Source organism: Triturus cristatus, chromosome 3_2 (genome assembly GCF_964204655.1).
Source record: "Triturus cristatus chromosome 3_2, aTriCri1.1, whole genome shotgun sequence".
In the NCBI taxonomy this organism is placed as follows: Eukaryota; Metazoa; Chordata; class Amphibia; order Caudata; family Salamandridae; genus Triturus; species Triturus cristatus.
This window is the reverse complement of record NC_140584.1, coordinates 1,217,172,630-1,217,244,718: the sequence shown is the minus strand read 5'-3', so window position 1 is coordinate 1,217,244,718 and position 72,089 is coordinate 1,217,172,630. Positions and strand designations below refer to the sequence as shown.

The following is a 72,089-nucleotide window of genomic DNA, read 5'->3' as shown; positions in this document are numbered from 1 at the left end:
GCACTCTTCTGCTCTCTCTCTTTCAGGCAGTGCAGCGCAGCACAGCGCAGCACAGCGCAGCATAGGGAGACAGCAGAAATGTGCCTCATCTTTGTAAATATGGCACTCTTCTGCTCTCTCTCTCTTTCAGGCAGTGCAGCACAGCGCAGCACAGGGAGACAGCAGAAATGTGCCTCATCTTTGTATATATGGCACTCTTCTGCTCTCTCTCTTTCAGGCAGCGCAGCACAGCGCAGCGCAGCACAGGGAAACAGCAGAAATGTGCCTCATCTTTGTAAATATGGCACTCTTCTGCTCTCTCTCTTTCACGCAGTGCAGCACAGCGCAGCACAGGGAGACAGCAGAAATGTGCCTCATCTTTGTATATATGGCACTCTTCTGCTCTCTCTCTTTCAGGCAGTGCAGCACAGCGCAGCACAGGGAGACAGCAGAAATGTGCCTCATCTTTGTAAATATGGCACTCTTCTGCTCTCTCTCTTTCAGGCAGTGCAGCGCAGCACAGCGCAGCACAGGGAGACAGCAGAAATGTGCCTCATCTTTGTAAATATGGCACTCTTCTGCTCTCTCTCTTTCAGGCAGTGCAGCGCAGCACAGCGCAGCACAGGGAGACAGCCGAAATGTGCCTCATCTTTGTATATATGGCACTCTTCTGCTCTCTCTCTTTCAGGCAGTGCAGCACACAAGTTTCCTTACTGTGCTGTGCTGCGTTGCCTCAAATGTTAGTGAATCTGCCCCACAGTCTGTGCCACAGTTCAAGGCTGCATGGGAACTTTAAGGAAGAGTTGCTTTTGACTAGATATGTAACATTGTTTGCTGACATATCTAAACAGCAGAATGTAACACAATAACATACACAAACCATCATTGCAACACAAGTAAAACATAGGAGGGCACAACACAACAAACCACTCAGTCAAAAGAGAAACAGAACAAAACAAAAGAAAATGGCATTGCAATATTGCGGTACTAAAACACAGTAAAACAAAAATACCAACAGCCAGCACAACAAAATGTCACACAAGCAACAATGCACAAATATTCTTGTGTTACTTTACCACCTCCAGTGACCTGCTTTCATCGCAATTGATGTACGGCAGTGTACACCAGGCATGAGCAGCAAAAACCAGCATTAGTGACACGCGCCAGGGTCCTTAATGGTAACTGGGAGAATAAACTTAAATATTGTAATAACACCTGATCAAACTCTAAGGCGGAGGCGGAGGAGCATTTGTGCAGCACCGTGTGAGCACCAGCAGCAGTGTGCAGATGGCAGACATTGCACAGCCATGGGTTCAGCAGTCGACCTCTGGTGATGATATAATCAGCCTTGTTCACACTTATGTGTCATTCAGTGCAACACTGAGCATCGCAGTGCAACACTGAGCATCACCAGTGCAACACTGAGCATCGCCAGTGCAACACTGAGCATCACCAGTGCAACACTGAGCATCACCAGTGCAACACTGAGCATCACCAGTGCAACACTGTGCATCACCAGTGCAACACTGAGCATCACCAGTGCAACACTGAGCATCACCAGTGCAACCCTAAGCATCACCAGTGCAACACTGAGCATCACCAGAGCAACACTGAGCATCACCAGTGCAACACTAAGCATCACCAGTGCAACACTGAGCATCACCAGTGCAACACTGAGCATCACCAGTGCAACACTGAGCATCACCAGTGCAACGCTGTGCATCACCAGTGCAACACTGAGCATCACCAGTGCAACACTGAGCATCACCAGTGCAACACTAAGCATCACCAGTGCAACACTGTGCATCACCAGTGCAACACTGAGCATCACCAGAGCAACACTGAGCATCGCCAGTGCAACACTGAGCATCACCAGTGCAACACTAAGCATCACCAGTGCAACACTGTGCATCACCAGTGCAACACTGAGCATCACCAGTGCAACACTGAGCATCACCAGTGCAACACTAAGCATCACCAGTGCAACACTGTGCATCACCAGTGCAACACTGAGCATCACCAGTGCAACACTGAGCATCATCAGTGCAACACTGAGCATCACCAGTGCAACACTGAGCATCATCAGTGCAACACTGAGCATCACCAGTGCAACGCTGTGCATCACCAGTGCAACACTGAGCATCACCAGTGCAACACTGAGCATCACCAGTGCAACACTGAACATCACCAGTGCAACACTGAGCATCACCAGTGCAACACTGAGCATCACCAGAGCAACACTGAGCATCACCAATGCAACACTGAACATTGCCAGTGCAACACTGAGCATCGCCAGTGGAACACTGAGCATCGCCAGTGCAACACTGAGCATCACCAGTGCAACACTGAGCATCACCAGTGCAACACTGAGCATCACCAGAGCAACACTGAGCATCGCCAGTGCAACACTGAGCATCGCCAGTACAACACTGAGCATTGCCAGTGGAACACTGAGCATCGCCAGTGCAACACTGAGCACCACCAGTGCAACACTGAGCACCACCAGTGCAACACTGAGCATCACCAGTACAACACTGAGCATCGCCAGTACAACACTGAGCATCGCCAGTGGAACACTGAGCATCGCCAGTGGAACACTGAGCATCCCCACTACAACACTGAGCATCACCAGTGCAACACTGAGCATTGCCCGTTCAACACTGAGCATCACCAGTGCAACACTGAGCATCGCCATTGCAACACTGAGCATCGCCAGTGGAACACTGATCATCACCAGTGCAACACTGAGCATCAACAGTGTAACACTGAGCATAACCAGTGCAATACTGAGCATCACCAGTGCAACACTGAGCATCACCAGAGCAACACTGAGCATCACCAGAGCAACACTGAGCATCGCCAGTGCAACACTGAGCATCGCCAGCACAACACTGAGCATTGCCAGTGCAACACTGAACATCACCAGTGCAACACTGAGCACCACCAGTGCAACACTGAGCACCACCAGTGCAACACTGAGCATCACCAGTACAACACTGAGCATCGCCAGTACAACACTGAGCATCGCCAGTGGAACACTGAGCATCCCCACTACAACACTGAGCATCACCAGTGCAACACTGAGCATTGCCCGTTCAACACTGAGCATCACCAGTGCAACACTGAGCATCGCCATTGCAACACTGAGCATCGCCAGTGGAACACTGATCATCACCAGTGCAACACTGAGCATCAACAGTGCAACACTGAGCATAACCAGTGCAATACTGAGCATCACCAGTGCAACACTGAGCATTACTAGTGCAACACTGAGCATCGCCAGTGGAACACTGAGCATTGCCAGTGCAACACTGAGCATCGCCAGTGCAGCACTGAGCATCACCAGTGCAACACTGAGCATCACCAGTGCAACGCTGAGCATCACCAGTGCAACGCTGAGCATCACCAGTGCAACACTGAGCATCACCAGTGCAACACTGTGCATCATCAGAGCAACACTGAGCATCACCAGTGCAACGCTGTGCATCACCAGTGCAACACTGAGCATCACCAGTGCAACACTGAGCATCACCAGTGGAACGCTGAGCATCACCAGTGCAACACTGAGCATCACCAGTGCAACACTGTGCATCATCAGAGCAACACTGAGCATCACCAGTGCAACGCTGTGCATCACCAGTGCAACACTGAGCATCACCAGTGGAACACTGAGCATCACCAGTGCAACACTGAGCATCGCCATTGCAACACTGAGCATCGCCAGTGGAACACTGATCATCACCAGTGCAACACTGAGCATCAACAGTGCAACACTGAGCATAACCAGTGCAATACTGAGCATCACCAGTGCAACACTGAGCATTACTAGTGCAACACTGAGCATCGCCAGTGGAACACTGAGCATTGCCAGTGCAACACTGAGCATCGCCAGTGCAGCACTGAGCATCACCAGTGCAACACTGAGCATCACCAGTGCAACGCTGAGCATCACCAGTGCAACGCTGAGCATCACCAGTGCAACACTGAGCATCACCAGTGCAACACTGTGCATCATCAGAGCAACACTGAGCATCACCAGTGCAACGCTGTGCATCACCAGTGCAACACTGAGCATCACCAGTGCAACACTGAGCATCACCAGTGCAACACTGAGCATCGCCAGAGCAACACTGTGCATCATCAGTGCAACACTGAGCATCACCAGTGCAACACTGAGCATCGCCAGTGCAAGCTTCGAAGCAGGAGCACCTGTGTTAGGGAAGCATCGTGATAGGAGTCGCTTCTCAGTAATTCTCAGTAATTGCGCATCTTACGGGTAGGATTAGCACACAATATTGTGTTTGTCTCTTCTTTGCTCCTGGTCTCATGCAGCTTTAGGGTTTCACATAAGCAGGGTCTCGCTCTTTCAGTAGATCTGGCTGTGAGTGAAACCCTGTGAGTGTTTGCTCTGTTCTCAGCACCGGGGAAAACAAAGAGAATATACTGTGAAGCCATAAGGAGCACACACATGGATTATAAATGTTTTTAAATCAGGATTATACATTTTAATACAATATATATTTTATTTATGAATTGTGTTTTTACGAAAAATAGAACAAGCTGATTTTGAATCATTTTAGTTAGTTGTGTAATACAAAAATGGAAGAAAAACGTTGCATGAAACATACTCGCATATTTCACATTTAAAACTGTGGTATGAAATCAGCATAGTATGAACTCAGTTGCCACCAATGGTTTTCTTGTCTCAAATAACATTTGTTCCTCCCTGTGGTACAGATGGTGTGTGTGTGCTGCTCTGTTTCTTGCATCAGTGACAAGAAAACTTTTACCCGGATGTGAAGATGCACTTCTACTTTCAAGGATGTGTCGCCCTCATGTGGAAGTCTCAGATAATTGCATATCAAAGTGCTGTGAACATATTACAATTCTGAGATATGTTTTTCACTAGCACATCCTCTGAGCCCCTGAACATCGGGCTCCTGATGTGACGTCATCAGTGAGGGACAGTGGAAAGGGCGGGTATAACTGGGGTTTTAGTTACAGTCAGAGCTAAAGGTCTCTATAATGAACTGAGGCACCCATTGTAGAAATGTTTGTAGAGTCTAAACTGACAAGATCAAAGGCCAGGGGTTCATTCAGACATTCATCCTTCCCAGGTCTATAAAAGAGCCCATTGAGCTGGGTAATTGTCAGCGCCTAGAGACCTGACAAGTGGTACATTGTGCGATATAAATGTAATAATAAGTATTTATTGACCTCTCTTACTTGAGGGTGAAGAGGCAGAACTTACCACCCACAACTTCATCTCTTAAGACACTCACTCTGTGACTGAGGACTCAGAGGAGGGAGTTCCTCTCTGCCTGGGAGAGGACAGGCAGTGCTCATGTCACCCTTCATACTCCTGCTCGCTGTCACTCATGTTCCTCCAAATTTGGCATTTTCAGAGTTTATTCAGTCTTACTCTTTATATATAATTATGGAAATGACACGTATATGTTTGTGAAATTAAAGGCTAGAGATACAGGTGGCACCAAAAACAATGTCTCTCAGGTATCAAGGCTGGATAGTGCCTCGAGTCTCCTGGGACAGGAAGTGAGCTATCTGGATATGAGATAGAATATATATAGATAAATGAGATTCTAGTCAACACCAGAGCACTGGCCACTATTACAGTAGCTGACAGTAGGCAGTAGGCTTTAAGGCGATACCACAAGGGGCCACCAGGTTACAACAAAAGGACTCCAATATGGCTTGATCATTAGACAAGAGGCAGTGCACATAATCCTTCCTCAGGAGCTAACAGAGCAACATACGTCACTGTAGCATCTGCCCACACTGCATGGACCCTGCATGGACTCTGAATGGACCCTGCATGGACCCTGCATAGACCCTGCACAGGCCCTGCCTCCTTTATAGAAAGGTAGGAATCAGGGCCCTGCCTGCACCCTGCATGGACCCTGCCTCCTTTATAGGAAGGTAGAAATGAGGGCCCTGCCTGCACCCTGCATGGATACTGCCTCCTTCATAGAAAGGAATAAATGAGGGCCCTGCATTGACGTTGAATGGACCCTGCATGAGCACTGCATGGACCCTACATTGACCCTGCATGGACCCTGCCTCCTTCATAGGAAGGTAAAAATGAGGGCCTTAAATGAACCCTGTATGGACACTGCCTCCTTCAAAGAAAGATATAAATGAAGGCCCTGCATTGACTTTGAATGGACCCTGCTTGGCCACTGCATGGACCCTGCATTGACCCTGCATGGACACTGCCTCCTTCATATAAAAGGTATAAATGAGGGCCCTGCATGGACACTGCATGCATGCACACTGCCTCCTTCATAGAAAGGCATAAATGAGGGCCCTGCATGGACCCTTATTGAGTCTGAATGGACCCTGCATGAACCCTGCCTCCTTCATAGAAAGGTAGGAATGAGGGCCATGCCTGCACCCTGCATAGACCCTGCATGGACACTGCCTCCTTCATAAGAAGGTAGAAATGAGGGCCCTGCATGGACCCTGCATGCACACTGCCTCCCTGATAGAAAGGTAAAAATGAGGGCCCTGCATGGACTCTGAATGGACCCTGCATAGACCGTGCACGGCCCCTGCATGGATCGTGCATGGGACCTGCAGGGACCCTGCATGGACCCTGGTTCCTCCATAGAAAGGTAGAAATGTGGGCCCTGCATGGACCCTGCCTCTCTCATGGAAAGGTAGGAATGAGGGCGTGCATTGACCCAGCATGGACCCTACCTCCTTCATAGAAAGGTGAGAATGAGGGCCCTGCATCGACCCTGCATGGATACTACATGGACCTTGCATGGATCCTGCATGGACCCTGCATGGACACTGCAGGGGCCCTGCCTCCTTCATAGAGAGGTGGAAATGAGGGCCTGGATTGACCCTGCATGGACCCTGCTTCCTCCATAGAAATGTAGAAATAATGGCCCTGCATGGACCCTGCATGGACCCTGCATGGACACTGCATGGACCTTGCATGGATCCTGCATGGACCCTGCATGGACACTGCATGGGCCCTGCCTCCTTCATAGAAAGGTAGAAATGAGGGCCCTGCATGGACCCTGCATGGACAGTGCATGGACCTTGCATGGATCCTGCATAGACCCTGCATGGACCCTGCCTCCTTCATAGAGAGGTAGAAATGAGGGCCATGTATGGAACCTGCATGGACCCTGCCTCCTCCATAGAATGGTAGAAATGAGGGATCTGAATGGACCCAGCATGGACAGTGCTTGGATCCTGCATAGACCCTGCATTTACCCTGCCTCCTTTATGGAAAGGTGGGAATGAGGGCCCTGCAAAGACCCTGCATGGCCTCTACATGGACCCTGCATGGACCCTGCATGGACAGTGCTTGGATCCTGCATAGACCCTGCATTTACCCTGCCTCCTTTATGGAAAGGTAGGAATGAGGGCCCTGCATGGACCCTATATAGACCAAGCATGGACCCTGCATGGACCCTATATGGACCAAGCATGGACCCTGCATGGATCATGCCTCCTCAATAGAAAGGTGGGAATGAGGGCCCTGCATGGACTGTGAAGACATGGAGATGTTCCTGTGTCTTCCACATGTGTTTGCATCTGGTTCTTAACCTCTTACAGCCGGGGACCATTCCTGGTGGTGAGATTGTCCCTACTGGGCTCTGTGGCTTTGCAGTCTGTCGTTTTTAGGTCCAGGGACCATCCGGTCTGCCGAAGGCAGAACCGGAAGTCCGGAGATCTTATGTTTCTTAGAGTGGCTATTTAGCCCGCCTCTCTTTTTGGCTCTCCTCCATTGGCTGGCTTCCTAAACGGAGGCCAACCATTGGAGGAGAGAGCCGTCCCTCCAAATAGGCTCCGTCTTTTTCAGATTCGGGGGCATGTTCCGTGCTGTTCTTTCCACTTTTTAGCCATGCCCTTTTTAGAACAGCAGGAACACGCCCTCGAATACGAAAAAGTTTGGAAGCTCCCATCCGCCATTTTTTATCTATCGTCTGGCCGTGAGGATCTTCTTGCTGTTGCTCTCGCGCGCTGCCCGCCTAGTTAGGCCCTGTATCTTAATCAGTAACCACGGCCGGGACCCGCCATGACTGGGTAACACATGCAGAGGCTCCGAGGCTGAGGCCCCGCACCAGGTGGAAGCGGAGCGCGGTTTTCTTGTTTCACATTTCCATCTACTACTCATGTGTCGCCCCAGCGCTGGGTCCTCCTCGCTGCCCTGCACACCGGGTTTTCCCGCCGTGCCTTTTGTTTGCGGTGAGTGTAGTTTCTTTGGGCAGCAGAGTTTATTGAGTCGGTCAGTATTGTGGGCAGCGGCGAGAGCCGTTTTCTCGGGCTGTGCTGGGCGGAGGGCGAGAAAGGCGGACCGTGTAGCAGGAGAGCCTGGTTCGAGTCCAGTCACTAGGAGTGGCGGCTCGGTGTCCGATCTTGGCTAATTTTAAGGACGCGCTAAGATCGGAGGCACTGTGGCATAATGGTTAAGGTCTGAGGCTCTTACTCTCAAGTTTACAGGTTTCAAATCCCATTGGTCGTTGCAGGTAGATCTCTGTGAATAGCCGTTTATTAGCCGAGCGCGTTAATGTATTATGCCAATGCCGTAGCCACTGTAAATACGGAGCGAAGTAAGGTGCCCCATTATCGTCGGGTCGAGTACGCGCTATATAAATATAAAAAGGTTAACCACTGTAACTGTTAGCCAATGTCTCCGGTTTCAAATACGTAGCCCTCCGATTTCATTGACGATACCCACGCAGCGATGGGTGGCTGTGGGGTGGTTGGATGAAGAGGGGTGCGAGCGGCGCTGGTTGTTTTACGGTGCTCCGGTGCCCCCGGTTTCGCGACCGCTCGTCGAGCTTTGGTGGTGCAGTTGTGGGGCATAGAGGCGCTGTGGCGACGTCATCCACCTTGGGCCTCCCCGTGCCTGGGTTTGTGACATAGATGGTGGTGAGTGCTTACAGCGCTCCGAGAGCACGTGCGTGCAGCATGTCAATTACCGCACCGTGCCTAGATGACCAGCGCTACTAAGGTGCGTGCGCTGTATGTCCAGGTTGCAATAAGATTTGCTGGCGGTTTCATCTGTGACGTTGGGGGGGCATGTTGTATGCTCATTCTAATATCCAGGGCTCCTGCGTAGCCTCGAGAAATGGACGTTCAGCTTCGGCGCATGGCAAGCAGTGTTCGGTTCCCAACGCTGCATGTTTTAAAGTGATTAATGCCTCCGTGTAATTATTTCAGGGCCTCGGAGCAAAGGAGCATTTTATCTATCGTACCGCAGAATTTCTCTCGTACGTCGTGTGTTGGGCGAAAATGCAACATGGCGTGCGTCGGCCACTTGCAAGTGCCCCAGCATGGGGGGCGGCAGGGTGGTGAGCACGAGGGGGCCAGCTGTTTTTAACTGACAGTAAGAAGCCTTTGGCCTTGTAAAGGGGCCTAAAAGTCTACAAACAGTAAAAATGTACCCACCGTGACAGAAGTAGAAAAACTCTCTCTCTAACTCACTACATCACTCACTCTCTATCTCTCTACCTCACTCTTTCTATCTCACTAACTCACTTTCACTGTCTCTTTCACTACCTCTCTCTATCTCACTACATCACAACACCACTCTGCTTACATCTCACTACCTCACAACATCCCTCTCCCTCACTACATCACTGTTTCACTACCTCACTCTCTCTCACTACCTCACTCTCTCTCACTACATAACTCTCTCTACCTCACTACTCCACTCTATCTCACTATCTCACAACTTCTCTCTCTCTCACTCACTACCTCAATCACTCTCTATCTCCCTACCTCACTCTTTCTATCTCACTAACTCACTTTCACTCTCTCTTTCACTACCTCTCTCTCTATCTCACTACATCACAACATCACTCTATGCTTATATATCACTACCTCACAACATCCCTCTCCCTCACTACCTCACTCTTTCACTACCTCACTCTCTCTATCTCACTACCTCACTCTCTATCTACCTCACTCTCTATCTCACTACCTCACTCTCTATCTGCCTCACTCTCTCTCACTACCTCACTCTCTATTTCAATAACTCACTCTCTCTCTCTCTATCTCACTACCTCACTCTCTCTCTGCTAATGCAATAGGTATCACATATGCAAAAAAAAGCTAATGCCAATAGAAATGACAATGCCATTTATTTAGGGATACAAAAATAATAAAAAAAATAATGAGCAATACCAATAGCTCTACCTATAATATTGCCGAGACCATTGCATTGTAATTGCTTGTTTATTTTTTTATTGATTTGCACAGCACACTCTACAGAATTATAGGCCCCTCACTGCGTTTGAATACAACTCCATCAACACGTTATAGTGACTAAAAGGCAAGGAGATAAAAGGAAGAAATAGATAAAATCTGGAAACACCAGGAAGCAAAGCTCAACATTAAACCAGGAAGCTTCACTGTTTTGATGAAACTCAGTCACGTGGTCTTGGTTTTCCATCCTCAGCGAGAGGTCCATATTTGTGGTCCTAACACCCCCAAAAGCCGCAGTGAGAGGGACAAGGCAGCCCTGAAGCTACTGATCTTGTCGCGTCTTAAAACTAGAAAACTGTGATTTGCAGACAGCCTCCTCCCTACAGCAGAGGCAGGATTACCGCATAGCTCTGAGTCTGCGGTGAGGTACACATGCGGTAAAATGATTACCACATATTTCAGCCATTTAATCCCTCCTTTGAATTGGGGTGTCTGGTGCACAAGCCCCTCTGGATACAGAGTTCTTCCCATCTCAGCTCCCCTCCCAGCCCCACACTCCAGGCAGAAGTGCGCCCTCAGACCCGGCTAGCGGCTCCTTCAAGCTGCGGGGCTGGGGTGGGGTCAGATGTGTCACTGCTCAAGGCTCTGAACCTTGGGGCAGCCTCTGCCCAGCTGTGCCTAGAGGCAGGCCTGCTCTGCATCATAGCACTGTCCAAGACCTGCTGTGCATTGAAAGAAGTCCCCAGCATCAGTGTGTTCACCGATCCACAGCGCCAAGATGCCTTCCCAGGGGGAGTGTGGGCGCTCTATCAAGAGAATGCGGTAAAAATACTAAATACACAAGTCGTTCTGGGTGTTCATGTTAAATTACTTCACCAATATTACTAAAAGAGAGCGGGGAACTGAAAACGTTAAATTTAAGAGCAATTAAGAGCTTTTTAAACCTCCAATGTCTGCACAAATCATATGTTTGCCTCTTAAGAAGCCCTCTCAGCTGCGAGCACTGGTGTCTCTTGATCAGAATATACTATCAAGATCCTCAATGGCTTGATTTCCTTGTTCAATCATTAGTGACATCTCTAACGCTAGAGCGCGCCGTGTGATTACGCAATGCGTACGCCACGAACGCGGCGTACGCCTGTCTATAAATAATAAAGGGGCGCGGCCTGAGAGTCAGTCAGGCGCCGACACTAGAACCGAGTGTTGCGTCCATTATTGCAGCGGCGGCGCGACCACCAGGGGGCCCACACCAGCGCAGGCGGCCCCCGTAACACTGGCGACGAGGGTGGGATGATACACCACGTGTGCCCCAGCTGAGCGACGCGCTCCGCGGCAGTCCCGCGCGCGTGCACGTGCTCCTGAAAGGCCGACCAGACGGATCAAGCTCGATCTCATGCAGGCAGAGTGCAGCTGAGCCTACTTAATCACTGGTGAGTGCACGTATGCACCAAACACAGCCCATCCTGGCAGACGAACATCCCTGCCATTGAACTGTAGCCCTCTGTGTCCCTGCTGCGTCCTGGCTGGGCCTTGAAGCCCTCTGCCCCAGCTGCCTGCTGCACCAGGGCTAAACCCTGCCGCCCTCCATCACCACCAAGAGTGGGCATCTCCTGCCACTGCAGACTCCTCTGCCTGCTGCCGTCCCGCCTGCTGTGCTGTGCCCCAGAGAGCCATGGGGGATGATGAGCGCCCCGCCCAGGCAGTGCCACTGCACCCCGCGTCCGGCGTTCTGCCGCCGTTTAGTGAAGCTGCTGACCCTGCCACAGCCGCCCCACGCTGGCAAACGTGGATTGGCCGGCTCGACAACTACTTTGCGGGCACCAGAGAAACGGATGGCACCGTGAAAAGATCCCTACTACTTCACTACGCAGGCGAAGAAGTCTATCTCCTTTTCAAGCACCTCCCCAACACAGGGAACGCGGACGACTATGATGCGGCAGTGAGAGCCCTCAATGCGCATTTCGACCCCCAGCTGAACCCAGACTTTGAACATTTCAAATTGCGCCAAGCGAGACAAAAGGAAGGGGAGTCGGTGGACGCATTCCACGCTCGACTGAGGGTGCTGGCAGACACACACCTCGTGGGCGATAGAGCCAAGGAGGAGATCAGGGCCCAGATAATATGCGGAATACGCAGCAAAAAGCTGCGGACACTCATCCTCCGCCAACCGAACATCCCGATGGCCGACATTCTGGTGCTGGCACGGTCCCATGACCTATCCGACGCCCGCGCGGAGGAGATGGAGATGGCGCTCACAAGAAGCGCCGGATCAGGAGTGACAGTCAAGACAGAGCGGGCCGACGCAATACAGTCGCGTGGAGCTTCCCGCCGGCCGGCGGCAAAGAATCCGGCAGCCCCGTGCGGGTACTGCGGGTATGAGGAGCACGGAGGCAGACCGTGCCCCGCGAAAGGAAAGGTGTGTGACAACTGCGGCGTGATGAACCACTTTGCGTCTGTTTGTCGCAAACGCGCCACGCAACCGGAGAGGAAGGAGGCCGGAGAAGGCCATGGTGAGACAACTATCCCAGCTGTCGCTGTCCTCTCCCACCAACCCAAGGGGCAAGCAAGCACAGGCCCTGCAGGAGAACGCAACGGAGTCCGATGATGACGAAGGGGAGACGTACCTGATCTCATTCACCAGGGCCCTCAAGAGTTCCAGGAGGCCCCAACCGAGGTGCGACATCCTAGTCGCCGGGTACCGGATAAACGCAGTAATCGACACAGGGGCGTCAGTCACCGTAATGGGAGTGCAACAATACAATCGCCTCCGACCCAAGCCGGAACTCCGACGCTCAAAAGCTCAAATTTATGCCTACGGGAGCGACACACCCCTGCCGTTGGCAGGAAAGATGACGGTGCCGGTGAAGTCAGATGACGCAGAGATAACGATTGACATACATGTAATCAACCAAGAGGCCGACACCCTCCTCAGCGGGCACGCAGCAGAAGACCTGGGGCTGATCGCATTCCTCCGGAAGGTACAAGAATCCCAAACAACTACCCTGCTAGACCAGTTTCCAGAGCTGTTCACTGGGCTGGGGAACATCCGACGACCACCAGTCAAGCTCCACATTGACCGGTCGGTCACCCCCACAGCGCTGAAGCACAGGAGGATTCCCTTCCACCTACGCCCGTTGGTAGAGGAAGAGCTGAAGAGGCTGGAAGAGCAAGGGGTCATAGAGACAGTAACCGGACCCACCCCCTGGGTATCACCCATGGTGATAGCGGAAAAACCCCGGCAACCAGGCAAGATTCGAGTGTGCATCGACATGAGGCTGCCCAACAAGGCCATCAAAAGGGAGAGGCACATCACACCCACGATGGATGACATAATCGCAGACCTTAACGGAGCACGGTGGTTCTCCAAACTAGACCTCAACGCGGGGTACCACCAACTAACGCTGGACGAAGAGAGCAGGTATATTACCACATTCAGCACGCACCTGGGGCTACGCAGATACCGACGCCTCAACTTTGGCATCTCTTCAGCAGTCGAAATATTTCAGAACACCATTAGAGACATCTTGCAGGGGCTACCGGGAGTGCTAAACGTCAGTGATGACATACTAATACACGCCACAACCGTGGATGAACACTACCGACGAGTCCGGTCCACTTTGAAGAGGCTGAGGGAGTTTGGAGTCACGTTGCACAAGGAGAAGTGCCAGTTCTTCCAACAAAGCATTGAGTTCTTCGGATACACGTTTACCAACCATGGCATTCAAGTAGATCCAAGAAAATCCCAGGCCATCAAGAATGCCCCACCACCAACTTCAGCGTCGGAAGTCCGCAGTTTTCTCGGGATGGCCACATACTGTGGGCGGTTCATCCCAAACCTGGCCACCACGGCGGAACCTCTCCGACGCCTCACGAAAGCAGAGGCCCTATGGCGCTGGGGGCAAGAGGAAGAAGACGCCTTCAATGCGATCAAGACCACGCTCCTGGACCAGGCCACCCTGGTATACTTTGATCCGACCAGGAAAACAGAACTGCTTGTCGACGCCAGCCCGGTGGGACTGGGCGCGGTCCTTACGCAAGAGCAAGAGCCAGGAACGTGGGCCACCCTGGCATACGCCAGCAAGGCGCTCACCCCGACTGAACAGCGGTATTCTCAGATTGAACGCGAGGCACTAGCCATCCGATGGGGTTGCCGCCATTTCCACCTATATGTCTGCGGACACCCATTTACTGTGGTGACAGACCACCAGCCGTTGGTGCCCCTATTCAAAGGGACAGCACCACACCCCCCCCGAGGATCGAGAGGTGGGCCATTGGCCTACAGCAATACCAGATGGAGGTGACATACCGGCCAGGTGCGAAGAACCCGGCAGACTTTCTGTCACGACACCCGGAGAAGGAGGTGACATCTTCGGGCGGGAAGGATGAAGAAGAAGAGACCGAGGCACACATCGACCTCCTAGCTGCTCTAACGTGCCCGCGGATCCTGACAATCCAAGAAATCATACGTGCTGGGGAGCACGACGCCGTGCTGGCAAGGACACGGGGAGCTCTTCAAAAAGGGTCCTGGGTTGATTTCCTGCACACCGCCAACTCGTGGGCAGAGGAGGACAAGAAGGACCTGCAGCAGATGTGGCGAGTGCGGAATGAACTAAGCATGACCCGTGATGGTGTCGTCCTGCGAGGGTCTAGGATCGTCATGCCCGCTGCACTACGCCGTCAGGCCACGGCAATTGCTCACGAAGGCCACCAAGGGACGGAGAAGATGAAGACGCGGAAGTGGTAAGAAACTGTGCCGCGTGTCAGGTGACGAGCGGCCCGGAACCTCCGGCCCCCATCGTGACAGAGGAACCAGGAAAGTACCCGTGGGACAAGATCAGTATAGACTTCGGGAGCCTCCCAAACGGGAAAGTGTCGCTAGTGGTCATGGACAACTTCTCGAAGTATCCCCTGGTGGAGGTTCTGCCGTCTACAGCTTTCATGTTCGTGGGACCAGCACTGGAGAAAATGTTTGCCATGTTCGGGCGGCCCTCGGAGGTGAAGAGTGACAATGGGCCACCCTTCCAGGGTCATGAGTTCCGGGAGTTCCTTCAGAGTCAAGGAGTACAACATTGGCGAATAACTCCCCAGTGGCCACAGGCCAACGGAGAAGTAGAGCGTTTCATGAGGACCCTGAATAAAGTCATCCGAATAGCCGGAGTAGAGCAACTAGACCCCGAGAGGGAAATCCAGTGATTCCTGGGAGAGTATCGGAGCACGCCCCACTGCTCCACCAAACAAGCCCCGTGGTCTCTTATGCTCAATGGGCCCCGCCGCGATGGGCTACCCACAGCCCCAGGGTGGGCGCCCCCACCGTTCGAAACGGAGGAAGTCTTCCAAAGACGAGCACACCGCAACCGACAAGTAAGCCGAGCCAGAGGCAGTCAAGACCGCGACATCAGACCAGGGGACAATGTCCTCGTGAGGGACAGAAGGCCAGGAGGAAAATTCAGACCCCGGTATGAACCAGGCAGCTGGACTGTGGCACAGAGGCAGGGTACAATGGTCACAGCCGAAAGAGGGGCGGAGTCGACCACAAGGAACATCTCGTGGTTCAAACGCATTCCGGAGGCCACCGACCGCGACCCGAGGGGACTGGACGGAGCGGAGGAAGAGATCTCAACCCCAGAGTTGGGACCGGGACTGACGTCCAGTGGGGCCTGCAGCGCCCCAGAGCAGAACCATCATACCCTCACGGAAGGTGAGGCCCCGAGCAACCACCCACCCTGTTCCAGCACTCGTGCCACTGCCAGGTATGGTCTGAGAGCGAACCCTACACCCAGCAGCCGCCTTAAAGACTTTGCCTGCCACGCAAGTGAGTGACTATTATGGACTTTAGTTTATTTTGTTGTCAAAGTTGGGGAGGGATGTTACAATTAGCGCTCTAGCGTTTAACGCTAGAGCGCGCCGTGTGATTACGCAATGCGTACGCCACGAACGTGGCATATGCCTGTCTATAAATAATAAAGGGGCGCGGCCTGAGAGTCAGTCAGGCGCCGACACTAGAACCGAGTGTTGCGTCCATTATTGCAGCGGCGGCGCGACCACCAGGGGGCCCACACCAGCGCAGGCGGCCCCCGTAACATTACCTGTATTAAGAGAACGGTCTAGCGGCTCAAATACAAATAGTTACTAAAGTTGAATTATGTCATAGCCAGCATCCAAGGTGAGGTAGGACGGGGACAACAATTACAGTCAAACAGCAATAAATAGAACTGGATTTTCTTTTTTCTGATCTGGTTTTTTCTAAACTGAACAGTGATCAGCTGGAAGGAGATGTATGGCATATTGAATGTATCTGCATATTTCTACACATTCTGAGCCAGCATTTATTACTCTGGTTTATGTTAAACCAATGCTGATATCTTTTTTGCGAACAGAATTTCCCAAGTGCTTCTTTCAGTGTGTTTAGTTTTGTTCAGCAGATGGTGCTTTTATTCCTCCTGTTTGCAGAAATACTATATTGTTCACATGAGAGAGCAAGGCAGCAAGGATTTAACCATGTTTTGGGAAGGGTGATGGTGTTACCATGTATTATTTAGAATAAAACACCCTCTGCACAGTAAAAGGCTATTCCAAGTCTCTTCTGAGTCCCACCACCTTATGTATCCTTTTCCCTCATTCCTTGATGTGGTGACAGAACTCGCAGTGACGTCACTGTTCTTGTGGTGTGTCCTAGGGGTCACTTTATGTGTCAGCATGTTGTTTCTGTGACCCTGGAGGGAAGGCTGGTGTCACAGGGGCTCACAGTGAAGGGCGGTGCGTTTCCTGGTTTCTGTGCAGCTCCCAGCGCCTCATCACACACTGTGTCCCTCAAGGCGCACAGGTACAGCCCTGAATCCCCCACTTCACTGCTCTCCTTCCGAAGGTGAAAGGACTTCATCGTCTTATTGTGGGGGGCACTGAAGCCCCTCTGCTCCTTCTCCCCGAGGTCCCACAGCAGGAGTCGAGGGGCTTCACCCGGGGGCTGGAAGTACCAGAAGAGATTGGGGTACCCTGCATCCTTATAGGTGCAGTTCATGAACAGGGGGCTCCCCTCCGACACCGACAGCTTCTTCGGGGACTGAGACACCGACTGCGCCCCACTTTTACCTGAAATAAAGAGTTGAGCGTGTAAAAATGGAGCAGGACATATTTATGCATTAATGCCCGGGGTGTTATCGGGGAGACAGACACAGAAAGAACAAAACAAAGATAAAACCTTTTAACACATTGTTCATTTAGAGACTCGAAGGACCCTTGAATGGTTGTCAATATTCATGGTTTTTAATTGTCATCTGAGGTCCAAAGAAATACTTATTTGCATCTCCATTTGTATATTTAAATTGGTAATAATTTTGTAAAACAACAAACATCACAAGGTGTCTGAAGATTACAAATTAAATGTAATTTACCACCATAAATCCGTTCATTTAAACCACCTGAGACTTTTTAAAATATTACTTTATGGCAGACAGATCATCCCACTAAAGTATTCATAATAATGCGCGGGCTCCTGCTCTCTGCACAGATGAGCACACAGGGGCCTGCCAGGGCATCCCTGCAGCAGGTGCATTACCCCACCAGACTATGTAGAGACATCCGAGAACTCTTATTTTCAGCTGCAGATGGACTCACAGCAGGGGTGCAGGATATGAGGTAAAATATACACAAAAGAACCTGTTACACACAATAGAACATGATACACACAATAGAACACATTACACACACTAGAACATGTTACATACAATAGAACATGCTTTACACAATAGAACATGTCAGACGCCTGACATCCCAGGTAAAACAACACAAGAGAACATGTTACACAGAATAGAACATGTTCAACACATTATGTCCCATTTATAATAAACAAAATTGAACATGTTACACGCAATCAAACATGTTACATACAATAGAACATGATACTCACTTGACTTTCCATGTAAAATAAATGCAACAGAACATGTTACACACAATAGAACATGTTACACACAATAGAACATGTTACACACCTGTCACCAGGAGCAGGAGGGCCATGTACTGCAGAGAAGACATCTCTACAGGGCGGAGCTGAGATCACAACTGGTGCATCCGCTGCCTGCTCTGAGTCTGAGTGAGCTCAGCCCCTCCCTGGCATCATGCCCAGGGGTGCCAGCTGCTGACTTCCTGCTGACATCACAACCCGCCCACTCAGCCACCAGGAGGAGGAGGTGTAATGCACCCTTCATCATCCACAGGCTGATAAAAATACAACAATCATGAGCATGTTTTCGGGTCCTTGTCCTCTGCTCTTAGCGGATGAACCTGCTCTAAGCCTCAGCACAAGCGCCAAGAAGCTGCTGCAGTGATATCTGCGCCACTAACAAAGGAAGAAATGTAGAAGTGACAGTGTGAGGGGACACCGCTCTGGGCATCTATAGGTTTTCCGGTGTTTCTGAACCCTTAATCCTCAGGTCCTCAGACTCCGTGCACTGCTCTATCCTGGTTTAGTCTCCATCGCTGACATACTTAAGTTCCACCTGACTCTAAATGATGCAGCGAGAGGGTCAGTTTTTGTCACTGTGACCAAGTACCAGGGCCGGACTGGGAACCCCAAACAGCTCTGGCACATTTAGTCAGACCAGGCCCCGCACAGTGCCTGGTGAGTGCAGCGAGGGAGCCTGACCACGACAGGGATGTTTTTGAGGTGTTCTCCGCCCAAGAACATTTTTTTTTTTAAAAGTGCATTCTACAATACATTTTTTATTTAATATTTAATTGTAATATCTTTCAAAGCACAGTACAACACTTCAATGATTCCCTCACTTTCACCCTCCAACAGTGCTCCTCACCTCTCCACAGCCCCTCTCTCACATGTATTTCATTTGAAAATAACATGGAACATGTCCGAGGACATCTAAACAGAATGTATATCTCAGCATCTCTAGGCAGTGGCTGCTCGTCTGGATAGAGGGTCCCAAGCTAGCCGTATAGTCTCTGTGATGTAAGAAACCACATTCTTCATTGTGAACAGAACATTCCACCTTACCTCAATGCACATTAATTATGTCAATCAATCAATGAATAAAGCAGTGGATTTGTAGAGCCCTTCTTGCCACTTGTGAGTGTTTCCAGGTGCTGGTAGAGTCCAGTTGATTAATAGCCAGGTCTTCAGGGACTTTGGAACATTGGAGGATGTAAGGAGGTCTGTAGATGAGATGAAAGGGTTACTCGTTCATTGTCTTAGCTGCTAGGTAGGAGAAGTAGCAACCTCTGCATCTGCTAGGTTGAATGCAGGTGGTAAGGGTTAGAGAAAGGGATGAGGAGTGGAGGGGTCCAGCGGCCTGATGGTTGTTCAGGCGGTGACTCAAGTTGGTGGGTCTGCACTTGTGTAGGGCCTTGTATGCATTGGTCAGTATCTTGAACTGACTTCTTTTCTGTACGGGGAGCCAGTGGAGTACCCTGAGGCAGGGAGTGAAGTGGGTTCATCTAGGGGGATACAGGATGAGTTTTGCTGCGGTGTTCTTTGTGGTCTGTAGATGTCAGAGAAGGTGGGCTGTGATGCCTGTGCAGAGAGCATAGCCATAGTCCAGTCTGGAGATGAGAGCCTGGGTGATGGTGCATCTTGAACTTTGGGTTAGCCATTTGAATATCCTATAAAGCAGGTGGAAGATGAAGAATAAGGAGGAGGAGACGGAGTTGGCCTGAGTTGCCCTGGCTAGCTTGTTGTCCAGAATGATGCCTAGGTGCCTGGCATAGTCAGTGGGGGTAGGAGTACATCCGAGTTCTGAGGACCACCAGTGTACATCACATGGGTAGCTTAGCTTTCTGAAAATCAGTGCCTCTGCCTTGCCCGTGTTGAGCTTCAGGCAGTTGTTCTTCATCCAGTTGGCGACGGCTGTCATGCAGATGAGGAAGTTGGTGTTGGTGGTATCTTCAGATGAGTTGTGTGTTGTCGGCATAGGATATGTTGTTGAGTCTGTGGGTTTTGGCGATGCTAGCCAGAGGTGTCATATAACTGTTGAGAAGGGTGGGGCTGAGCAAGGATACTTGGAGTACTCCACAGATGATGTACTTGGTTTCAGACGTGAAGGGAGAGAGGTGTTCTTTTTGTGTTCTTCTGGTGAGGAAAGAAGCGATCCATCTGAGAGCAGCTCCTTGTATGCCTCTGTTGTGCAGCCTTGTGATGAGCGTGTCATGGACGACTGTATTGAAGACTTCCTAGAGGTCTAGAAGGATCAGGTCTAGGAGTCTCTCCTCAGTCACGTGGGGCTTGGATGTCGTTGGTAGCTGCAATGAGGGCTCTCTCGGTGCTGTGGTTGGATCCAGATTGGGAGGAGTCGAGTAGGAGGTTCTGTTCCAGATGTGAAGAGAGTTGTTGGTTGATGGAATTATTGAATACTTTGGTTGGGAGCAGGGAGATCATTCAGTAGTTGTTGAGTTTGCTGGGGTCTGCTGATATTTTTTTAGTATGGCATTTACTTCTCCGTGATTCCAATTCTCAGGTAAGGTGGCCATGGCAATGCAGGTGTTGAACAAGGTGGTGAGTACGTGTCTAATTCTCGCTTCACATAGGTGGAAGACGTAATGAGGGTATGGGCCACTTGGGGTCCCTTAGTAGACGAATTTCATGATGGATGCGGTGTCCTGTGGAGGAAACTGGCTCCCATCCCATTGGTTGTTTGGATGTCTGTGATTCTTGAAGAAGTCAGTGGCCTTCGGTTGCTGTTTACTTCAGTTTGGGGGTAATGATTTTTGTTGCAGATGAGGGGTTGCAGAATTCTTTGATGATGTTGAAGAGTTTTTTGCTGTGTTTGGAACTTGATTCGAGGCATGAGGCTAACACATTTTATTTCGATTTTCTAAAATGTCTGTGGCAGTGGTTGAGGACTGTCTTGAAGGCAGTTTTGTGGGTCGTGTATTTGCTGATGTGTCATGTCCTTTCTACTTGTTTACAGTTTCATTTAGCTGTTCTGAGGTCTTCACTGTACCAGCTAGCCCGCTTGTTGGACGTCTGTGGGTGGTGTTTCCTATGGTGATGGGAGCAAAACTGCTGGTGCACTTGGTGATCCAATTGAATTTTCTGGTCTAGGGTGTTGGAGGAGAAGGGATGGGTAGTGTTGAGGGCATTGATCCATGTGTCTATTGAGATATTGCTTTAGCTGTGTTGGGGGGCATTGGGCAGACTGTGAGCGGAATTATGTGAGGTGGCTGTACCTTTTGTTGAACTGTGGGCCATTGTCAGACTTTAGAGTGGTAGAAACACCCCATGTTGCAAAAATGGCATTTAATGTCCCCATGACTCTGTCATATATGGTTGACGACAGCTCCTCCATGAGGGGACATGATGAGTACTCATCCACAATTACCATTAGGTGATGTCCATTGTTAAGGGGTCCAAAGAAATCAATGTCAATCTTCTCCCGCACCTGGAAAGGGAGGTCAGACATAACTTTGATTCTGTGTCCTTTTGGGAGACAAAGAACTGTACAAATGATAAGCCATTCATTCTCTTACAATTCAGTCATCAAGGTGAGAAAATCACACTCTGTCTCAAAGAGCCCTTATGGTGGCAACAATGTCACGATGACCCTCATGGGGTATTTTAAGGAATTGTTGTCACAGACTCTCTGGAATGACACTTTGAGACACTATTACCCAATGCCCTCTTGAGGGATAGAGAGTTCCTCGCTCACATGTTTGTATTTTTGGTATTCAAAGTTGTCTGTAATAGGTCGAGTGTGTTTCTTCCACGATTGCTAGGCAAAGTCTCAGAGAACATGCAGATCTCAATCTGTATTGGAAGCAGTAAAAATTTGTTCCACTGAGAGACCTGTTGACATACTTGATTTGACTATAAAGTTCACATTGCCTCTCAGCCACTTTAGATGTCGTACTGTGTGGAGACTGGCACTCAGGAGAAGTAGACAATGGGATTGTGATCATTAACTGGTATATGCAAAATAGTGTAATCTGATTCATCGGCATATACATGAATAGGTTTATCAGGATGAGGGTGTAACAAAATTGGAGATGTAGCGAAAGCTCCCATCACAGAATTAAAGACCTTTTCCGCTTCAGAGGCCCATGAAAAATATATCCCTTTTTTCAATATATGTGATAAGAAACAACCTTTTAGGACAAACCTTTGGTGAAGCGTCAATAAAAAATTGGTGAAACCAATAAAGTTCTGTACCTTTTTCACTGAATTTGGTGATGGCCAATCACGAATGAACTGAATCTTGTATGGATACATGGAAACTCCTCTAGGTGGGAGGATAAATCCTAGGAATTCTACTTCGTCCACATGTTAGGGACATTTTTCTAATTTTACATGCAATTGATGTTCTTTTAGTCTCTGAAGAATGGCCTTTACGGGTTGTACTTTTTCTTGTTTGTTCTGCAAAAAAATCAAAATGTCATCAATGTAAACCACTGCCATCCTATACAAAAATTCTCTCAGTGCATCGCTGACAAAATGCTGAAAGGCCGCACAAAACATAGGGCATCACTTGTTCTTGTAGAGTCCAAAGTGAGTATGGAAAGTGGCCTTCCATTCATTAGGGGTGAACGGAGTAGTCTGCTCTGTCAACCGGCAACAGAGTTGTTTCTTCCCTCTAATGAGTCACTTAGCTGATCCTCCCTGGCAGAAAGGGAGGCAGTATAAGTGAGCTTACCTCTCCGTCATCCATGTGTGTGTGTGAAAGCAGGAAGACTCATTTACAGGGAATCCACTCCCAAGGGGTGCTGCATACTCAGTGCTGTTTGTATCAGCAGCACTCCAACCCATCCAATTGCATCTCCCAGGAGCCCCAGTTGCTCCCACTTACATCCAGCTGAGGCAGAGGCCTTACCGGAAGATGTAAGTATATACTGGTGACCCGGAAACCATAGAGGGCATACAGCCCCACCCCAGGCTGCTGAAGAGGCACCACATCTAAGACAGCACCAAATGTGGACTGCAAGGCACGCACTGGCATTCAGTTAGGTAGCTTCTTGGTGTGTTAAAGGGCCTGATGAAGAAATCACTGTGTCTGCACTCCCATAGCATCTGAATTGATGATCACAAGTTTAAAGCACAGCAAAACAGACCAGTGTGTTAACAGACCCACACGGAGGAATCTGTGCAATTTGCATGTACCTGTCTCTAACCTCCTTATAACTGATCAAAGGGTAGATGTACCTGCTGCAGAGATCTGTATGTATGCAGGGTGTGCCAGGTTCATGCTCACAGGGCTTGTTGGTCTACTAATAAGATGTGGGTATCACCTGAAGGGCATGGCCTTCAATTGCACATCTTTAAATGGCCAATGATGATTCCAGGGCTACCAACCTGAACGGAGTGGGAACAATAATGCTATATATGGCTCTGTATGACAAGGGGTATCAGGAGCCGCAGTTGAGCAAACATGAGGTGGTCAGGTGGTCCCAAGGGAGGAGAATCGTCATGGTAGAGAGGAATACCAGTGTAGAAATTCACACACATGCACACACTCATGTAAACATGCACACCTGTAGACACATGCACTGACGGACACACACTCTACACCAAAGCATCTTCAGACACACAGTCTACACCCAAGCCATCTTTAGCTGTCACCCTGACAATCTTGCATTTTCTGACTTGGGACATTTATTACATAGTGTATTTAGCACATGTGTGAGGTAATGAAAAGCAATACCTCTGTTTGAATGTCAACACTTTTGGCTGGATACATGTCACTAATCTAAAGACAGGCAAGTCACATAGTCTGGGTCTGACATTTGAGGTGTGGGCTCAGCCTGTGCAGTCGCTCTCTGTCATTGGTGGGTCATCTTTTCCAGGTCATGTTCCTCTCTTCTAACCAAACGCAGACTTTCAAATTCTGAGCCAATACAGCCCTCTTTACCTGCTCTTTTTGAAGGCTTGAGGAGTCGAAACTCAAAACTAAGTCTGAGGCAATCAAATCGATGTTTAAGACCCTTTGCTGGGAGGTAAGTCTCAATGGGGATTATATGGGATTTCCATGCCACTCTTTGCTGCGCTGATACTTGGAGTGTTGGTCCTTTGCTTGAAGCCTTGGAAAGCAGCCAAGATTAGGCTGGGTAAAATGCTGTATGCTGCAGATTGACAAGGTGTCAGGCTTCTATCCCTGCCCTTCCTCCTAGGGAATATTTTTTGCTGATATATTTTTTGTTTGCCAATGCTATTTCCCAGCGCATCGCTATATCTGTCATCAGTGCTGCGAAAAACACATTTTAATAAGATTAATATCATGACCCTAACCCTTGGAACTCTCCTCAGTCTCCGTGGATGTGTCCGCAGAATCAAAAAGAGATTTTATCTCGGTCAGTAGAGTTTTTGTGGAGTTAAACTCTGCAAACACCGCCCAACCATACCATTCATCTCCTTTTGCGACTCAGCCAGACTCATCCTCAGTATCCCCCAACACAAACAAATCACCCCACACATGCAAGACCTCCACTGTCTATCTGTCAAGAAAAGAGTAACTTTCAAGATACTCACCCACATTTACAAATGCCAATACAACATTGGACCCCAATATCTCAATGAAAGAATTGCTTTCCAAGTACCCAAGAGAAACCTCGGATCTGCCAACCTCTCCCTTGTCGAAACCCAGCGCATCTGCACAACCAGAACAGGTGGAAGAGCCTTCTCCTACGTCGCAGCAAAGACCTGGAACGAGTTCCTGATCAACATCAGACGGGCATCCACTCTGCACATTTTCAGGAAGACTCTCAAGACATGACTCTTCGACTGACCGGAGCTGCTCCCCTCCCACAGCACCTTGAGACCATCACAGGTGAGTAGCAAGCTTCACAATTCCCTTATTGATTGATTGATCAACTCTAATTAAGTGATAGGCTCCATGAAGGTCTAGTTTGGTATGTATTTTGGAACGTTTTACCTAATCCAGCAGTATGAGATATTGGCTCTTGATGGTGACTTGGTTTATTGCTCTAAAATCAATGCAAGCTGTAAGCTCTCCATTCTTCTTTGGAACAAAAAACAAAGGGGATGAAACAGGTGATTCAGAGATTTGAGTGAACCCATATGCAAGATATTGGTCTAAATATTGTTTTAGATACTAATTTTCTGCTTCAGCTAGGGCATAAAGTCAACTGCATGGTAAGGCTGCTCCTGGCTCCGTAACAATCTTACAGTCATATGGCTTATGTAGCAGGAGTTTGTCTGCTGCTGTTTCATTGAACACTGCTTCAAAATCTTTATATTCCCTCAGAATATCAGTAGTAACTACAGTATTTATTATTTGAGAAAGCTTGGCCAAAGGTTAGCTTGTGTTTCTCGTTGCCACTTTGGAGTTTTCTGGAAACAATTTTCATGGCAATAATTCAAAGTTCATTTCAACTGTTCTCTTTTCCCAATCAATGGTTGGGTTATGTCCCATGAGGCAAGGTAACCCTAAAATCAGCTGGAACTATGGAGCATCAATTAAATTGAATCTGATTTCCATATGGTGACCATTAAATCCTTTGAGCTCTATTGATTCTGTCCCTTCAGTGAGGAGACCAGAGGACAGATTCATTCCATCAACAGCCCATACGATTTCAAATATTTTCTTCTTGATCGAATGAATGGCTATCTTTTTAGCATACTTGATGTTGCAGAAATTTTCAGTTGTCCAGAGTCAATAACTAAAACCTATAGATCTTGTCTTCATTGAATTTTATTGCAAAAAAACAGTGAGATGAGGCGCTGCAGTTTGTAGTGTGTTTGAGACTTGTTGAGAATCACGAGTTGCCTTTTGTACTTTTAAACCCATCAGAGTAACTACTTTTACTGATGGGATTTCTATTTTATTGGCTGGTTCAAACTTCATTTCTTTGGACACTCTTTTGCAGTGTCCCACTTTTCCACAGCGCATATGATGCAGCGCGGAATCCAAAATCCTCCCTTTATCACAGACCAATTATCTCACTCATACATCCGTTCAATACTTTCACTGGTGGGGCCCATAACACCAACATTCACTCATCATTGGTCTGTCTTTCCCGGGAGATGATTGTTCCAAACGCTGACATGAAAGGAATACCTTATAATCTAGGAAACAATATTTTTACATAACTATACTTTAATACGTCCTATACTAAATCTTCTAATATCCCTTCCATGTGACTCGATGGATCTGTGCTAGTTGCGCGTTTAGGTGAACTTCTAATTACCTCTCTTACCTTCTGATTCGAACATTTCTCATGAATAAACAACACAACACATTTAAATGATCAATAATTAAACTTTATCTAAATCAATGCAAATCTGGAAAGAAATGTTAATCAAAACCGCAATTCACCATATTTACCTATTCTGGCTAAATGTCGTCCTCTAAGTCAATCAGGTTGTCCTGCAGCACGCTACAGTCCCACAGATTGGGTTGAGACCATAGGAGCGTACCCGTCAATCTATGCCCATATAATTGGTTCAGTTCATCAGGAATTTGGTTCGCAATTCTGTCCGTCAAAGATTCAGGGAAACAGCTGTCCTGCAGTGTCACCGTCCTCTCCGTCAGCATAACGTCAGGAAACCAAAGAATCTTGCGATGCGCAATCAACCTCACTATTCTACCATAATTTATAGTGATTTCAATGTCAAAATGTAACAAGAATGAGTTTTAGACTGTCCTGATTGGCTAGTCAGGGGTGGTCCTACAAAGTTCTCATAAAGTTTAGTCCATGGTGTCATCACACTTGCTGGTTCCGGTTTTAAAGACTGTCTTTTGTTCCCAGGATTCTGGCAGGCTTCCCAGGATGACCTTGATTGGTACAGTCTGGCTAGGGTCAAGATGAGGTCCCTATTGCTGGCGTTGGCACAGGCGCACTTCACCCAGAACCTCGTGGAGTGGTTTAGGTCAGGAGGCGGCTATGTTGTGACAGGCCCAAATGGTCAATTTAAGCAAAACAAACACAAAACATAATTAATACATAGAAATGGCTATTAAAAATTTTTTATTCTCTCGCTAAGACCCATATGTGTGTGTATTTATCTAGCGAAAGCAACATTCAAAGCGATTTATACTTACTTAATAAAGCGCAAATCACAAATACATCACCAAAGCAACATATATCATGCAATATTCTAATTTCTCTAATATTAATATGCGTACATATTTTAGTTTACATATTAATTAAGCCATGCAAATGCAAATCCCACGTGTAATTCATATAATATTAATGTTGATGTAGAAAAATCACTTCAAGCAATTAATACAATTATAATTAATTGATTATTCTAATTAGTACGAACATGCAAATAGGGAGGGTATACAAAATTCTGCATTACCCGCTCCAGCAATCCCCCCTTTGGTGATTTTATCACCACACCAACAAAAAATGTTGTGTTTTCCTTTACGGAAATTTCTGAAATGTGTTCTTGCTCTTATTCATAATTCAGTTTCCCCTAATTCTTCTCTTTTTGCTGTTTTATACATACTCTCCTTCCACTCTTCCAATTCTATCTCTTCAAATTCTCTTTCCTGTTCCTTGTCTTTTCTCCTCAATTTTCTCTTTTTACTCTTTTCTTAGTTTTCTTATTTTTACAACAAATACAACCTAATCTTATCACTAATATTATGAGGATCACACATGTTAGTGGAAACAATATTTTAAGGTACTACCTAACTTAACTAAGACATTCTTAATAGCTGATATCTTCTTTCCAATGTTTTCCCAAACACCTTCAACCTCCAGTGGTGCAATTTCATCATGCAATTCTGTAATGTTTCTAATGTAAATTTTCAGATCTTTACTGTCATCAGGAATGTAAGTACAACAATGTTGAACTTTTAGCATTCCACAGACTCCACCCTCTTTTGCCAATAGTATATCAAGGGCAAGTCAATTTTGCATCACCATAGCATGCATGGCAACCATTTCAGTGTTTACCAATAAGAATCCTCCAGCGGTGCTTGTTGACAAGCGATCCACTACTGTTGATAATTTTCTAATTTTGTTTGCATTCAGAGATATTCCCACTGCTGGTATCAATGCTCCAAAAATGTCACCCACAATTTCTGTCCAAGATTCTCTCTTGCTACGTACTAAATTATAAAATATAATCCAGGGAAAACTGGATCTCTTCCACCTTTAAATCCCCATCCACCCATGTTTCGGTATGTATCATGGCACTCACCGTTACCTAAAAAGTAATTATCATATACAGTTTGATTCCTTCTTATACAAAATTTTCCTTTCTGAGGCCAGTCTAGAGCCTTAGTTGGACTAGATTCACCCTTCAAGTGTTTTTCCATTTCTACATCCCACACTGTCTTTTCCACCTTTCCTTCAGATGCCTTTCTTTGCATTTTCAGTCTCCTTTCTTCAACCATGTCTAAAAATGTCTTTTCCTCTTTCTTCAAACTGCAAGTCAAATTGTTTTTAAATATGGATTCTAATGTTAATTATTTAGTTTCTAAGAAAAATTCACCTAATACTTTAGCAGGTTTCACCTTATTTAGTTTATTAATTGCAGGTACTTGTGCGAAAATATTATCTACATCTGAAAAATAATATTCTAACTTTCCTGTTTGATAAAACAAACTAGCTATTACACTACATGTTATTCCATATGTTACTGGAAGGTGATGATAAGTCACTCCTTCTGAAACAGATGCTGGTAACTGCATGCAAACATAGCAATCCCTTACATCCATTGTCTTTACATATTCATACAACAATTTTGAAAACATATTGTTAGAAAAATCTGTTATAGACCTATCTTTATGTAAATAATTTTTATCTATTACAGTTAGTACTACTTTTGGAATTTTCCCTACATTAGTTTTATTCTCACCATGTCCTTCTAATGTATCTATAGTAACCTTAAAAGAAATCAGAAGCGCAAGTATGCTGCATAGAAGCATCAATAATCCTGTACAACAACAACACATTTTACACCATCTTCTCATGAAGGTACATCTACCTTTGCTACTATCTATGTTAGTCATCTTTGCTAAAATGGACCGTGTCTTTTGACTTAGCCTCTTCTACTTCACAACTAGTTTTTCTAACCCAAGGCTCTAAGCACCTACTTGGTTCTACCATTTTCTATCTTTTTACTTATTTTATTTCTTCTTCGGTGACTTCTAGATCTTATTCAATTTGGCATCTCATCAACTTTTGCCTTCTTCTCATAATCTGGATACAGAATTTCCTGAACTTCCGCTTCCTCTTCTCCAATGTCGGACAAGAGAACTCTCAGGATTTCTGATTCTTCCTCTTCTTCAACCACTTTCAGTACAGTCTCCTCTGGATTTCCTTGACTATCTGCCTCTTGTTTTCTTTCAGGCAGAGCCACGTACGTCCATTCCGGTGACTTACCAATCAATCAATCACAGCATTTGTATAGCGCGCTACTCACCCGGAAGGGTCTCAAGGTGCTGGGGGAGAGGGGTCCGTTACTGCTCGAAGAGCCAGGTCTTGAGTTGCTTCCTGAAGGAGAGATGGCCCTGGGTCAGCCGAAGGTGGATGGGGTGGGAGTTCCAAGTCTTGGCTGCCAGGTAGGAGAAGGATCTTCCTCCGGCGGTGGCTCTGCGGATGCGTGGTACGGCGGCGAGGGCGAGGCTGGACGATCGTAGCTGGCGGGTGGGCGTGTAGAAGGTCAGGCGGTTGTTGAGGTACTTGGGGCCCAGGTCGTGAAGAGCCTTGTGTGCATGGGTGAGGAGCCTGAACGTGATCCTCTTGCTGACGGGGAGCCAGTGCAGGTCTCTCAGGTGGCCGGAGATGTGGCTGTGTCGGGGGAGGTCCAGGACGAGTCGTGCAGAGGCGTTCTGGATGCGTTGGAGTCTTTTCTGAAGTTTGGCTGTGGTTCCGGCATAGAGGGTGTTCCCGTAGTCCAGTCGGCTGGTGACGAGGGCCTGCGTGACCGTCTTCCTGGTTTCGGTGGGGATCCATCTGAAGATCTTACGGAGCATGCGCAGGGTGTTGAAGCATGATGATGAGACAGCGTTGACTTGTCTGGTCATCGAGAGGGAGGAGTCCAGGATGAAGCCCAGGTTGCGTGCGTGGTCCGTTGGCTTGGGAGTGGCGCCCAGGGCAGGGGGCCACCAGGAGTCGTCCCAGGCGGAGGGCGATGATCCCAGGATGAGGACTTCCGTCTAGTCTGAGTTCAGTTTCAGGCGGCTGTTCTTCATCCATTCATCCATTCACTTATACTTCTGGTTAGGTTTCCTTGTTCTTCTGCTTTCTTTAGTCACACTTATCTCTTCTTCCTTTGATTTCTCCTGACTTGTCACTTCATTCACCTGTTCAGTCCTTGGTGAATTTACTCGTGTTAGCCGATATCTCAATTTCTTTATTTTATTTGCCCAAATTTCGTCTATTGCAATTCTTTTCAACTTATTTCCTTTGTCATTCTTTTCATTTCTCCAAGCTCTTTTTCTTAGAACTCGACCTTCAGGTATTTCATTTTCGCTTTCTTCAGACTCTGTCTCAACTTTCTTTTTCTTTTCGACAATCTCCATTTCCACCACTTGTTTTGATTTCCCTACTTCTGTCCCTCCTCGGGTCTCCGACATGCAATCTTCCTGCTGACTACTTGTCCCTTCACCTAACTGGATGTTGCAGTTCCCTACACCTCCTTGGGGGTCTTCCGCAGATATCTGTCCCTCTCTCTGTACCTGTCCCTTGTTCACTTAAACTTGTTACTTCAGGTGGAATTTCTCTCAGTCTTTCATCTGGCACTTCCTTTTCACTGATTCCTTTTATTGTCTCTCCATTGTCCTCTTCTCTGATCTTTCTATGTTCTCTCCTGGAATCTTGCCTTCCTTTTTCGTTTTCGGAGTCTGAACTGGTATCAGAAATCTGCAGTCTCCTTCTCAGAGAGTTACTTCTGGGGACTAGTGTTAGACTTGGTTCTGTTTCCCCCCTTTCGGAGTTTTCTCCTGTTTTTGACTCTCCTTCATCTGACTCAGTACTTGATTCTGATTCATCAAAATATTCTTTTTTTTTTGTGCTGTCCACTGCATTTGGAATTCTCAAGGTATGACTTGCATGGATCCAATTTTTCAGTCCAGAACACTTTAAAGCTGTGGTCGTGGTCAGTATGACTTGCCTTGGTTTTCCCCACCTGGGAACCAAACAATTTCTTCTTCTGTGGACCTTTATCCTTACCCAGTCCCCTGGGCTTAGATCATGTGCTGGCTTCTTTTCAAGGGTGATGGCATCCGCTCCAACCTGATGAAACACAGAATGTACTGCGTCAGCCAGGCTTTAAAAGTATTCCAACACCATGTCATCAGTTATAGTCATCAGCTTGTTGACTGGTATAAACACGTGTCTCATGGCGCGTCCCATGATGATTTCATGGGGCTTAACCCTGTAGTTCTGTCTGGAATTGATCTAATAGTCATGAGTTCCAGAGGCAAGACATCAGGCCATTTCATACCTGTGGCCAAACACATTTTCCCTATTCTATTTTTGATGGTACCATTCATTTGTTCAACCACACCAGAAACCTCTGGTCGGTAGGCACAATGTAGTTTCTGTTGTACATTCAATGCTTCACAAATCAATTTTATGATCTCATTATGAAAATGTCCTCCTCGTCTGATTCAATTGTCACTGGGAACCCAAACCAAGGGATGAATTCTCTCAAAAGTAGCGTTGCCACTGTCATCGCATCATTTCTTCTTGTTGGAAATGCTTCCACCCACCTGGAGAATAGACAGACCATCACCAAAACATACCTTAATCTGTTACAGGGAGGCATCTCAATGAAATCTACTTGTATTCTGGTAAAAGGCTCTCCTTCTCGGCCTATTGTCCCTAGACTCACTACTGTCTTTCTCCCAGGATTGCTTTGCTGACATATTAGGCATCATTGACACAAACGTTCTACCACAAGTCTGAACTTTGCATTGTACCAGGTCTGCTTAAATGACCTGATCATAGCGTCTCTCCCTATGTGCCCTTGGCCATGATACATCTGTGCCATGGTAGACATCATGCTATCAGGCATAACTGGTCTTCCATCTCGATAAACCCACACCTGATCTTTCTCCCGTGGTGCACATCCTGCTTTTATCCACTGTTTCATTTCCTCATCACCTGCTTCTTCCTGCAATTGTCTCCCTTCTTCCCATGTGCCCACAATGTTAGTAAACATCAAAGAGCAAGAAAACGTTTCCCTTTCCTTAGCCCGATTGATAGAATTCTGATTTTGTGTGCAATATTGTGCCATGTCATTAGCATATCTTTCCCCTGTGGAGATATAGTCACTACTATGACTATGAGCAGCACATTTCACAACAGCCAATTGCCTAGGCAGCTGTATCGCCTCAAGCAACTTTCCAACCACTTCAGCATTCTTAATTGGGGTTCCACTCAAGGTTAGGAAACCTCTCTGTAGCCATAGTTGGCCAAAGTCGTGGACGATTCCAAAGCCATACTGGCTGTCAGTTATCACAGTCACTCTCACACTTTTCCCAATCTTACGTGCTCTAGTTAGGGCCACTAGTTCTGCTACTTGGGCTGATTTTACTCCTTTAAGATAGGATGCTTCCAAAACTGCTGCGACTATGCATACTGCATATGCTGCACTCAGCACTCTTTCATCTGTTCTCAAACAAGACTCATCAACGAACATCACAAAATCACTTTCTGGCAAATGTACATCTTTTATAACTGGTCGTGGTTTTGTGAAAAAAATCAAGTACATCCAAACAGTCATGATCTGCTTCATCTCTTACTTCCACATTCTCAGCATCAGGCAACAATGTTGCAGGATTCACATTCAGACATCTCACAAGGCTTACATTTGTTGCACCTAATATGACCTTTTCATACTTAGTCAGCCGACTATGTGTCATATACTGAGTACGACTCCTTGTTAAAAGGATTGCCACATCATGAGGTGCAAACACTTTCAATGGATATCCCATCACAATTCCTTCACTCTGCTCCAAACTTCGACATGTAGCAGCTACTGCTTTCAAACACCCAGGTAAAGCTACAGCTACTGGGTCAAGCATTGATGAAAAATATGCAATTGGTCTCCTCATTTTTCCATGCTTCTGTATCAACACAGAAAGTGCACATCCATTCCTCTCACTGCAATACAACTCGAACTCTTTCTCATAATCAGGCATGCCTAAGGCAGGTGCTTCACACAATCCATCTCTCAATCGTTTAAATGCTGCCAATTCTTCCTTATTCAAATCGATGGGATCCTTCACATCACTCCTCGTCAATCGTACCAAAGGTTTTGCAATCAAAGAGAAGTTGCTGATCCACTGACGACAATATCCAACCATTCCCAGAAAAATTCTCACCTCTCTTTGGGTCATAGGAGCTTTCATTCCTTTTATGATTCTGATTCTGTCTATCGTTATTTTCCTCAGTCCTTTCTCAATGTTATGCCCTAGATACTGTACTTCCTTTTTGCAAAACTGTAATTTTGATGGTGACACCTTCAGTCCTCCATCTGCCAAATGATTCAACAATGCTATAGTGTCTACCTAACAGGCTTCACGTGTTTTTGACGCCACTAGAAGGTCGTCAATGTATTGAACTAGCACTGAATTTTTGGGCATTTCTAGACTTTCCAAAGACTTCCTCAATAACTGATTAAATATTGAGGGGCTTTCTGCATACCCCTGTGGGATTCGGCACCAAGCCAAAATACGCTTGCCGAAAGGAAATGCAAACACTTGCTGACTGTCATGGTGCAATGGGATAGAAAAGAAAGCGTGACACAAATCAATCACTGTATACCATTCTGCATCATGGGGAATCTGATACAAAATCACTGATCGATTTGGTACAATGGGACAACATGACACAACGATTTTGTTTACTTTTCTCAAATCCTGTACTATCCTGAATTTTCCATTAGGCTTTTTCAGTCCCATTATGGGTGGATTACATGGACTATTCATTATTTCTCTCAAAATTCCTTGTCTGATCATTTTCTCTATCACAGAAGTTACTCCTTCAACTGTATGTTGTGTCAATTTATATTGAGGGTCATTTGGATAGCTTATTACTTATTTTACTGTTATTTTTATTGGATCTACATTTCTCATTAGCCCTACATCTTCTCCAGTGAAATCCCATACTTCTGCTTTTACAGATTGTTTCAGTTCTTTGGGCAACTCATCAGGGTTGAATACAGCATAGGTTTCAATAGCTTCATTTTCTCTATTGGCTATTGTCATTTTATACAATACATCATCATTCGGTGTTTCAAATGCTATTCCATCCGGAGTACAAAATATAGTGCAATTCATTTTGCACAGCAGGTCCCTGCCTAATAAATTCACAGGACTAGTGTCGCACATAACAAAGCGGTGCATTTCTGAAAATTTCCCTATACTAACTTTCACTGGTTCTGTAAGGTACGTTTTAATCTGTCTGTTGGATACACCAACTACTTGGATCGTTTCATCCGTGAGAGGAAGATTCTTAACATCAGCTGATCTAACAGTTGATCGAGTAGCACCAGTGTCCACTAGGAAAGTAATATTTTAATCATTAACCTTCCCATCCACAAATGGTCCTGTCTGGTCTACTTCTAGAGTTGTGCCAAGTACGCACTCTTCTTCCTCCCTTCGGCACCGTCAATAGCTTTCTTCTGAGTCACTTTCATCGCGCTGCAGCCAATACTGCGAGACAGCGCTAGCGCGTGGCAGCTTATTTACCTGTTCTTCATTGTAGAATCCCGATTCACTACTATACTTCTGAGAGTTTCTGCTCTGTGGCACCTGATTCTGTGAGGTAACAACCTGCTGCTGTTGCTGCAGTTTACCACTCACCTCATTCTGCACCTGTGGATTCAATGATGGATTTTCATTGTTAGTACTCGGGGGAAATTTACACTCGGATTTCCAATGCCCTATCCTACCGCAATTATGGCATGGGAACTTCTTTTTAGCTTCTTCTATACTGCCTTTCCCTTTCCCAGGACCAAATCTCTGTCTCGTTCCTGTGTTATTTGCTTGTTCCACTAATTGAGCTTCCTCTCTTTCCGCTACTTTTACCTGTGCCCACATAGCCTTTTCTTTCAATTTTCGCTGTTTTGCCTCAATCTCATCACTGAAATATTTAGCATGTCTCAATATTTCATCTATTTTCTTATTTTGCCAATCAACAGTATGTTGTTTTATTATTTCACTAATTTATGGACATAAACCATATACAAATCTGTATACGAAATGACTCAAATCCTTTTCACTCAGATTCTCGTCTCCGCTAAACTGTTTAAAAGCTAATATCAGCCTTTCATAGTATGCATATACTGACTCTTTACTTTCTTGATGTGTTCGGTCCATTTTTGCCGAGTCTGTCTCTTTAGGAGGTACCTTGTTTTTCAAAAATGCCATCACCTGTTCATATTTCTTCATTACCTCAGGGTTTGGAGCCCCTGTTTTTGGATCCCTAGGGTATTATTGTGGAGAAGTGTGGCTCAATGGTTAGAGAGGCAGATGTTGATGCAGAGCTCGGGTCCGGGACCAGGGTTTGATTCCCGCCTCGGCGTGGTCTCGGGCTAATTAATTCCTCGGACTTGATATGTATATAAGTACAAAGACATTGACATTTCTTGCGTTGGCCAATTTATCATCAGCTTGCACTCGGTCTATAAATCTGTTGGTACTACTATGTCAAATAAACTATTCAAATCAATCCATAGTACTTTAGACAATTTTACAAATCTGTCTACTTGCCTGTACCAGTCCGAGGGAAATCATTTGTAAAAGACAAAATGTCCTGTCTTGTCCATGGGACATGTGCGTATCCTCCTCCTGGAATCTCTCTCATAGGACATTCTGTTACTACCTTTTCATTTTCTCTTACAGGAAATGCTGCGAATGTCTTATCTGAGGCATCATCACGTTTCCTATACCACCTACTTTTCAATTTTTCCACATCTCCCCATTTTCTCAACAAGACAATTATATCCTTAATCTGACTTATCCGTCCTGTGGTGTTCAAATTTTCAATATCTCTCTCAGTAAAATCGATTCAATATGGTTTTTGCAAAGCTTTTACCATTTCAATGTCTATTCCCATTTCATTTGCTACTTCTTCTAGTCGCTCATGTAGATTTTTTGCTCTCCATGTCACACTTTTGCACAAAAATAGCAATTCCTCATCTTGGTAAGTTTTTAATTTTTCTGTAGAGATAGTTCCTACTATTAATTCTTCCAATACCATCCGTAATTTAGCCACATCTATTGATTCGATTCTTTATCTTTTCTTTATAGGCTTCTTAACCATTCACTTAGTTCTCCTGTAGATGGACCTACAGGTTTTTCTATGCTATCTTGTTCCAAATTCTTTTGTGGTTCTAAGAAGGACTCTACTGTTGTTCTACTCCTCTCAGGAAAATTCGGACTTATGAATGGATTGTTTGAAACATTTGGTTCGATCATACTTATTGTCTGTCTCCATGGATTCTCATTCTGGCTCGGTTTTAGCTGTTCAACCTGTTTAGGGCTCTTATGAGGATCTGTCAAACAGTGTTCTCTATCTTTTTGTTTATTAAATATGGGCATTACTGGACCTATCGTTACTGGGACAGTTACGGCTTCCAAATTTTTAGTCAATTTTCTGTTAATTCTAAAGTGGTTTTTGCCAATTCTGCTGAATTTTTACCATTTATTCTATTTTCTGACTTCTTTTCTACCTCTCTAACGGAGTTACTCTTCTTTAAATCTGGTGACATTGGTTCTGTCTTAATAATTCGTAACGTTTCTCTCATTGTGGCACTTGGTGTTAACATTTCTGGTTCTGGTCGATACGGGGGTGGATTTTTATAGAACATGTCATCAAGAACATCATCCTCTGATTCATTCACTCCATACCCTCTCGATTCCACATTATGCCTCTTTTCTACACACTTTCTTCCTTCATTTTCTCCTGCAGTTCTTACGGGAAACAAATCTACAGTCATACTAGCATTCCGCCACTTTCTCATCCGATCGTCATGACTTTCATGTCCATACTGTCTACCAAACATGTACCTATATCTTCCGCCACTTCTCTGTCTCTCTCGATCATGCATCTCATCTTCCCACTCTGTCAATGCCTCAAATTGTGTCGGTCTAGGTCCTGCTTCTAAATTCATCATTTTCTCTCTCAAGTTTCTCAAAACTGCCAAATTAAATATACCATGTTCTGGAAATGCCAAAACTCCGTCCTTTTCTGTGTATTTTACCCAATTGTCTAACCACATACAAGAATGATATCCATATTTCGCAACCATAAAGGATGCAGGTGTTTTTGGTGGAGGAAGTAACTGTCCTTCCCTTGTCACAATCGGTTTGTCCTTTTTAAACCACCTTTTAATTTTACCAAACCAGGACTTTTTCTCCCTTTCTGGTGGATCGTAATACATTTTCCTGTCTAACCTGTATTGCTAGTCTCTTCCTTACAACTGTACTGTTATTCTATCCAATCCTAGCGCGACTCATACTAACGCACCAATCCGGAGCGTCTACGTCACTTTTACAATTCTCAAATCCCAGCGCGACTCACACTAACGCACCAATAGGGAGCGTCTAGGTCACCCTGTATTTCTCCATTCCTAGCGCGGCGCACACTAACACACAAATCCGGAGCGTTTTACGTTTCTGACCCACTGTCCAATCCCAGCGCGGTCTTTCTGACATCAACAGCCGCTGCTCCTGCTCCTGCTTCTACTGACCCCTCCTTTACAAAATTTCTCGGTAAGTTTTTCAAACTTTTCAAGTTTACAATTCTGTTAGTAACTACATAAAAACACCACCATTGTACGCTTCGCTAACCATAGAAATAGAAGAAGACCTTTTTCACAAGAATTCCATCTTTCCCAAGAGCAGCGCTTACCTCTGCCCCACTACGGAATCGTTACTTCCGTTGATAAAGTAGCACATCCCTCTACCTTACCCTTCTAGCAAGCATTAGCTAACCGCTTCGCTAGAATTAAGACACTTAGTTAGAGACCCAATGCTCCTGAGAAATAAAACTAGAGTTTCACAATTAACCAGAATGCCTTTTCATCCACGCACTTCCACACAGGAAAAAGGTAGTACAATTACACAGAATTCTGTCTTTCCCGAGAACTGCGAACAGTCTGTCCTGCTACAGAATTATAACACTCGTTAACAAAGCAGCGCTTCCCTCTACTTTGTCTTTCTAGCAAGCTCAGAGAATACCTACTACCTTTCCAGTGAAAAGCGTTATTGGAATGCCATTTGGACTCCTGGTACCTAAGACCAAACTTTCACAGGTAAACTTTGCTACCATACACACTTCTCTCATACGGAAAATACCTCTAATGGCAACATACGACGATGCTACCGAATCGAACCCAGACAATGCGTCGTGCAACTTCAATCGTTACACGTTTTCCCCTGTGTACCTACAGGGCAACAACAACAATTCTGTCTTTCCCGAGAGCAGCGCTTACCTCCGCTCTACTACGGAATCGTTACAAACTTCCGACTTCCTACATCCCAGAAGCCGTGCGAACAACGTAAAACTCGCCGCAACTCAACATAGAGTGTTAGTACATAAACCAATCAATAATCATAAATCAATAAGCAATGTACAAGCAATATTCACCAAACTCAAACAATAACAAACCATAACTCTGCTACCAGAAAAACTGATGCAGCGCGGAATCCAAAATCCTCCCTTTATCACAGACCAATTATCTCATTCATACATCCATTCAATACTTTCACTGGTGGGGCCCATAACACCAACATTCACTCATCATTGGTCTGTCTTTCCCGGGAGATGATTGTTCCAAACGCTGACATGAAAGGAATACCTTATAACCTAGGAAACAATATTTTTACATAACTATACTTTAATACGTCCTATACTAAATCTTCTAATATCCCTTCCATGTGACTCGATGGATCTGTGCTAGTTGCGCGTTTAGGTGAACTTCTAATTCTCTCTCTTACCTTCTGATTCGAACATTTCTCATGAATAAACAACACAACACATTTAAATGATCAATAATTAAACTTTATCTAAATCAATGCAAATCTGGAAAGAAATGTAAATCAAAACCGCAATTCACCATATTTACCTATTCTGGCTAAATGTCGTCCTCTAAGTCAATCAGGTTGTCCTGCAGCACGCTACAGTCCCACAGATTGGGTTGAGACCATAGGAGCGTACCCGTCAATCTATGCCCATATAACTGGTTCAGTTCATCAGGAATTTGGGCCTCAATTCAGTCCGTCAAAGATTCAGGGAAACAGCTGTCCTGCAGTGTCACCGTCCTCTCCGTCAGCATAACGTCAGGAAACCAAAGAATCTTGTGATGCGCAATAAACCTCACTATTCTACCATAATTTATAGTGATTTCAATGTCAAAATGTAACAAGAATGAGTTTTAGACTGTCCTGATTGGCTAGTCAGGGGTCGTCCTACAAAGTTCTCATAAAGTTTAGTCCATGGTGTCATCACACTTGCTGGTTCCGGTTTTAAAGACAGTCTTTTGTTCCCAGGATTCTGGCAGGCTTCCCAGGATGACCTTGATTGGTACAGTCTGGCTAGGGTCAAGACGAGGCCACTTTTGCTGGCGTTGGTGCAGGCGCACTTCACCCAGAATCTCGTGGAGTGGTTTAGGTCACGTCGTGTACAGAAGGCGGCCATTTTGTGACAGACCCAAATGGTGAACTTAAGCAAAACAAACACAAAACATAATTAATACATAGAAATGGCTATTAAAATGTTTTTATTCTCTCACTAATACCCATATGTGTGTGTATTTATCTAGCGAAAGCAACATTCAAAGCGATTTATACTTACTTAATAAAGCACAAATCACAAATACATCACCAAAGCAACATATATCATGCAATATTCTAATTTCTCTAATATTAATATGCGTACATATTTTAGTTTACATATTAATTAAGCCATGCAAATGCAAATCCCACGTGTAATTCATATATTAATAAGGTTGATTTAGAAAAATCACTTCAAACAATTAATACGATTATAATTAATTGATTATTCTAATTAGTTCGAACATGCAAATAGGGAGGGTATACAAAATTTAGCATTACCCGCTCCAGCACATAGAGAGACTTCCTAATCTTTGTTTTTTCCTTCTCTTCCTTAGTTAATGGACCTCGAATACTTTCAATCTAAACATGGAGGAATGTGGCAGAACCCCTCGCTTCTCAGTCTTACGCTCATTTAATCTCTGATCCATCTGTAAACCAGATCTATGATCCCTGAAATTTCAGTGGGTCGATTGGGTAACTGCGCCAATGAGTCTTTCAGTTCATCTTTTAAACCTCTAGAACATATGGCAGCTCTTTTTGATTTTTGTCAGTTGGTTTCTACCACCTGCTTGTTGAATTGTCCCCTGTAAGCGATAGAATCTCTATTCCCTCGTCGTAGATGTAGCAAATCATTTTCTGAGGCTGTGGTGACTGCTCTTCTGCCAATGATTCGAAGGCATTGACCAGGCAGCAGCATCTTCACTCATATAAGACAGTATGAATGCCACCTTAAAGTGACATTAAAAAATGTAATGAGAATTGGGTTACGAAAATGTGGACCTCTGTAAACTCCTACGGAGAGCACTTTTGTTGCTTTGTGTTACGGATCCCCTAACTCGTCACCAGTTGTAGCGTCGTCCCCAGCCCGGCAGCATGCAAATGACCACGCCACACATGGAGATCTATACTTCACTTGTTTATTCTTCAGAATGCAACTGTTAACTGCACGCACTGTGACATAAACTTTATTAACCGCACCCAGACACACCACACTCAAAAGATTACGTCATTCTCATACAGAGTCCATCAGGGGGCAGAAGGGACCCGCTATTCATATCTACAAGAGACAACAGTTTGCTCCTGGTTTCATGCAGCTTTAGGGTTTCACTCAAGCAGGATCTCGCTCTTTTAGTAGATCTGGCTGTGAGTGAAAACCTGAGTGTGTTTGCACTCTTCTCAGTAGCAGAGAAAATGAAGAGGATGGACTGTGAAGCCTTAAGGAGCACACAAATTATTTATAGATGATTTTAAATCAGTACTATACATTTTAACATAATATATGTTCAACTTATGAATTGTTTTTTATGAAAAATAGATCAAAATATTTTTGAACCATTTTAGTTACTTTTGTAATAGAAATAAGAATTTGCATCAAACATACTCCCATATTTCACATATAAAACGTGTAGAATATTTTCCAGCGAAACAATAAACAGTACAATGGCATGAAGTTAGTGCAGTACAAGATCAGTTAGCAAAACTGTTTACCTTGTCTCAAATAATATTTGTTCCACCCTGTATTACAGATGGTGTGTGTGGGGCCCTGTTTCCTGCATCAGTGACAAGAAGAGTTTTACCCGGATGTGAACAGGCTCTTCTACTTTCAGGGATGTGTCGCCCTCATATGAAAGTCTCAGATCATTGCATTTCAAAGTGCTGTGAACATGTTAAGTTTTTGAGACGTGTTCTTCACGAACCCCGCCCTCTGAGTCCCACTACATTTGGCTCCTGCAGTGTGACCACATCAGTGAGGGACAGTAGGAAGGGCGGGTACAATTGGGTTTTTTGTTTCAGATGGTAAGAGCTAAAGGTCTCTCCAATGAACTGAGGCATCTGTTGTAGAGGTCTATGTGGAGTCTGAACTGACAGGATCAAATCCCAGGGGTTTATTCAGACATTCATCCTTCCTAGGTCTATTAAAAGAGCCCCTTGAGCTGGGCAATTGTCATCCCCTAGAGACCTGACAAGTGATACTGTGTGCATAATAAATGTAATGAATAGTATTGCTAATTAGGGGGGATGCCCTGAAAGTGGTCCCAGGATATTTGTTTCCAGTCCAAGAAGGACCTGGCTGAGCAGTTAGGGCTGAGCTCTCTCTAGGAGAAGGAGGGTCAAGACTGATTTGCATATAGCTTGGTCTAAACTGAGTTGGCATGGTGAGCAAAAGAGCAATGGATTTAACCCAGATATCTTGACTGGGGGTGAATTTTTAATTTGTTCTGCATTCCATCCATCATTTGTGTGTCTCTTGCTTTCTCGCTCTATGTGCGCCAGGTATGCCCAGACCCAGGTCACGGGCTCACTGTGCCACTGGATTCAAGATAGTCTGCCTAATGAGGGAGGATACTTCAAAACCGGTGCCAGGATGCCTGTTCCTGGCTCAAGGGGGAGCTGGCTTGGCAGTTCGGGCTGGACTCTACACATGAGGAGCAGGGTCAAGACTGATTTGCATCTGACTGGGTCTAAACTGGGTTGGCATGGTGAGCAAAAAAAACATGGGCCTCATTTATGAGGCCTGTTGCGCCATCGGAACGTCACTTTTTGTGACGTTCCGTGGCGCAGAAGCCTGCGTGATATTTATCAGGCAGCACTGAGACACTTTTTTTGTCTTAATGCTGCCTCATAAATATCAGTCCCTTTAACGCAGTGTTCTGCGTTAAAGGGGCGTGCAATGGGTGTTGCTGGGGGCGTTCCCAGCAACATCCATGGCCTTTTGACACTGCCCCAGATTTACGAGAAATCGTAAATCTGAGGCAGCGCCAAAAGCTTACGCCTCCCCAGGGGAGGCGTAAGGGAGGGACAACGAGGAGAAATATCTTTATTTCTCCTTGTTTTTCCTTTTTCTATGTGTGCTGCATTCTGCAGCACCCATACAAAGAGGAAAAACCTCTAGTGATTATTTTTGTACAGAAAGGTTTCCCTTCCTGTACAAAAATATTCATCCCCGCAACGCAGGCACCCTTGCACCATGGTGCAGAGGGGCCTGCGTTGGTGCAGGCAGCCCATTGTGCGCCGGCGCAGGGGAAAAGGACAGGAATGCGCCGCATTTTATAGATACGGCGCATCCCTGCCCTTTTCTTTTGCCGTAGGGAAGCGCAGCAGGAAGGCCTGCTGTGCTTCCCTACGGCAAAACCTCATAAATGAGGCCCCATGGATTTAACCCAGATCTCTTAACTGGGGGGGTGAATGTTCATTGCGCCAATCATTCCTGTGTGTTTTGCTGTCATTTTAAATGCAGAACAGACTTTCAGGCTTCCTTTATCTTAAATGTATATGCAATTTCAACTTTAGATTTAAAGGTACGTCCAGAGTCACAACCTCCCTTACTTTTACATATCAATCACCCCTGAGGTCTCCCCTAGGTGCCCCAGGGGTAGGGTGCCTTTTAACTATAAGCAGGGGCATTGTAAAATGTGTTTATAAGGCTTGGTGAGGAAAAACAACTGCCAATTCAATGTTCACCATTGTAGTGTATGGCTCAGGGGGGGGGGGATGAGTAACATTGGCACTAGTATGAAGTACTTGCTGAATTGCCATGAGGAACCGTAAATGGCTGCACAGATAACAATATGTAATACTGTGTTTGGAAAAGATAATAACTCTGAACTTAGTGGGCAGCGGGCAGTTAGTAACTATGTGATGTATGTTCCAATATGAAGATGTTATGATGCAGATGAATGCAAATAAAGACAAAATGTTTAAACAAAAAAAAAAAAATTGTAGTGTATGGCTCATAGGCTAATATTGAGATATTTTATCTAAGTATAAATATTGACAGGAGCCACCTAAAATATTTTTCACGGTATCTGATTAATATTTAAGATAAATCCAACAACTTGTCATTGTTATTAAACTTTTTTTTGTTGTGAGCCTAAATCCAGCTTTCCAGTACCTTCTCCTAATTGACCGTCACTCATGCCCTGGTCACCAGCAGAATCGACTACGGCAAAGCACTCTGTGCCAGAATAAACAAAAATCTCACCTGTAAGCTACAGAACATCCAGAATGCCGCTGCAAAACTGGTCCTCGACCTGCCAAGACACTACCACATCTCCCAGCACCTGCGCACACTCTACTGGCTCCCCATCGAAGCTAGAGTCCCTTTCAAGATGGTCACCCACGCCCACAAGGCCCGCCACGACACAGGAACAGCATACCTGCAGAGCTGACTCAAATTCCACGCACCCCAGAGGAACCTACGATCAGCCCAGCTCTCCTAAGCCATGGTTCCCAGCACCAGAAAGACCAGATTGGGAGGCTGCTCCTTCTCCTTCCTAACGGTCCTAGCCTGGAACGCCCTTCCGCTCCACCTCAGACAGACAACATCGCTCCCCATCTTCGCAAGAAACCTCAAAACATGGCTCTTTGACAGAAGACCCCCCCCTTGATGGACTGGAACCTGCTACCCCCTCGGTGCCTTGAGACCCTTACGGGTAAGTAGTCGCACTTAACAAATGACTGATTGATTGATTGATTGATTGATTGATTGATTGATTGATTGATTGATTGATTGATTGATTGATTGATTGATTGGTCAGCCTTTCCCAGGCTGAGCCAGAGCTGCTTAATGAGGTGTGAAATGTCCTGTCAGAGTAGACAATGGAATTCCTGTGGGTGGATACCTTTGGCTGCAGAATCTAAAAGGCAGGAAGGGGGTGAGGGAGCCAAACTGGTCTTCAATGGAGAATGACAGTTTGGGACCTGCCCAGGCTGACCCCCACTTCCAACACCCCCAGCTACACTGGAGCCTGAGAAATTAGATTAGTCAGGTGGATGGAAGGGTTGTGTTAGTGAAACTTAGCCACACCAGTGGGTTGTATTAGCTAGATCTAATCCCAAGAAAGACACTTTTGCCATGTTGGATTTTGAGAAAATAGTGCTTTCTGGGACAAGAATATGGCGCACTTTGGAAGAAGTTGTCATACATCTGGGTGGTACCCTGCATCCCATTGGTCAGGGGTTCCCCCCTGCTGGATGCCCAGAAACTGTGAATAAATATGGGAGAGCTGCACAGATCCACATATCTGCTGCCTGAAACAACAAGGAGAAAAAGGACTGCCTTGATGGAACCCTGGACTGCACAACAAAGGACTGCACTCTGAAGAACTACACCTGCTGACACTTGGACCTGCAACTTTAATGACTTTGCCTTGCTTCAAGAAGGATTAAGGGGTGGATTCCCTGCAAGCTGCAGGTTAACTGAGCTCACCTGCATCATCTCCTACAAGAATTCTCCAGCCTGGAGTGTGTCAAGTAGACGTTTAAGGAGTTGGCCAAGTGCACTACGGGAAATGTTGTCCCAACATTCCAAGGACCATCTCAGAGATTCTAGACCCCTGTATTGCTGTTGTGGATACTTTGAAGCCTCAAGGAGGAACTTCAGGAAGAAGTCCCTGGGCTTCCATCCATCTCTATTGCGTCCTCGCCAGGAATGCGCATGCGCGGGCTCCCACACATGCGCAGTTCCCAGAAGACGCGATGGAGACGGATGGAAGCCCGGGGACGCTGCCGATAAGGTAAGGTTATTTGAAATGTGCTTTTTAAAGTTAGTTAATACGGCGGGAGGGAGGCGGGCGGTGCGTAATGGAACTATGTGGAGAGTGCGGAGATTGGTTCCATCTCCGTGCCTCTCTGCTTAGGTCCCTTACGCAAATTACGCCCACCCTTGCCCAGAACCCAAGAGGCAAACCAGAGCATCTGAACCCTTGTCTGGTGCTGTGAACCACTATCATGCATCAACAAACCCTTCTGGAAGTAGGTGTAAAGAACACTTGTCTTTGTCCCGGTCCAGCATGACCTGTTTTATCCTTTTGAGCACTATTTGCTTCTAAGTGCTAATTTTACTATTAATCTTTAAAAATTCAGATCTCTAGTTCTCTACATTCGATGTTTGGTATTTTGTTGTCTATTTGTTCATAAAAATATAACCTATTTTATTAATTGGGGTGGAATTTTATTGTGTTTTGTGTCTTACTTATTTATGGTATTGGTGTTTTTAAATGCTTTACATACCTGTCTCCTAAGTTAAGCCTGCCTACTCGTTGCCAGCTACCAAAGGGTTAAGCAAGGGAATAATTTATTTAGACCCTACCTGACACTTTTGTTGTGTTTGTGGCCATATTAATAGTGGTAAGTCCTACTTATCACTACTAAAAATTAACTTTCCAACATTTGGTATGTTGAACAATTTCAAGCATAAGATTGTCATAAATACAAGTGACAAGCCAGTTGTGCATCGGGCCAGGAAGGTGCCCCACCTCATGCCTCAACCCCTGCAGGAAGAACTGGATAAGCTGCTGCAAATAAGTGTGATAAAGAACATTGAAGCATGTGAATGGCTGGTGCCCAATCTTCTAGCTCCAAAGGATAATGGACTTCAGATGGCTAAACCAGTGTATAAGGGTGGACCGTCATCCTTTGCCGAATATCAATGAGGCTTTGACCATACTAGCAGGAGCAAAAGTTTTTAGTGTCATTGATCGTTCAGCAGCTTACCACCAGGTGTTGCTTCATGAAGGTTCCAGATCTCTTACCTCTTTGTCGCAACTTTTGGAGCTTTCAGGTTAGTCAGAATGCCCTTTGGATTGGCTGCAGTCACTGCTTGTTTCCAAAGGTTGAACAAAGGGGTATTGAAGGGTATCAAATCTGTGATGTTTTCTCAGGATGTTATCCTGGTGTTTGGAGAAGACAAACTGTAGCATGATGCCAAGCTGAAGTGCATTGGCCTCACTTTGAAAAGAAAAAAATGTAAGTCCATGGTGGGCACTGTTTCTTACTTGCGGTGCACAATCTCTAGAGATGGAATCAGGCCAAAATTGGAGTTGGCCAAGTCTATCACAGCTGTGCTTACGCCATGTGAAACAGACCAAGTGAGATCGTATGGGAAATTTTAACCAATTTTGTGAGTGTGGTGCAACCCCTGAAATTGCCCTTGAAGAAAGGAGTGATCTTTAAATTGTCTCCAGAGTGCTTTTGTGGAAGTCAGGTGTAAGATTGTGGAGATGCCTTCATTGGGGCATTTTGGTGTGAGAAGAAAGACCTTTCTCATTATCGATGCCTGTATGAATGGGCTTGGTGCTGTCCTGTCTCTAGTAGTTGAAGGTGAGGAGAGGGTTGTGGCGTTCACCTCGCATTCACTTACAGGAGCTGAGAACTGCAATTCTGTTATGTAACGGAAGTGAAACCTTGACCTCTGGTCTAGGCTAGCTCTCTCCCCGACAGCTCCGCATCTCTGATCACCACACCCCCTACACAGCCCCCACCTCCCTACTCCTCTTCCTGCCCCATCTCCAACTTAATGTCAGCTGCTGCGGGGGAGCACGAGTGAAATCTTGACCTCCGGTCTAGGTTGGCTCTCTCTCCAGCAGCTCCCAATCTCTAATCACCACGCTGCTGAGCTGAATCCCCCTCCTGTTGAGGGTTTGAGCCGGCTGTCTGCACTTGACTCCTGACTCTCGCACGCATTATTCCCTGATTCATTCTTTCGCCCTCTTCATTATTTTCTCCCTCTAATTCATTTATTTTTTTCTTTCCTCTCCTCTGCCCCTCTAGGTGCCTTTCCTTGCCAGCCCCCTCGCTTGGCCATTTTCCTTCCGCTGCTGCCCCTTTGGCCCCGGCCCCTACACAGCCAGCCCCGTCTGCGCCCATCCGTGACTTGACCGTGGCCAGCACCAGGGACCCTGGATCTAGGCCCCCCTCCGCTACACCGTCCTCCTCATGTTGCAGATCGGCGCATATAAATTCTCCCTGCTTCCACGGACAGAGTAAATCTACAGTCACACACGCAGTCACACATCATACGCTAGGGCCCATATCACTAAATTCACGCTATTACTCTATCCACACTGAAGATAGGTGAGAATACTTAGACCAATCTGCATCTACAATGAGGTCAATGCGACCTTAATGACATTGCCTTGAGTCATGATTTTGAACATAGGAAATACATTTGAAACTCAATAAATGACAAAGAATAAACACCCGACACTGTAATTCAAACAAAAGCTTGTTTATCTAAAATTAATTCAAAAGTAAAGTCAATCATTAGCAAAATCGTTATTCTCATAGTTACCTATTCTAACTAAAGGAGACAGGACAGGTCTCTCGGTAAAGTCTCTCGAGCCGCCGTCCTCAGCATAGGAAACGTCCAAACGCGATGAAAGAATGAACCAGCGAACGAACATGGACCCTCTCTAGTCTAACATACTTATAGTATATGTTGCGAACAAAAGTAACAAACAAATGTTAGATATCCGTTGAGCCACTGAGCAGAGCGAGCAGGAAAGGAAGTCTTTAGATACATTTAGAAAATCTCTGCTCAGGAAAAATCACAAAAATAAAAAGACAGAAGAAGGAAACTCGAGTTTGCAAATGTTTCTTTCAAAGACGCTCTTCCTTGATATCTTAGCAGAGCCACCGCAGCATTGTCATTGTTCATTGTGACTTTATCCTCGTCCAAGGTCAATTGGACCCGTTCCCGGAGCTGCTGTCCTCACGGAAAACTTCTAAACCAGGCAAAAGCTGTGGTCAGGTGACTCTCGACCATGTTCAGCAAGGCCTCTCATCAAAATTCGATCACTCGAGCGCAGGCTGTAAAAGGCAGCCATCTTTATCTAGGCCAAAACAGACCATCTTAATTAAAAGAGACAAAAACAACGTTACCACATCATAATGATTGTACAGTGTTAAACCCCTCTAATACCCTTATGTGTATGTACTTATCTAGCCTTCTGCAACACAATAAAGCATTAGTACACGTTATTTTAAACGCACAAAACACAAAACAAATAGCATTTGTGAATAAACCACACACTATTATTAAGCAACATTTATGCATCCCACGTGTATTTTCTCTCATTAGTGATATTGATTAGTCCAGACAAAACAAACTATTAATTAATTATTACTAATTAGTGTTTTAAAATCTTAACATATAGACAAAACTGGAGCTTAAAACTAGATACATTTTCAACAGAAAACTCTGCTCCAGCAATCCCCCCTTTGGTGATATCTTATCACCACAAAAACCACCCAAAAAAGAAAAATGTAGTCCCAAATTTAGGAGAACTTGGAAATGTCTTTATGACACAACATTAAACACCAGATTCTCTCACATCATCCCTCCTTGACTCCAAGTACACACTCTCCCTCAACTCTTCTAATTCTACTTCTTGTGGGTCTCTCCTTGACCTCTTTTGTTTCTTTTCAGCATTGCTTCTAATTATTCTCTTTTTCCCTCCCCTGTTTTTACAACACAAACACCCCAATCTTAATATCAATAAAGCAACAATTATACATGTCAAAGGAAACAATATTTTACCAATAATGGTACTACCTATTTTAGCAATAAAACTCTTAACAGCGACTATCTTATTAGCTATTTTAGTCCAAACACTTTCAGCTTCAAGTGGTACTAATTCTTCATGTAAATCAGTAATATTTTTAATATAGACCTTTAGGTCTCTGCTTTCGTCAGGAATGTAAGTGCAACAATGTTGAACTTTCAGCATTCCACAAACTCCACCCTCTTTAGCCAAAAGAATATCAAGGGCAAGTCGATTTTGCATAGACATGGCTCGTACGGCAATCATTTCCGTATTCACCAAGAGAAACCCTCCAGCGGTACTTGTCGATAAACGATCCACCACTGTCGACAGTTTTCGAATCCCATAAGCATTCAAAGAAATCCCCACTGCTGGAATTAAAGCACCAAAAATGTCACCCACTATCTCTGACCAAGTTTCTCTCTTAAAACGTGTTAGTATGTTAATGTGTTCTACATCTTCTATTCTATCTATATGAAAAATCTTTGGAAAGACCAGGCCCACATAACATGTGCCATACCAATGGTCAGGCAACTTGTAATAAGCCTTGTTCCCACAAACATAATACACTCCTGGGAAAACTGGATCTTCACCACCTTTAAAACCCCATCCTATTGCAATAAAATATGTATCATGACACTCACTAGTCCCAACAAAATATGTATCATATTGGGATTTCTTCCTGGTAATGCATAGCTTACCCTTCTGTGGTGCATCTAAAGCCAAAGTCGGACTAGCTCCATTTCTCAACTCCTTTCCCATCTCAATGTCCCAAATTGTCTCACTCATTTTATATTTCCCTGCCTTCTCATGCATGCTCCTTCTTCTTTCCTCTACCATGTTTAGGAAAGCTTTCTCCTCTTCTTTTAGACTGCAAGTTAAATTGTTTCTAAAAATGTAATCTAAGGTTAATTCTTCTTTCTCAATAAAAATCTCACCAAAAATGTTAGCTTCTTTAGCCGGATTCAACTTTTTATCCATAGGCAATTGCCCAAAAATGTTATCTTTGTTAGACATCTCATAATCTATTTTCCCTAACAAATAGAAAACACTACTTAGCACACTACAAGAAATCCCATACGTAGCTGGTAAATGGTGATAAGTAACACCCTCTGAAACGGATGCAAGCAATTGCATACATACGTAGCAATCCCTAACTTCCATTGTATTTACGTATTCATACAATTACTTTGAAAAAACATTACTAGAAAAATCATTAATTGACCTATCTTTATGCACATAAGTGTTACTAATTCTAGTTGGAACTACTTTTTGTGAACCCTTCTCTACACCAGTCACATTTTCAGTATGTATTCCTAAAGCGTCTATTGTAACTCTAAAAGTAACTAGTAAAGCTAAAACACCCCATAATAGCATTAATAATCCAGTACAGCAGCAGCACATTTTACACCATCTTTTCAAAAAGGCACATCTACTTTGATTATTCTCTGTGTTAGCCATTTCACTACTTTGGCAGTGTCTTTTGACTTAGCCTCTTCTACTCCACTACTGAGTTTTAGAATTATTTCACACAGCTAATTTCGGATTTTCTCTTTTCACTCTTCTCCAAGTGACTCCTTTAGTTCACTCAATTTGGATTTTCATCACTTTTCACTTCTTCTTCAGCAACATCAAATTGTATTAGATCATCAACAACATCCTGTGCATCCGACTCTTCTCCAATGTCAGTCAGGATAACTTTTAGAATTCCAACAGTTTTCTCCTCAACCACTTCTCGTACGGTCCCCTCTGGATTTCCTTGACTCTCTGCCTCTTTACCTTCAGACAGTGCCACATACGTCCATTCCGGTGACCTATACTTCTGGTTAGGTTTTATGATTCTCTTGATCTCCTCTGGTTCCTTTGAAACCTTTTGTTTTTCACCTTTTGCTTGATTCTGACTAGACACCTCGTTCACTTGTTCAGCTTTCGATGAATTTGCTCGTGTCAGTCTGTACCTCAGTCTCTTTATTCTGTTGGGCCAAAGATCTCCTCTTACAACCCTTTTTGGTCTCACCTCCTTGTTATTTCTTTCTCCGATCCAAGTTCTCTTTCTCAGAACTCGACCCTCTGATTTTTCATTGTCACTCTCATCTGATTCTGACTCATTTGCCTCTTGTTCTTCAACAATTTTCTTTTACTCCACAGTCTTTTCCACCACCGATTGAGACTTCCCTAATTCTGTCCCTCCTCGGGTCTCCGACACGCAATCTTCTTGCTGTCTACTTGTCCCTTCACCTAGCTTATCAGGAATGTTCCATGCACCTCCTCGGGGGTCTTCCGCTATCTGTCCCTCTCTAACTTCTACTGACCCTGCTTCTTCAGGTGTAATCTCAAGTGGATTTTCAACCTCTTCATCTGATTCAGGTGTAATCTCTGTGGAATTGCTCCTTTCTCTTCTACTGCTTGTTGGAACTTCAGGCACTCTTACAGAATCCGATCTCTCCTCTGAGACTCTCAATGTTTCTCTTGAAGCCTCTCTTGGAAAGGGGAAAGAATCACTCAACTCTCTTTCATCTTCACCCCTTTCAGGATTTCTCCCCCTTCTCACTGGTTCAGTTTCTGCATCATCACTGGAATCTGACTCTTCAAAATACTCCTTACCAGTCCCATCCTTTGGATTTGGAACTCTCAGAGTATAACTCGCATGCACCCAGTTTTTCACACCGGCACACTTCACTGCAGTTGTCGTAGTCAGAATTACTTGTCTCGGCCTTCCCCACTTTGGAACCAAGCAATTTCTTCTCCTGTGCACCTTAATCCTCACCCAGTCCCCTGGACTCAGATCATGGGCTTGCTTCTTCTCAAGTGTGGTAGCGTCTTCTCCAACCTGGTGAAACACAGAATGAACTGCGTCAGCCAGGCCTTTACAGTAATCCAAAATCATGTCATCAGTTATTGTCATCAACTTGTTGACAGGCACAAATGCATGTCTCATCGCACGTCCCATTAAGATTTCGTGCGGACTCCAACCTGTGGTTCTATCTGGAGTAGACCTAATAGTCATCAGCACTAGAGGCAAGACATCAGGCCATTTCATTCCAGTGGCTAAACACATCTTACCAATTCGGTTTTTTATTGTGCCATTCATCTGCTCCACGACTCCAGAAGCCTCTGGTCTGTATGCACAATGTAGCTTCTGCTGTATGCTCAATGCTTCACAAATTAAACCCATGAGCTCATTATAGAAGTGTCCACCTCTATCAGACTCAATGGTCACTGGGAACCCGTACCTAGGAATCAACTCCCTTAACAGTAACTTTGCAACTGTTATTCCATCATTTCTCCTAGTCGGATAGGCCTCCACCCATCTTGAGAACAAACAGACTACCACTAGAACATACCTCAATTTGTTCACTTGGGGCATTTCAATGAAATCTATTTGAATTCTTGTGAAAGGACCTCCTTCTCTGCCTATTGTTCCTAGATTCACCACTGTCTTTTTCCCAGTATTGAACTGCTGACAAATCAAACATCTCTGACAGTTGCTCTCTGCAATCAACCTGAACTTTGCATTGTACCAGGTTTGCTTAAAAGACCTGATCATTGCATCCCTTCCCAAATGTCCCTGACCATGATACATTCTCGCCATTGTCGACAACATTGAGTTAGGCATGACTGGTCTACCATCTCTGTAGATCCAAACATGATCTGTTTCCCTTGGGGCACAACCTGCCTTGATCCAATCTCTCATTTCCTCATCTCCTGCCTCATCCTGCAACTGTTTCACTTCATCCCATGTTTCTAGGACATTAGTAAACATCACAGAACAAAAAGACATTTCCCTCTCTCGTGCCCTATTAATCGAATGATTGTTTTTGGCACAATATTGTGCTATGTCATTGGCAAATCTATTACCAAGAGTAACAAAATCATCTCCTTGTCCATGAGCAGCACATTTCACAACTGCTAACTCTTTAGGCAGCTGTATCGCCTCAAGCAATTTCCCAATCACTTCAGCATTCTTTATTGGAGCCCCACTCGATGTCAAGAAACCTCTCTGTAGCCAAAGCTGGCCAAAGTCATGAACGACTCCAAATCCATACTGACTATCAGTCATCACAGTCACTCTCAGATTTTTCCCAATTTTGCAAGCTTTTGTCAATGCCACCAATTCAGCCACTTGAGCAGATCTCACTCCTTTCAAAGGCGAAGCTTCCATAACTTCTGAAACCTTGCACACTGCATATGCTGCACTCAGCACACCATCATCAGTTCTCAGACACGATCCATCCACAAACAGCACATGATCACTCTCAGGCAACGGTAAATCTCTTATGTCTGGTCTTGGTTTCGTGCAATAGTCAAGCACATCCAAACAATCATGATCAACATCATCTCCAACATTCACATTGTCAGCATCTGGTAACAACGTTGCTGGATTCACATTCACACATCTCTCAAGAGTCACATTTGATGCTCCCAGAATGATTTTCTCATATTTAGTCAACCGACTATGTGACATGTACTGAGTCCTGCTTCTTGTAAAAAGAATTGCCACATCATGAGGTACGAACACCCTTACAGGATATCCCATTATTATACCCTCACTCTGTTCCAAGCTTCTGCATGTAGCAGCTACTGCTTTCAGGCAACCTGGCAAACCCACAGCTACGGGGTCAAGTGTCGATGAGAAGTACGCAATCGGCCTTCTCAGTTGTCCATGCTTCTGAATTAACACTGAAAGTGCACATCCATTTCTCTCACTGCAGTACAACTCAAACTCTTTCTCATAGTCTGGCATTCCCAAAGCAGGGGCTTCACACATTCGGCTCTTTAACTCTTCAAATGCTGCCATTTGTTCCCCATCCAGTTCCAATGGGTCTCTCACCTCACTTTTGGTCAACTTAATCAGTGGCTTTGCTATCAGAGAGAAATTACTTATCCACTGACGACAATAACCCACCATCCCCAGAAACATCCTCACTTCTCTCTGGGTCATTGGGGCTCTCATTCCTCTGATAATTTTGATCCTGTCATCGGTCACCTTTCTCAGACCCTTTTCAATATTGTGTCCAAGATAATGCACCTCTTTCTTGCAAAATTGCAATTTGGCCGGAGATACCTTTAACCCTCCATCTGCCAGATGATTCAGTAAAGCTATGGTATCTACTTCACAAGCTTCACGTGTCTTTGATGCCACAAGTAGGTCATCAATATATTGTACTAGTACTGAGTTTTCAGGCATAGTCAGACTCTCCAAAGATTTCTTCAGCAACTGATTGAATATCGAAGGACTCTCTGTATACCCCTGTGGGATACGACACCATGCTAAAATACGCTGGCCAAACCGAAATGCAAAAATCGGCTGGCTGTCATGATGCAATGGAATTGAAAAGAAAGCATGACACAAATCAATCACCGTGTACCACTCAGCATCATGAGGAATCTGATACAAAATCACTGAAGGATTTGGCACAATGGGACAACATGCCACCACAATTTTGTTAACTTTTCTCAAATCCTGTACAATCCTGAACTTTCCATTAGGTTTCTTCAACCCCATTATCGGTGAATTACACGGGCTACTCAGTAACTCTCTCAAAACACCCTGTTGAATCATCTTGTCAATTATAGGGGTTATTCCCTCAATTATCTCTGGTGTCAGTCTGTACTGTGGGATATTAGGGTAATTGATTCCCTCTTTCACTGAAATTTTCACCGGATCTACATTATTCATCAATCCCACATCTTCTCCAGTAAAATCCCAAACCGCTGTTTTCACTGTGTGTCTCAACTCCTGAGGCAAATCATCTGGATTAAACACAGCATATGTACCAACAATCTCACTCTCTCTATTATCTAGAGTCATCCGGTACAAAACATCCTCATCTGGTGTCTCAAAAGCTATTCCATCAGGAGTACAAAAAATTGTACAATTCATCTTGCACAATAGGTCCCTACCTAACAAGTTCACTGGACTGGTGTCACAGACTACAAATCTGTGCATGTCTGAAAATGTCCCTATTCTTACCCTTACTGGTTCGGTAAGACGAGTCTTAATCTGTGTATTAGCTACACCAACTACTTGGATTGCTTCGTCCAAGAGAGGAAGATTTCTAATATCTGCTGACCTGACAGTTGATCTCGTCGCTCCTGTGTCTACCAAAAAAGTAACACTTTCCCCATTTATTTTCCCATCTACAAATGGTCCTGCCTGGTCTATTTCTAGAGTTGCACCAAGTATGCACTCTTCCTCCTCTCTTCGGCACCGTCAATAGTCCCCTTCAGACTCACTCCCCTCATTCTTTAACCAGTACTGCTGTACCAGGTTAGAACGTCTCGGTTTGTTTACCTGCTCATCATTGTAGAATCCTGAGTCCTGGTTATACTTTTGGGACCCTCTATTCTGCGGCAAGGGCGGTTTTGGCTCTTGACTCTGCTGTCTGACAACCTTCTGCTGTTGCTGCTGTTGATTACACCCCTCGTTCTGCACCTGTTGATTTAAGGGTTTACTTTCATTACTCACTAATGGTGGATTGGTACACTCAGATCTCCAATGCCCCAATTGTCCACAGTTGTGACAAGGGAATTTCTTTTTAGCCTCCTCTAAATTCCCCTTTCTTTTTCCTGCATATCTGGGTCTAATTCCTGGATTACTTGCCTGTTCCATCAACTGTGCTTCTTGTCTTTCAGCAACTTTCACCTGAGCCCACATTGCTTTCTCTTTCAGCTTTCTCTGTTTTGCCTCGATCTCATCACTGAAGTACTTTGCATGTCTCAAGATTTCATCAATCTTTTTACTCTGCCAGTCAACCGTATGCTCACGTATTCTTTCACTTATTTCAGGTCTCAGGCCATATACAAACCTGTAAACAAAATGACTCAAGTCCTTATCACCCAGGTGTTCATCTCCACTGAACTGTTTAAAAGCCAGTATCAGCCTTTCGTAAAAAGCATGAACTGATTCTTTTGTTTCCTGATGTGTTCGATCTATCTTAACCCAGTCTGTCTCTTTTGGGGGTACTTTATTTTTCAGGAATACAATTACCTGATCATATTTCCTCATGACCTCTGGATCTGGTGCTCCTGTTTTCGGATCTCTTGGATACTCTTTAGCAGGCCAATCTACAACTATTTTACACTCAGCCCACAAGTCTGCTGGAACAATTATATCAAACAGACTATTCAGGTCAATCCACAGCACTTTTGACAATTTCACAAACCTGTCTACCTGCCTATACCACTCGACGGGCTTTTCTCTCAGTCGAGGGAAATCATTCGTAAATGATAAAATATCCTGTCTAGTCCATGGGACATGTACATATCCTCCTCCAGGAATCTCTCTCATAGGCTAAGCATCCACTGTTTTCTCTTTTTCTCTCACAGGGAAAGCTGAGTAAGTCCTGTCCACTGAATCTTCCCTTTTCTTGTACCACCTATCCTTCCATTTTTCTACATCACCCCATTTTCACAACAATGCAATCATTTCCTTAATCTGCCCTGTTCTGCCAGCACTATTTAGATTTTCAATATCTTTATCAGAGAAATCCACTCTGTAAGGTTTCTGCAAAGCTTTCACCTTATCCATGTCAACTCCCTGTTCACTCGCTATTGCTCTTAACCTTTCATGTGTATTCTTAGCCCTCCAGGTGATGCTCTTACACATAAATAACAATTCTCCATCATGATGGTTTTTGAGTATGTCTGTAGAAATTGTCCCTGCAATAAGCTCCTCCAATTCCATGCGCAACCTGGCTACATCAATTGCCTGTGAATCTTTATCCTTCCTTTGAAGAACTTTCAACCAATCATTCAAATCCTCAGCTGTTATTTCAGGAGACTTTTTCACTGCACCCACTTGTTCTGTCATCCTTTGTGGTTCCAAAATTGTTCCTCCCAAACAACCAGTATTCAATCCTGAATTAGGCTGCACATCTAATCCTCCACTACATGTGTCATGTCTTGACTGCCTTGAATCATTTCCTCCTGTTCTCACTCTTGATTCCTCCAAACCATTTCCAACATAAGGAACTGTCAAATTATTTTCACCCATTCTTTGTTTATCAAAAATAGGCACAACCGGACCAATAGTTACAGGCACTGTAACTGCTTCAAGATTTTTTGTCAGCTCGCGAATTTTCTCAGTCAGCTCAGATGTGGTTCTGGCTAATTCTCTTGTTTTCTCTTCACTGACTCGATTCTCTCTCTCACGCTCTCTCTCTCTCTCTCCCTTTCCATGAAAGAGCTACCACTTTTCAGATCAGGTGTCACAACCTCAGTTTTAATAATTCGCAAAGTATCTCTTACAGGAGTAGAAACTGGCGTACTCTCTTCTGGTTCTGGTCTATACGGAGGTGGTCTCTTGTAAATCATGTCATCCAAGACCTCATCCTCATAATCAGTAACTCCGTACCTTCTCACTTCTGTATCAGGCACCTTTTCTGCACCTTTCCTTCCTTCCGCTTCATCAACAGTCCTCATAGGATATAATCCCTCTGACATACTAGCATCTCGCCATCTCCTCATTCGATCATGATGAGTTTCACGATCATATTTCCTCCCAAAAAAGGACCTATAATTGCCTCCACTCCTCTGCTTTTCTCGCTCATGCACCTCATCTTCCCATTCCACCAACGCCTCAAACTGTGTCGGCCTTGGTCTAGGCTCTAGACACATCATCTTCTCTCGTAAATTTCTCAACACGGCCAGATTAAATGAACCATGTTCCGAGAATGCTAGAACACCATCTTCCTTAGTATACTTAGCCCAATTATCCAACCATATACAGGTATGATACCCATATTTCGCAACCATGTAGGATGCAGGAGTTCTCGTCGGAGGTAGCAATTCACCTTCTCTAGTTATTACATTTTTATCTTTGTCGAACCACCTTTTTATTTTACCGAACAAAGATTTTTTCTTACTTTCCTCCGGTTGGTAATACATTTTAACGTTTACCAATATTCTCTAGTCCCTTCCGTACAGTTGCGGATCTTTCCAATAAAAGCGCGACTCACACCAACGCACCAATCCTGGAGCGTCTACGTCACTCTGTACTCCTTCCAATCCCTGCGCGGCTCACACCAACGCACCAATCCTAGCGCGAGCACTATTCTGAGTCACTATCCAATCACAGCGCGGTCTGAATGACGTCAGCAGTCGCTGCAAACGCTTCTGCTCTGTCTCCTGTCACTCGTCTACCCCTCCTTTACAAAGCCTTTTAGTAGACTTTGTTTCAGATTCTACAAAATCAATTAGTTACAACATATAAACATCTCCATTGTCTGCCTCGCTAACCACAGAATAGTAAAGAAAATTCTTTCTCACAAGAATCCCGCTTCTCTCTAGAACAGCGCTTACCTCTGCTCCACCACAGAATAAACACTGTCGTTGACACAGTAGCACATCCCTCTACTCTGCCCTTCTAACATGCATCCATTAACTGTTTCCTCTAGGACTGCTCCCAAAGAGTCTTACAATCAACTAAATGCTCATACATTCACGCACTTTCACACCAGAAAAATATAGCACATGCACACAGAATCCTGCCTTTCCTGAGAACAGCGAACAATCTGTCCCGCTACAGAATTATAACACACGTTAACCAAGCAGCCTACCTCTGCCCAGTCCTTCAAACAAGCTTAGAGAATACCTATTACTTCTCCAGCGATAAGCTTTAATGGCGAACCTTACGGATCCCTGGGACTTAAAACCAGAGTTTCACAGATAACCTTCGCTACCATACACACTCCTTTTATACCGAAAATATATCTCTAATAGCAACACACGACGATGTCACTGATTCCGAACCCAGACAATGTGACGCGCAACTTCAATTGTCACACGTTTTTCCCCGCATACGTACAGGGCCAACAATCCCGTTTTTCCCGAGAGCAGCACTTACTTCCCTCTGCCCTACTACGGAACTGTCACCAGCTCCCAAGTTCCAGAAGCCGCACACACTACATAGAACTCAACACGACGACCTCAACATATAGTATTAGTACATATCCCAACATTAATCAAAAATCAATAAATCAAAGCCTATGTACAAGCAATCTAATCAGATCAAGACAATGATCACAACCATCATACTGCTACCAGGAAACTGTTGCAGATCGGCGCATATAAATTCTCCCTGCTTCCACGGACAGAGTAAATCTACAGTCACACACGCAGTCACACATCATACGCTAGGGCCCATATCACTAAATTCACGCTATTACTCTATCCACACTGACGATAGGTGAGAATACTTAGACCAATCTGCATCTACAATGAGGTCAATGCGACCTTAACCTCTTCAATGCCCATGACGAGCTGGTCTCGTCATGGGCCGCGGTTGCGCTGTGCCCATGACGAGACCAGCTCGTCATAAACCCCGCCCGCTAATACAACGGCCGGCACAGGGCGGGGAAAGGGGCGGGCACTGAAGGGGTTAATGACATTGCCTTGAGTCATGATTTTGAACATAGGAAATACATTTGAAACTCAATAAATGACAAAGAATAAACACCCGACACTGTAATTCAAACAAAAGCTTGTTTATCTAAAATTAATTCAAAAGTAAAGTCAATCATTAGCAAAATCGTTATTCTCATAGTTACCTATTCTAACTAAATGAGACAGGACAGGTCTCTCGGTAAAGTCTCTCGAGCCGCCGTCCTCAGCATAGGAAACGTCCAAACGCGATGAAAGAATGAACCAGCGAACGAACATGGACCCTCTCTAGTCTAACATACTTATAGTATATGTTGCGAACAAAAGTAACAAACAAATGTTAGATATCCGTTGAGCCACTGAGCAGAGCGAGCAGGAAAGGAAGTCTTTAGATACATTTAGAAAATCTCTGCTCAGGAAAAATCACAAAAATAAAAAGACAGAAGAAGGAAACTCGAGTTTGCAAATGTTTCTTTCAAAGACGCTCTTCCTTGATATCTTAGCAGAGCCACCGCAGCATTGTCATTGTTCATTGTGACTTTATCCTCGTCCAAGGGCAATTGGACCCGTTCCCGGAGCTGCTGTCCTCACGGAAAACTTCTAAACTAGGCAAAAGCTGTGGTCAGGTGACTCTCACCATGTTCAGCAAGGCCTCTCATCAAAATTCGATCACTCGAGCGCAGGCTGTAAAAGGCAGCCATCTTTATCTAGGCAAAAACGGACCATCTTAATTAAAAGAGACAAAAACAACGTTACCACATCATAATGATTGTACAGTGTTAAACCCCTCTAATACCCTTATGTGTATGTACTTATCTAGCCTTCTGCAACACAATAAAGCATTTGTACACGTTATTTTAAACGCACAAAACACAAAACAAATAGCATTTGTGAATAAACCGCACACTATTATTAAGCAACATTTATGCATCCCACGTGTAGTTTCTCTCAATAGTGATATTGATTAGTCCAGACAAAACAAACTATTAATTAATTATTACTAATTAGTGTTTTAAAATCTTAACATATAGACAAAACTGGAGCTTAAAACTCGATAAATTTTTAACAGAAAACTCTGCTCCAGCACTCACACTCAGCCCCAGGAGAAACCACCACTGTCAGAGATCAAAGCCGAACATCACCCATGGCCAATTCTCCTGCCGACACTGCCAACTATCATTCACCATCAACAGCTCTCCCACAACCGCAGGACCCACAACGGACACCTGTACCACTCAAGCCCTGACGTGCATCCTCCTCAACATACGCACCCTCCACAGACACACCATGGAGATCTGGGACCTGCTCAACACCCTCTCACCTGACGTCGCCTTCTACATGGAAACTTGTACCAACGCCACCTCGACCCCCGACATCGCCACCGCCATCCCTGATGGATACAAGATCCAAAGGAAGGACCGCATCTCTGATCCGCCCAGGAGGGGGACTCGCCACTGCACACAAGTGCTCCCTCCGACACTTTACCTCTAGCACGAGCGACCCCCTCTCCAACATAGAGCACCTTCACTTCCTGATCCAACCAGCCCCAGAACCACGCTGTGCGGGACACTCGCCTACAGACCCCCCGGACCCTGCGCCTCTTCCTCCACCACCATTGCTGACTTCACCGCACCCCACGCCATCGCCTCCACAGACTGCATTCTCATCGGAGACCACTCCATCACCCTCCTTGAAAACCTTGACAACCTCGGACTGAGGCAGCTCATCAACACCCCTACCCACGGAGCCGGACACACCCTGGTCCCCATCTTTGCAGGAGGGACAAACATCCATTTCAGCCACATCAGGCAGCCACTCTGGACAGACCACTACAGCGTACACTTCACCTTCATCACCAAAACTGCACTCAAACCCGCACAGCGCCCGCCACAGAGAAACTGGAGCATGATCACAGAGGAACATCTCAACACCACCCTCCTCCACGAGCCCCCTCCGCAACGACCGAAGCAAACTCCGCAGCCAAAGAACTACACCACTGTATTGCCACCTGCGCAGACAAGCTCACATCCCTCTGCCACTCCATCAAACAACGCCCCCTGAAGGTCTCCTGGTTCACCATTAACCTCCAAGAGGCCAGGCGCTCCTGTAGATGCTTCGAGAAACTCTGGCAGAACAGAAAAACCACTGAGCCACCAAGCGGACCTTTATCAAGAACAAAATCCACACCAACACAAGCCACGCTAAAGAACTCTTCAACGTCATCCAGCAGCTCACCAAACCCCCCAGCAAAGCCACAGACATCACTCCTTCTCAGGCCCTCAGCAACAAGCTCATCTCCTACTTCCACCTGAAGATCAAGGCCCTCTATGCCAACTTCAGTGAACAGACTCCGGACACCGCGCTCCTCCCCACCACTGGCAACCAGCCGACCATCACCACCTGGAGACCTGCCACCACTGCAGACACCACCGTGACCATAATGAACACCCACTCAGGAGCCCCCATGGACCCCTGCCATCACACATCTACCACAGAGTGGCCGCTGCCTTTGCACCCGAATTATGCCGAACCATCAATGCCTCCCTCGACACTGGCATCTTCCCCGATGACTGGAAGCAGGCAGAGGTCAAGCCCCTCCTCAAGAATCCCTCGGCCGACTCGACTGACTTGATGAACTAATGGCCCATCTCTCTCCTCTAAATACCTAGATAAACCTAAGATTTGCCAGGTCTATCGTAAGGGTCAAAGGGAACAATGTTTAATGACCACTAGGTTTCTTATCCCCTTATTCTCAACTTACAATAACTACAAAATCCAGAAACCTAGGGTCAGAACAAGGAAAGAGTGATAAAGCTTGTGAGTACTTCAGCAAGTGAAGATAAATCCCATCAGCCACCGGGTAGCAACCACCATCATTTGGGATTCAGTGTCCCTGACTGTGAACCCATGGAAATCGGGGCAACAGCACCAATGGACAACAAAAACCTTGCTTATCGGTTTGAGATATAGTATCAGCCGAAGTTCTCAATAATGTGGTTTAGTTGCTAATGGTGGTGAGGGAAGCAATGCAATGAAAAGTGAAAATTTTAAAATCATCTACTGGAACAGATATGATGCTTTATTGATTCTGTTCAAGTGAAGAAATAAAACCAGTGCAGGAGCTGTTTTGAAATAATAACTGCTCAAGTCCGGATAGTAAAAGGGTCTACATGTTTCAGCCTCTTGATTAAGTGATAATTGGGCTTTCGTCAGGACCTATGATGTAATGCTACTGCTATCTATCTTTGTGTAATCCCAAAAGTAAAAACACAATAGTATTGGAAATTAAACAACCTACTTTGGTTGCGAATTTTTCACACAACACTCTGTACAAATTCTTCAGGAGTGTTGATCCATTTCCTAAAAATAAAGGAAAGCATTAAATGCCAATTATTGTACATCACACCTGCTTTATCAACAATAACTATGTGTGCTCAATCCTATCAACTCTAAGCACATCAATGTGTTCTCACAGTATTACCTGTATCAATAAAGAACCACATAGAAAAACCGAAAGAAACGCTTACCCGTTCATGTACGGGAACTCTCCTCACCTCACCAGGCATCCGCTCTGAGAAATGAGGCCTCGCTCTATATGGAAATAAACGGGTATAGAACATATTGGGAAGACCAATCTGTGTCTTAAATTCAATCATCAAACAAAACAAAGCACATTCTTCATACCAAATCCTGAAGAAACTGCGGCATTACAGCCCTGTGGCTGTGCCTCTATCGTTTATAGTTGCCAGGCATTCCATGAAGCATGTATCTAAATAAGTCACGAATCACTAGCTCCATTTAATGACTAATTATGAGAAAAGCTTCTCGTAAGTAATGGAAAATACAAGATTGTCTCAGAGGATCACATATCAAGACAAAGTCGTACAAATGACAGTGAATATATATATTCTCTAAAACAGATGTTATTTGTTGCAAAAGTTGCTGAAAATATCAACTGTCACAAACGACCAACGTGTTGTTTTGTAAAAGTCTGATAGCGACACTCAAATAAGTCTATAGCTCAACATACACTTGTTAAATGTTGACAACGCTCACACAAACTAGATGGAAGCGTTTAGCAACTCGCCCTTAGAATATCAAAGAGTAAGCGAGTCTCCGAAGATATGAGAAACATTAAAAAATTCCTTCAAAGATATCAGGCGGAAACTAACCTGTCGGTCGGTACCTCGGTTCTTAACAGAAGCAGGAAGGGGAGGCATCGACCTGCGTATGATGTTGGTTTAAATACACACGCTTACTCGAGCAGGAGTGAAAGCGCGACGAAACTAAGTGCTGAAGCACCATGGGAGTTGTGGTGCTTAAGCCTCCTAGTGAGTGAGCTAGTAATGTACCGTTAGTGCGCCTATAATGCCGATTAAGAAATACTCGCTGTATCTAAGCAAGAGATCTTTTGTCTAAATTATGCCTTTAGCATTAAAGAAGTTGAAATGCTAGCGCCAGAATAGTCTTGCGTCGCAACTCTATACCGGAGTATCATGGGAAAAGTAGTTCTTTAGTATAAAGAAAGATGAGCTAGCATGTAACACGCCCGTACACGTGTAACGATTATGTAAAAGCATTCACTTCTTTTTGCATGCCTTCTCTCGCGTCACAGTATTGCGCCAAGGAATAATGGGAATAATAATTCCTTTAGAATAAAGGAAAATCATATGGCGTACTCGCCACTATCCAAATAATCACGTGTTGAACAAAAGCAAATTTTATAATGAAGAGCCTCATATTAAGTATATACACAGGCTCAAAGTGTCTAATACATTATCCACTATATCTTAAGCGTTTAAAAATTCACCATTTGTTTATCATTTGGATTTGAGCTCGCTTGTTAATGTGAGATATCAAAGCTGATTTCCTTATGCATCACAGATTTTCTTATGGCTCTAAGTGAGAGATTTCTCATTGTGACACGTCATCTAACTCAATATGAGTCAATGCATGTCTGTACGAAATCTAATAACTCCAAAAGAGATGGTGTACTCTAATCATCAGGTAAACTGGTGTCTCTAGAGCAAATGTCGAGATAAAAATCTTTATTTATTTGACAAGCAAGTACTAAACAGATATAAAACACAGCCTCTAGGTAACAACTAGGTCATGGTATAGTAAAGACCTAGAGTGCAACCCATGGTATTTCGTCGTTCAATCCCTGTATATCACTCTTAAGTTTGTAAATCCATTTTTGTTCTCTCTGGAAGAGAAACCGTGTGATATCACTTATGTGTGAAGGGATATATGGTTGTTCTAGCACTAACCATTTCAGATCTTCAACCTTATGTCTGTATACAAGAAAATGATTGGTTAATCTTGTTGATTGTTTCTTACAACGAATGGTACTTTTTTGTTCATTAATCCGAAGTTTTATTTTACGCGTGGTCATCCCCACATAACGAAGATGACAAGGACATGTAATCATGTAAATGACCTTTTCTGAATTACAATTTGTGTGTTTTTTCAGGATCCACGGTCTCGTTGTCCCTATGTCGACTTTTTTGGTCTGCTCAGTATGTGCACAAACTGAGCAAGATCCCCTTTGCTGCCAAAGTCACCGAGTGATTCATCAACACCAATTGACCACCTTCATCGAAGAGAAAGCCATTGTTGACCCCTCAAGGTCTGGATTTTGCAGCAACCACAGCACCTAGACCATCCTCCACCAATGCTATCCGCATGCTACTCAACCAGGGCCACACTGCGGCCCTTATCTTACTAGAGCTCTCCACATCCTTCGACACCATCTCCCACCGGACTCTTGCAGCCAGACTCCACAACACCGGTGTAGTGATGTAGTAAATTATACTGTTTATGTGGTGCATGCTTAGTGATGTAGAAGTTAGAACTTCTAAGTGTACATTCTGTGTTCTGTATTCTGTATGACCAAGTGGAATCTACAGGTCAGATTCTGCCTGGAGCTTGAAGGGTTACGACTTGTATTTTCCTTCGGAATAAACCGTTAATCCACATGATTTGCCTTATTCGCATTATTACCAGATACTACAGAAATTGGCGACGATCTTAACTGATTCGGATTTCACGCTCTACTAGCCTTCGAGAAAGGAATTTTTCACTTCGTGACAGTTTCCACCTTCGTAAAAGGAAGGGAAGAACAGGGAACCAGAGTGGCATCTTTGGATTTCAGCAAATTGCCGTGAGTGCCTTGATTTTGAGTGTGAGCTGACGTTAGTTTTGTTTAGCTGTTTCTCGAATCGAAAACGAGTACAGCTAGCCGTTACAGCATCGCGAGCGCACTCACCAGCTTGAACCTTCAAATTCGAGTCGGCATTCTTCTTCAGATTCGTCACACGCGACGACGCAACGCAAGGTTTGTTGGGAAATTGAACGGGTCACGCTGCGTGACCTTTACGTGCCGCCATTTTGGATTTAACAAAGACGAGTAAAGCTTTATTACTGGTTTCCTAGCAACAGTCGATACGGAGTTCACCGGTTTTAAGCATTTTTAACGCTGAATTGAATTTCTTCTATGTGGATGTAAGCATTTCGCGTTATACAGGCCCCTGGATTTCTGGATAGTTTTTTTTATTATGTTTATATAAAAAAAAAATGGAAAGGAATGCAGAAACTTTGTCTGCTGTTCCCAGTGTAGTTAACAATTTGGTAGTTGGTGTTAACTTAAACACTCCAAAAGAGTTCCTTACGAGTCCTGGTGAACCAGCAGTTAAGTGGATTGATTGGAAAGAGTATTTGCTCAATTACATTGCGACATTCAAGGATAATAGTGGCAGTCTATCTCCTGAAAGGAAAAAAAGAATTCTTATGCATTGTCTTGGCCCTGAAGCGTTGAGAATTTATAATCAAATGCAAAAAACAGAAAGAGCTGGAGATGTTGATATTTTTAAATGTGCTATTCTGGATTTAGACAATTACTTCGCACCCATTGTTTGTGTTGCAATTTCCAGACATACGTTCTATAAAAAGAAACAGCAAGAAAATGAAACTATTGAAGATTACATTTCGGCGCTTAAAATTTTAGCAATTCCTTGCAAATTTGGCACTCTCCATGATGATATTATCAGAGATCAATTGGTTATTTGTCAGAAGAATAAGAGTATTCAAGATAAGCTTTGGATTGAAGGAGATTCCAGCTTGAAAGATATAACTACTTTGATTAAAAAGGCGGAGTTGTCTGAAAGAAGTGCAAAGGCAATTACTGACAGTACTGAAAAACTTGCAGTTAATTTAATTTCAACAAAACATAAAGGGAAGTGCAGTTCACAAGAAAAACGTTTTGTCAACTACAAGCCTTCTGAGAAGAGTACTTCTAAGAACCAAGGGAATTTTGCTTGTTACAGATGTGGTAGCACTAAGCATAATGCTAGTTCAGAGAAATGTTATGCTAGATCTTCAAAGTGCCTTAATTGTGGAATTATTGGCCATTTAGCTAAGGTTTGTAATAGAAAAAAAATTAACAAGAAAGTCAATCAAGTCGTTTGTCTTACAGAAAATTCAGATTCTTCGGACAGTGATTTTGATGACACTCAGTTTTCTCAAGCTGCTTCCGCAAATCAAAAAAAAACAATTGTTATTAACATCCCGAGTTCTGACAAAAGTAAACCTTTGTGTGTTATTAACCTTGGTGGTATTCCTTTACAGGTAGCTGCTGATTCGGGATCCCCGTTCACAATTATAGCTAAACCTATTTGGGAGGATAAGTTAAAGAAATTACTTGGTCCACATTTAGAACCTCCTGATATTTCTCCTGAAAGTTTCACGGGTGAGAAAATAAATATACTTGGTTTCAGGAAACTTAAATTTCAATTTAAAGGGAGACATGCAGTTTGCAAATTGTACATTGCGTTTGATGGTCCTTCTGTGTTAGGTTGGAAAGATCATAAAGCACTTAATATAATTCTTAACCCCAATAGTCCAGAACAAGTTCTGGTAGCAGGCGATAGTGCAGACACTAAATCTTGGGTGATTAATGAATTTGAAGACGTATTTAATGGGAAAATTGGTAAACTTACAGGGTTCACACACCTTATTAGGATAAAACCCTCTGCAGTTCCAAAAAATTTTAAAGCACGCAACATACCCTTAATATTTAGAGATGAGGTTAAACTTGAGTTGAACAAATTACAAGATGCAGGCATTATTGAGCCAATTGAGGCGTCTGAGTGGATTTCTCCATTGGTTGTGGCCAGGCGTGCCAATGGAAAAATCCGCTTGTGTGTTGATCTCAGAAATTTAAACGAAAATATTATTGTTGATCAATTTCCATTGCCAAGAATTGATGAAATGCTTTCTTTAACAAGGGGTTCTAAGTGGTTTTCTACAATTGATTTGTCTGCGGCATATCACCAAATTGAACTTCATCCGTCTTGCAGAAATCTCACCTCTTTTTCCACTCCTTTTGGATGTTTTCAATTTCGCACAATGCCATTTGGGTTGGCCTCTGCAGCCGCTGTTTTTCAAAGGCTAATGAATCAGTCATTTGGTGATATGCCGGGCATAACGTTTTTTCAAGATGATATTCTTATAATGGGTAGAGACAGGATGGAACATGATGAGAGGTTAAGATGTGTTTTGAAAACTTTAATGACAAGAGGTTTAACTGGAGAGATTTCAAAATGTAAATTTGCTGAACGCAGTGTGACCTATTTGGGCCATGAAGTAAGTGATCGTGGAATTAAACCAAAGTCAAAACTTATCAATGCTATTGCTGATGCTCCTTCTCCTAATTCCAAGGATGATTTGAGGTCATTCTTGGGGTTAGCAGAATTTTATTCGAAGTTTGTTGAAAATGTTTCTGTAAAAACACATCCTATGAGACTCCTTTTAAAAAACAAAGTTAGCTTTGAGTGGTCTTCTGATTGTCAAAATGCCTTTCTGTCTATTAAGGAGGCCATAAGCAAGGCTCCATGCATCCAAGGTTTTGACCCTTCAGCGGACACAATTGTCACCACTGATGCAAGTGCTAAGGGGTTAGGTGCTGTACTTACTCAAATTGCTGAAAACAATAAAGAGGTGGTTATTGCTTTCGCGTCTAGATCTTTGTCTCCATCGGAAGAAAAATATTCTGTGATTGAAAGGGAAACTCTAGCGTGTGTTTGGGCTTTGGAACACTTTAGAAAATTTTTTGTGGGGAAGGAATTTTACTTTAAGATCTGATCATAAACCATTGACCAAATTTCTTACTACTGAAGGTTTATCTAAAGCTACTGCTAGAATTGCCAGACTTTCCATGAGGTTACAGGATTTTTCGTATACTATTAAATATCTTCCTGGTGTTAAGAATAGGAATGCTGATTTTTTAAGTAGGATGTCATTACCTTTAATAGAACTTGATAGTAATCCTTGGAATGAATTTTCTGTAGCCAGTGTTTCTTGTGTAGATATTCTTCAAGGTTGTATTGAACAATCGGATTGGTCCATGGCTGAGAAGGAGGATACTATTTTTCAAGAAGTTAAATCTAATGTAGTTTCGGGTTGGCATACAATGAACAAAAAGGATATTACTAATGAAATTAGAGGATTCTGGGAAGTTAGGAACAAATTAAGTATTAGTGATGCATTTTTGATGAGAGGTGATAAAGTTGTGCTTCCTTCATCCTTAAGAGAGAGGATTATCAAGTTGTGCCATGAAGGTCATTCTGGAATCACTAGGACTAAACAAAGAGTTAAAGCTTTATATTGGTGGCCTGGAGTTGATGTGGCTGTGGAACGGTTGGTCAGAGATTGTGTAAATTGTGAAATTGCAGATAAAACGCATAAAACTCTTAACCCCCCTTCTTTTCCTGTGCATTGTCCAAAAGCTCCTTGGCAAGAACTCAGTCTGGATTTCATGGGACCTATTGTATGGCATGATGGTTCCACAAAATACATAATTGTACTTGTGGATGTATTTTCTAAGTGGTTTGAGTTAACTTTAGAAAATCGTGTGAATTCAAAGTCTGTAATTTCATTTCTAGATTCAATATTCATCAGAGAAGGTTTCCCAGCTTGTATTTTGACAGATAACGGTGTACAGTTTAAATCTGATGAGATGAAACAATATTTACGTGCTTCTGGCATTGAACAAAAATTTGCTGCACTGTATAATCCCACTGGCAATAGTGTAGTAGAGAGGATTAACAGAATCATTAAAGGTATCATTCAATTATCTAACAAATCTAATTTATCTTGGGAGAATGAGCTGAAAAAAATGAACTGGTCCTACAGAATCACTAATCATCCTTCATTAGGGTGTAGTCCTTTCTCTATCATGAGAAGTAGGATTCCATTTTCTAAGGAGAATCCTAGTTGGATGAATAGAAATGCTTCTGTTCATTCAGATTGGGACAATATTAAGCAACATATTGAGTTATCTCAACGTAAAAATAAGTCTTATTTTGATTCAAAACATGGATGCAAACCGTGTAATCTTTGTGTGGGTCAATGGGTTTGTGTTAAACTTGCTAGGAAACTCCTAAAGGAGTTAGTAAGTTCAGTCAACCACATCAAATTGTTAAAGTAAACAATAATACGGTTGTTTTGGATAATGATGAAGTTTGGCATATGAATCGCTTAGCTATGAGTAAAAATTCAACTAATGAATTAGACATCTTACCGGATAAGAAATTGTTTTGGTGGATGTTGGATAGTGATTCTTGTTCAAATTCTCGTCCTCAAACTGTCTTAGATGATAATTCAGTGCAAAATCCAACTGATTCCATTGTTGATGATTCTTTGGGAGAGGTTTCTTCTAAGGGTCAAGTTGATTCTAGTAATGTAACTCAACCTGAGTGTATTAGAACTTCTTTAACTACGTCTGATAGTGTAAGAACCGCTTGTGGTAGAGTTATTAAGAAACCATCGCATTTAAATGATTTTGTTTGTGATTAATTTCTGTGTTCTTTTTGTTTTGTTCATTTTTTTTTAAAGGGGAAGGATGTGTAGTGATGTAGTAAATTATACTGTTTATGTGGTGCATGCTTAGTGATGTAGAAGTTAGAACTTCTAAGTGTACATTCTGTGTTCTGTATTCTGTATGACCAAGTGGAATCTACAGGTCAGATTCTGCCTGGAGCTTGAAGGGTTACGACTTGTATTTTCCTTCGGAATAAACCGTTAATCCACATGATTTGCCTTATTCGCATTATTACCAGATACTACAACCGGCATACAGGGGAATGCCCCAAACTGGATCTGCTCCTTTCTCTCTGGCAGAACCCAAAGGATCAGACTCCCTGCTTTCCTCTCCAAACTTACTGAGATCAACTGCGCACTACCCCAAGGATCTTGGCTCACCCCAAGCTCTTCAACATCTACATAGCCCCCTCGCTGTCATCATCAGACAGCATGGGCTCAGGATAGTATCCTATGTCGATGAAACCCAGCTCATCTTCTACCTCACAAAGAACCCCCGAAGACACCAGACTCATCTTCCAAGAAAGAATGAAAGATGTTGCAGCCTGGATGAGCAACAGCTGCCTAAAACTGAACTCAGAGAAGACAAAGGTCCTCGTCCTCATACTCTCCCCCACTACGTGGCACAGCTCATGGTGCCCCCCTGCCCTCGGACACCCACCCACCCCGACGGACCACACCCAGAACTTCGGCATCATCCTAGACTCCTCCCTCACTTTGACCCGCCAGATCAACGTCATCACCTCCAACTGTTTCAACTCCCTCTGCATCCTCTGCAAGACGTTCAAGTGGCTCCCCCCGAATGCAGAAAGACCATCACCCACACACTCATAACTAGCAGATTGGACTAAGGCAACACCCTCTACGCCGGAATCAGCAAAACTCTGCTACACAAGCTCCAAACCATACAGAACACCGCATCCAAACTCGTCCTTGAAACACCACGACACAAGCACATTACCTAGCACCTACGAGAACGCCACTGGCTCCCCATCGAGAAGAGAGTGACCTTCAAGCTTCTCACCCATGCCTACAAATCCCTCCACAACATCGGACCCAAACCCCTCAACAAAAGAGTCTCCTTCCACGTACCCAAAAGTAACCTCCGCTTCGCCGACCTCACCCTGGCCGAGACCTTCACGCATCCACAGAACCAGAGCATGTGGAAGAGTCTTCTCCTACATCGCAGCCAAGACCTGGAACGAGCTCCCTGTCATCATCAGATGCTCTGCACACCTTTAGGAAGTGCCTCAAGACCTGGCTCGTCGACTGATCCGGAGCTGCACCCCCCTAGCACCTTGAGACCCTCACGGGTGAGTAGTGCGCTTTATCAACCCCTGAATGATTGATTGATTGAGGCTCCTGCCTGTGTGTGGAACATGAATCACATTACGTTTTTTGGGGGGAGTTTGCCCTTTGTGGTGAGGAGTGATCATAGGCCTCTTATTCAAATATTTACTTGCAGGAATGCTGAAAATACCAGTCCCCGCATAAAAAGGTGGGTTGAGAGTCTTATGGAATTCAATTTCCAGATTGATTATTTGTGTGGTAAGAGGAATGTTCCAGCTGACTGTCTTTCTATGATGCCCTCAGGAGGGGGTAGCACATCAGAGGCCGAGTTGGGCAAGGCCAGACTGAG

The 72,089-nt window shown here is 44.6% G+C and overlaps 1 pseudogene; it reads right to left on the bottom strand.

The window, feature by feature from the left end:
- Window positions 1-16,858: 16,858 nt before the first annotated feature.
- On the bottom strand, window positions 16,859-65,961 carry LOC146859491 (T cell receptor alpha variable 3 pseudogene; annotated as a pseudogene).
- Window positions 65,962-72,089: the final 6,128 nt, after the last annotated feature.